The sequence below is a fragment of the Miscanthus floridulus genome, chromosome 16, assembly GCF_019320115.1.
Source record: "Miscanthus floridulus cultivar M001 chromosome 16, ASM1932011v1, whole genome shotgun sequence".
NCBI classification, from domain to species: Eukaryota; Viridiplantae; Streptophyta; class Magnoliopsida; order Poales; family Poaceae; genus Miscanthus; species Miscanthus floridulus.
The window spans coordinates 98,740,486-98,811,147 of NC_089595.1; the positions used below are offsets into that span (position 1 = coordinate 98,740,486).

General features: G+C 46.0%; 5 protein-coding genes and 1 non-coding gene across 8 annotated transcripts in view; 2 read left to right on the forward strand and 4 right to left on the reverse strand.

Moving 5' to 3' along the window:
• The first annotated feature begins 17,904 nt into the window (after nt 1–17,904).
• Nucleotides 17,905–26,307, forward strand: LOC136512593 (uncharacterized). The gene is made up of 17 exons (XM_066506555.1): nt 17,905–18,213; nt 19,159–19,231; nt 19,383–19,426; nt 19,985–20,027; nt 20,131–20,358; nt 22,438–22,503; nt 22,809–22,853; nt 22,966–23,045; nt 23,560–23,624; nt 23,709–23,775; nt 23,856–23,969; nt 24,345–24,418; nt 24,854–24,951; nt 25,113–25,172; nt 25,254–25,322; nt 25,408–25,461; nt 25,958–26,307. The coding sequence occupies exons 1-17, from the start codon at nt 18,134–18,136 to the stop codon at nt 26,027–26,029; spliced, it is 1,332 nt and encodes a 443-aa protein (XP_066362652.1). The 5' UTR covers nt 17,905–18,133; the 3' UTR covers nt 26,030–26,307.
• Nucleotides 26,308–28,555: 2,248 nt separating this feature from the next.
• On the reverse strand, nt 28,556–28,627 carry TRNAD-GUC (transfer RNA aspartic acid (anticodon GUC)). The gene has a single exon. It is a non-coding gene; the product is annotated as a tRNA-Asp (tRNA).
• Nucleotides 28,628–28,822: 195 nt separating this feature from the next.
• LOC136513365 (probable aspartyl protease At4g16563) lies at nt 28,823–31,631 on the reverse strand. Its single transcript, XM_066507365.1, has one exon. The coding sequence runs from the start codon at nt 30,631–30,633 to the stop codon at nt 29,188–29,190; it is 1,446 nt and encodes a 481-aa protein (XP_066363462.1). The 5' UTR covers nt 30,634–31,631; the 3' UTR covers nt 28,823–29,187.
• Nucleotides 31,632–31,953: 322 nt separating this feature from the next.
• On the reverse strand, nt 31,954–36,236 carry LOC136513366 (uncharacterized). Of its 3 annotated transcripts, none has more exons than XM_066507366.1 (9): nt 35,997–36,236; nt 34,692–34,852; nt 33,663–33,751; nt 33,447–33,582; nt 33,011–33,085; nt 32,735–32,856; nt 32,567–32,642; nt 32,291–32,350; nt 31,954–32,212 (listed from the first exon to the last, which is right to left on the reverse strand). In XM_066507366.1, the coding sequence occupies exons 2-9, from the start codon at nt 34,827–34,829 to the stop codon at nt 32,078–32,080; spliced, it is 831 nt and encodes a 276-aa protein (XP_066363463.1). In that variant the 5' UTR covers nt 34,830–34,852; nt 35,997–36,236; the 3' UTR covers nt 31,954–32,077. The 3 variants fall into 3 exon arrangements, with proteins under 3 accessions (XP_066363463.1, XP_066363464.1, XP_066363465.1); XM_066507367.1 differs by lacking the exon at nt 35,997–36,236 and adding an exon at nt 35,658–35,980; XM_066507368.1 differs by lacking the exon at nt 35,997–36,236 and having other exon boundaries at nt 34,696–34,829.
• A 27,656-nt stretch (nt 36,237–63,892) lies between these two features.
• Nucleotides 63,893–67,783, forward strand: LOC136512990 (probable xyloglucan glycosyltransferase 7). Its single transcript, XM_066506991.1, has 5 exons — nt 63,893–64,960; nt 65,514–65,822; nt 65,913–66,203; nt 66,289–66,402; nt 66,824–67,783. The coding sequence occupies exons 1-5, from the start codon at nt 64,205–64,207 to the stop codon at nt 67,448–67,450; spliced, it is 2,097 nt and encodes a 698-aa protein (XP_066363088.1). The 5' UTR covers nt 63,893–64,204; the 3' UTR covers nt 67,451–67,783.
• A 2,448-nt stretch (nt 67,784–70,231) lies between these two features.
• The window catches only part of LOC136512855 (uncharacterized), a 3,862-nt gene continuing 3,431 nt past the window's right edge, over nt 70,232–70,662 (reverse strand). Inside the window, exon 3 of the mRNA XM_066506866.1 lies at nt 70,232–70,662. This exon is cut by the window's right edge and continues 499 nt beyond it. The gene's annotated coding sequence lies outside the window, so the exon portion shown is untranslated.

Sequence of the window (70,662 nt, forward strand, 5' to 3'; positions counted from 1 at the left end):
TCCAGGGCACATACGTACACCGTGGGAACTCCTGGGATCTTAAGAGCTGCCACCAAAAGCCGGACGAGTCTCTCCGAGACTTCATCCGGTGCTTCTCCAAACAGTGCACCGAGTTGCCCAGCGTCGGCGACTCGGAGATCGTCCAGGCTTTCCTCTCCGGCACCACCTGCCGAGACCTAGTTCGGGAGTTAGGTCGAAACGTGCCACACTCCTCGACATCGCCACCAGCTTCGCCTCGGGTGAAGAGGCTGTTGGGGCCATCTTCCCCGACAAGCGACACCAAGGGTAAGCGGAGGGACAAGGCCCCCGAGGCCTCAGCCTCCCACCCCCCAAGAGAAAGAAAAAGGGGCGCCTAGGGAAGCAGGAGGTCCTAGAGGCTGATCTGGTCGTGGCCGCAGAACGCAAGAACCCCCGAGGCTTCAAAGGCCCTAGGCCTTTCGACGACATGCTCAAGAAACCCTGCCCTTACCACTAGGGCCCGGTCAAGCACGCTCTCGAGGATTGCTCCATGCTACGGCATTACTACGCCAGGCTCGGGCTCCGCGATGACGATGCCAAGTAGAAGGGCGCCGGCGACTGGGATGAAGACAAGGATGACAGGTTCCCCGAGGTACGCAATGCCTTCATGATCTTCGGTGGGCCCTCGGCGTGCCTTACGGCGCGGCAGTGCAAGAGGGAACGCCGAGAAGTCTTCTCGATGAAGGTGGCCACCCCTAGTACCTCGACTGGTCTCGAGAGGCGATCACCTTCGATCGGGATGACCACCCTGACCATGTTCCGAATCCCGGGTAGTACCCACTAGTTGTCGACCTGATCATCGACAACACCCGACTCTCCAAGGTGTTGATGGACGGAGGCAGCGGCCTCAACATCCTCTATGTCAATACCCTGGAGCTCTTGGAGATCGACCGGTCGAGGCTCCAAGGCGACGTCGCCCCCTTCCACGGCATTGTACCAGGGAAGCACACGCGACCCATCGGGCGCATCGACCTTCCCGTCTGCTTCGGCACCCCCTCCAACTACCGCAAGGAAGTCCTTACCTTCGAGGTAGTCGGGTTTGGGGGAGCCTACCACGCCATCCTGGGGCGGCCGTGCTATGCCAAGTTCATGGCAGTACCCAACTATACCTACCTCAAGCTCAAGATGCCAGGCCCTAGCGGTGTCATCACGATTGAGTCCACGTACGAACATGCATACGACTGCGACGTTGAGTGCATCGAGTACGCCGAGGCTCTTGCGGAGGCCGAGACCCTCATCGCCCACCTCGACCAACTTAGTGGCGAGGCGCCTGACTCCAAGCGTCGCACGGGGGCGTTCGAGCCCACGGAAGCCATCAAACTCGTCTCGGTCGACCCCGCCTGCCCCGACCACCGAGCGCTGAGGATCAGCGCCACCCTCGATATCAAATAGGAAGACGTGCTCATCGACTTTCTCCGTGCAAACGCCGACATATTTGCATGGAGTCCCTCGACCATGTCGGGCATACCGAGGGAGGTCGCCGAGCACGCCCTGGACATCCGGGCCGGATCTAGACCAGCAAGGCAACGCCTGCACCGCTTCGATGAGGAAAAGCGCAGGGCCATCGGAGAGGAGGTACAGAAACTCTTGGCAGCCGGGTTCATCAAGGAAGTGTCCCACCCAGAGTGGTTGGCTAACCCCATGTTAGTCAAGAAGAAAAATGGGAAATGGAGGATGTGTGTAGACTACACTGGTTTGAACAAAGCATGTCCAAAGGTCCCCTTCCCATTACCCCGAATCGATCAAATCGTTGATTCCACTGCAGGGTGCGAGACCCTATCTTTCCTTGATGCGTATTCTGGTTACCATCAAATCAAGATGAAAGAGTCCGACCAGCTCGTGACTTCTTTCATCACACCATTCGGCATGTACTGCTACGTGACGATGGCCTTCGGCCTCAGAAACGTAGGTGCCACGTACCAGCGGTGCATGACCCAGGTCTTTGGCGACAACATTGGGCGGACCGTCGAGGCCTACGTAGACGACATCGTGGTCAAGACCAGAAAGGCCGAGGGTCTCGTCGATGACTTGAGGATAACCTTCAAATGCCTTAGAGAGAAGGGCATCAAGCTCAATCCCGAGAAGTTTGTGTTCGGGGTCCCCCGAGGCATGCTCTTGGGATTCATAGTCTCGAAACACGGCATTGAAGCCAACCCAGAGAAGGTCTCGGCCATAACCAGCATGGGACCAATCAGAGACCTCAAGGGAGTACAGAGGGTCATGGGATGCCTTGCGGCCCTGAGCCGCTTCATCTCACTCCTCGGCGAAAAAGGTTTGCCTCTGTATCGACTCTTGAGAAAATCCGAGCGTTTTTCTTGGACCCCCGAGGCCGAAGAAGCCCTCGACAGACTCAAGACGCTGCTCACAAATCCTCCCGTCCTGGTACCCCCGGCCAGGGATGAGGCCCTCTTACTCTACATTGCCGCAACGACCCAAGTGGTCAGCGCTGCCGTAGTGGTAGAGAGGCAGGAAGAGGGGAATGCTCTGCCCACCCAACGTCCTATTTATTTCATCAGCGAGGTACTCTCCGAGACCAAAGCACACTACCCCCACATCCAGAAGCTGATCTATGCCATGGTCCTGGCCCGGCGCAAATTGCGTCACTACTTCGAGTCGCACCCAGTGACTGTGGTATCATCTTTCCCCCTGGGCGAGATAGTTCATAACCGGGAGGCCTCAGGTAGGATAGCCAAGTGGGTTGTTGAGCTTATGGAGGAAGCCTTGACCTTTGCACCTCGAAAAGCGATCAAGTCTCAGGTCTTGGTCGATTTCGTGGCTGAATGGATAGACACCCAACTGCCACCGGCTCAAACTCATACGGAGTGCTGGACCCTGTACTTCGACGGATCCCTGATGAAAACCGGGGCAGGCGCGGGTCTGCTGTTCATCTCGCCCCTCGGAGTACACATGCGCTACATGGTGCGGCTCCACTTCGCCGCCTCCAACAACATGGCAGAGTACGAGGCCCCCATCAACGGCTTACAAGTCGCCATCGAACTTGGGGCACGGCGCCTCGACGTCCAAGGCGACTCGCGGCTCGTCATAGATCAAGTGATGAAGGAGTCAAATTGCCTCGACCCCAAAATGGAGGCTTACTGCAAGTTGGTACGACGCCTAGAAGACAAGTTCGACGGTCTCGAACTAAATCATGTCGCGTAGAAGTACAATGAGGCCGTCGACGAGCTGGCAAAGATGGCCTCAGCACGGGCCCTGGTCCCCCCGAGCGTCTTCGCCAGAGACCTCCACAAACCTTCCATTGGCTACACCCCGACAATAGAGGAGGGCCCACCTATGGAACCCATGGCAAAGCCCGACGCCCCTTCTGCTGCCGAGACCCCCTCAACCAAGCCCGAGGTCATGGAAGTCAACACCGAGCCTCCGTAGACTGATCAGGACGTGGATTGGCGAGTCCCATTCCTCGATTGGCTTGATCGGGGGAGCTTCCCGGTGATAGAACCGAAGCGCGACGGCTTGCGTGCCGAGCCAAGACCTACGCCCTCTACAATGACGAGTTGTACAGGCGAAGTCCCTCAGGTGTCCTCCAACGATGTATCACTGCCGAGGCGGGCCAAGCCCTGCTTTGGGACTTACACGCAGGCGCCTGCGGGCACCATGCGGCGCCTCGGACGCTCGTAGGGGACGCTTTTCGCCAAGGGTTCTACTGGCCGACGGCGGTCGCCGACGCTACCAAGCTAGTACGCTCCTGCGAAGGATACCAGTACTATGCTTGGCAGACACATCTCCCAGCCCTAGCCCTACAAACCATCCCCATCACATGGCCATTCGCCGTGTGGGGGCTCGACATGGTCGGGCCTCTGCAAAAGGCCCCCGAGGGCTATACCCATCTGCTGGTATCAATCGACAAGTTTTCCAAATGGATCGAGGCTCGTCCAATCAATCAAATCAAATCCGAGCAGGCGGTGCTGTTCTTCACTGACATTATCCACAGGTTTGGGGTCCCCAACACCATCATCACCGACAATGGGACACAGTTCACTGGCAAAAAGTTCCTGACGTTTTGCGACAACCACCACATCCGTGTGGCCTGGTCGGCCGTAGGACACCCAAGGACCAATGGCCAAGTAGAGCGTGCCAATGGCATGATCCTACAAGGCCTCAAGCCAAGAATTCACAACCAGTTGAAAAAGTTTGGCAAGAAATGGCTCGCCGAACTCCCGTCGGTCATCTAGAGCCTAAGGAACACTCCAAGCCGAGCCACGGGGTTCACGCCTTTCTTCCTGGTCTATGGGGCCGAGGCCATCCTCCCCACCGACTTGGAATATGGTTCCCCGAGGCTACAAGCCTATAACGAACAAAGTAACCGCACCACCCGAGAGGACGCCCTCGATCAACCGAAGGAAGCCCGAGACATCGCGCTACTACACTCGGCCAAATATCAGCAGAGCCTACGGCGCTATTAGGCTCGACGCGTCCGAGGCCAGACGACTTGAAGGTAGGCGACCTGGTATTGAGGCTAGCGCAGAGCAACAAGGGCCGCCACAAGCTGACCCCGCCATGGGAAGGACCGTACATCATCGCCCAAGTACTGAAGCCCGGGACCTACAAGCTGGCCAACGAGAAGGGCGAAGTCTTCACCAACGCTTGGAACATAGAACAGCTACGTCGCTTTTATCCCTAAATTTCCAAGCCTTGTATATGTCGTTTCTCGAAATACAATTAAAAAGCGTTCTTTAGTTGGTCTAATATTTCGAGAAACCCCCCGAGCCCATCGTAGGTCTCGACAACTCGATAACACGGCAAGGGAGACTCGGCTCTGCCTCGGCAGAACCAAGCCTCCCTCAGGGGCTAAATGGGGGACTCCCCCTAGGTCCCACGCACCATTCTTCAGTTGTTTTTTCACAAAAATTCCTACACCAAGACTCTAGCAGGCTCTGACGAATCAGTTGTAAAAACTCCTCGGACCAAGGTCTGTTTCCTAAGCAAGAGGCCGGTAGAGCCGCGAGACGGCCTACGCCTCCGGGCTATGGCACTCCTTCACTACCTCTCGCCCAAGGGACGGCTTAGGCCCTAAGGGGGTGTTTTGCAAACGAAATCTGATCAGGAGCAACAGAGGGCAGAGGCTCAGAAACATAAGAAAAACAACTAAGAAACACAAATACTTCAGAAATAAAGGCCTCGACGGCCACAAAGCGTTATGATACAAAAATAACTCCTACTCTGTTTTTACATAAGCCCCTGGGGCCCAGATCAAGGCTTAGAGCCTTCAACACCGGCGGGTGGTAGGAGAGGAACCACCTCCTCTTCAAAGAGCGTCGCCAGCGCCGTGCCAGGGCCTTCCGTCGCCTCCATCAGCTTCGTGACCGCCGCGTCAGCCTCCTCCTCATCATCAGGTAGGACATACCCATCACTGATGGCCGAGAGGTCGACGCCTGAGTAGTGCAGGAGCGCCCGCATGAACCGGTCCGCCGGGACGCCGAGGCCACGCTCGTGAAAGTAGACGAAGCTTACGACTTAGCCGTCGCGAGGCCTCGGCTCTGGCTCGCCGTACGGAGCAATCCACTCTGGCCTGGTGGGGTCTGTCACCGGGCGAAGGAGTCCACCGTCGACAAGCGACTGAAGCATCTCCTCGGTGACGTCCGACGGGTCCCAAGGGTCCGCCTCGACAATGACAATGTCGCCGGCCATGGGTGCGATGGAGGAATCGGGTGCGGCGGTGAGTTTTTTCTCTCTCTCCCACGCTCTCGCTTTTTTCTCGCTTTCTCCCTAGGCTCACTCTTCTCTCCTCTTCTTCCCGACACCCGCTGCTCTAGCGACGGCTCAACAGAGGCGGTGCTAATATAGGCAAGGTAAGACGAGGAGGGGCAAGACTCTTTGGGTATTTATGCAGGGAGGAGGCGAAACAAACGGGCGACGAAATCGGGGAGATTTTCCCACCGATCCGGCGCAGTTAACCACAAGCCGATTTTGCTGGCCCACGCGCCCACGTCTCCCGCATTAAATGCGAGGACAGTTACGTCCCATCCACCACGTCATGCTCGGCCACTATGGCAGCAGGCGCCGTTTCGTCTCCCCATGAAACCGCCTCAAAAGGCGTGCCACCCGTTGCCGAGCCAATGGGGAAGATATTCCCCGCGGCCTATTCCTTTCGTATGAAGGAACCAGGCTCTGAGCCTATTACGATCCAGGGGTTCGAAGGCTGGGCCCCAAAGGGTTTCGACAGCCACCCCAGGATAACAGAGTTAGGGACGACCGCGGGCGAGCCTATACGGGGCCGAGGCCCAAGCAAGCGAAACGCTTGGGACGCCCAAAGTCGTGTCCGAGACCGGAGGAAAGTCTCCGAATGGGATCCCACCATAGGGAGGCACCGAGCCACCGAGGCCCAGCGAACGGCCTCGGCACCCACTAGAGAAATCCTCTGGTACTCTTGGAGTGTGTCTCTGGACCGCTAGCCATCCCCTAGCGAACGGGGTACGGGCCTCCACTCGGACTACCCGATAACAGCTCACCGGAAGTGCCACCGCTCGTGCCCATCGAGGGTAGCGAGGCACATTCCACCCCTCCTTCCGAGCGAAAAGGAAGCGTGAGGGTCGCACAAAAAGTCAGGGGAACCCCCGACGGCCTTCTCATTCTATGCAGAGGCTAGGGGGCTCTTCCTGCAACCTTGCCGAGACCCAGCGACCCTAGCTCGCACTCAAAGGGGCTCGGCAAAATAAACCCTCCTTCTGAGCGAAAAGGAAGCGTGAGGGTCGTACAAAAAGATAGGGGAGCTCCTGACGGCCCTCTCACCCTGTGCAGAGGCTAGGGGCTCTTCCTGCAAATACGCCGAGACCCCACAACCCGGGCTCATGCCCAAAAGGGGCCTCGGCAAACAGACCCTCACGCGTGAGGGGCGTATAAAAAGCCAGGGGAACTCCCGATGGCCCTCTCACTCCATGTAGAGGCTAGGGGCTCTTCCTACAACCTTGCCGAGACCAGAATGGGCTCGGCAAACAAACCCTCCGTCCGAACGAAAAGGATATGTGAGGGTCGGATGAAAAAGTCAGGGGACCCCCGACCGCCCTCTTGCTCCAGGCGAAGGCTCGGGGGCTCCTCTTATACCCAAGACCAAGACAAACGGTCCAAGCCCACGCTAGAGGTTTCATTACAAAACATGACAAAGGGCACCGAGCCTGTTATGGTCCAGGGGTTCGAAGGCTAGGCCTCCAAGAGGTTTCGACAGCCGCCTCGGGGTAACAGAGTCAGGGACGACTTCGGGGCGAGCCTACGAATGGCTGAGGCTCGAGCGAGCAATCGCTAAGGACGTCCTAAGTCGTGTCTAAGACCGGCAGGGAAGTCTCTGAATGGGATCCCACCGTAGGGAGGCACCGAGCCACCGAGGCCCAGCGAACGGCCTCGGCACCCACTAGAGAAACCCTCTGGTACTCTTGGAGTGCGTCTCTGGACCGCTAGCCGTCCCCTAGCGAATGGGGTTCGGGCCTCCACTCGGACTACCCGATAACAGCTCACCAGAAGTGTCCACGCTCATGCCCATCGAGGGTAGCCTGGCACATTCCACCCCTCCTTCCGAGCGAAAGGAAGTGTGAGGGTCATACCAAAAGTCAGGGGGGCCCCTGATGAACCTCTCGCTCCATGCGGAGGCTAGAGGGTTTTTTCCTGCAACCTCGCCGAGACCCCCGCAAACCGAACTTGCGCCTATGGGCTCGGCAAATGCGATAAGAACTACTCGTTCAAACATGAAAATAAAAAAGCCCCTGGAGGAGTAACTCCACTCCTCCAGGGCCTCGGGGGCTACACCCGGCGGGTGCGCTCGCGCGCACCCACCGGAACCTCAAGGAACAAAACCCAATTCCTACGGGAGCGGGTACGAACCAAGCCTCGGCAAACCCTCAGGAAGAGTGCACGCACTCCCCCAGAGGCTCAGGGGCTACTGTCGGGTACCTTAGAACGGGGTACCCTGAGCGAACATCAAAGGGGTCGCTTAGGTTCCATCAAAAAACAAAGCTAGAAGATAAGCCATGGGCCCCTCACCCACCACAACTAGGCCCACCAAGCCCTCCGCCTCACCTCGAGCCTCGTGTAGGAGGTCTCGGCGTCCTGACGCAATCTCCGCCTCGCGTGAGGCTCTCCATAGGAGGCCTCGACAGGGAACGCAATCTCTGCCTCGCGCGAGGCTCCCCACGGAAGGCCTCGGCAGGGGGTGCATTCTTCGTGTCGTGCGAGGCCTCTCACGGAAGGCCTCGGCAAGGAGTCCGATCTTCGTCTCGCGTGAGGCCTCATTCTCCGTGTCGCTCGAGGCCGGTTCGTCTATGGCCCGTCGCCCCCCCACCTCGGTCGACCTTCCCGACAGCATGTCGTGTCTCATTAATACTTCAACCACTCCCGCAATCTCCGCCAGACAAGGGCTCGACGCCACGGAATGGCCGACGGGACCTGAGGTCGCATCAGCGCCATACCGGCCAGGACAGGGCACGGCGGGGATTACCGGCCACTGTGTTCTGACGCTGTGCCCACGATTAGCGCCCAAACCACACTGTGTCCCGCGATCTCCGCCTCGAAAACAACATCGCACGGACAACCTGTCCCGGTACATCACCGCCTCCAAGCCGACGCACCAGATCAGCCGTCCACTCGGGGCCTCGTCACTGTGCACCAAGGTCTCTGCTATCTTGGGGATCGTGCCCACCGAGACCCCCCATTGCGGGGTAGCCTCGGCACCGACCAAGCCTCGGCCTCACGTACAGTCCGTCCACAGTAGTTTGCACGTCCACCACCGCACCCACTTCGAGATGGTCCCAGGACTCTCACGACACACAGGATCGGATGGGACTCGCACGCCGCCCCAGTGCTCCAAGCACAGACCACTCCGACGACCACGCCACCACAGGAACAGGCCACAGGACTCGGACATGCCGCCCCTGTTAGCACGACGCCGCATAGTTGAACACATGTACTGTCCTTGTCCTCCCTTCAACTATAAAAGGAGAGGACTTGGGCCACTTAGAAAGGGGAGAAAAAGGAGGAACACATTGTGACACACACATCCCAGCCGTCTGAGAGCAACGTCTCAGACGACCCACATGACACCTTGTCGAGACCTAGGACTAGCTCCCTCTCTCCCCTAGCTTGTAACCCCCTACTATGAGCACTTCGGTGCAAGGAATATAAGATCGATCTCTCAGACTGGACATAGGGCATCGATTGCCTGAACCAGTATAAACCTTGTGTCTCTTTGCATCACCATCTGGAATCGGGAGCACGCAGTTCAAATTCACTGGTTGGTTGAGGACCCCCCGGTCCGAAACACCGACAATCTGCTTGATCAGCTTCGAGGTGCCAATTATTTCTCCAAGATTGATCTCAGATCCGGCTATCATCAGATGAAGATTCGAGAAAATGACATCCCGAAGACAGCTTTTGTGACTAGGTATGGTCAGTTTGATTTCACCGTGGTGTCCTTTGGACTCACGAATGCTCCCGCATACTTCATGAACATGATGAATAAGGTTTTCATGGAAGAACTAGATAAGTTTGTGGTGGTATTCATTGATGACATCCTTGTCTATTCATCCACTGCTGAAGAACATGAACATCATCTGAGAACCGTGCTTGAGAAATTGGCCCAACATCAACTCTATGCAAAGTTCAGTAAATGTGAGTTTTGGCTACAGGAAGTTGCCTTCTTAGGCCATGTACTATCAGCTGAAGGTGTCGCAGTTGACCCAGCCAAGATTGAAGCCGTGAAAGAATGGGATCAGCCCTGCAATGTGATAGAAGTCAGAAGTTTCTTGGGATTGGCTGGATATTAACGCTGATTCATTGAGAACTTCTCCAAGATAGCCCGTCCAATGACCAACCTTCTGAAGAAGACTAAGGAGTTTGAATGGACGCCCGCGTGCGAGCAAAGCTTCCAGGAACTGAAACTGAAGCTTACCACAACTCCTGTGCTATCATTGCCTGATATCAGCAAAGATTTCGTGGTCTATTGTGATGCATCTCGTCAAGGACTCGGTTGTGTGCTGCGGCAAGATGGAAGAGTGATAGCTTATGCTTCTCGACAGTTGAAAGAACACAAGAACCGTTACCCAACCCATGATCTGGAGTTAGCAGCAGTTGTGCATGCCTTGAAGGTCCGGAGACACTACTTGATAGGCAACAAGTGTGACATCTACACCGATCACAAGAGCTTGAAGTACTTTTTCACTCAAGAAGATTTGAATATGAGGCAACGCTGATGGCTTGAGTTGATCAAGGACTATGACCTGGAAATTCACTATCATCCGGGAAAAGCTAATGTAGTCGCAGATGCTCTTAGTCGCAAGAGTTACTGTCACACTTTGATCACTGAATCAGTACCACCTGAGCTCAAGGGAGAGATTGATGATTTCCAACTAGAGATACTACCGCATGGCTTGCTGAATGAGCTCCGCATACAGTATGATCTCACAGATCGCATCCGTCAAGCTCAGAAAAGTTGTGAAGAGATTAAGTATCTCCGTGGTCTGATGAAACTAGGCTACAAGACCAACCACCAAGAAGATGAACAAGGAACCATCAGGTTCAAGAACAGAATCTGTGTTCCATCTGACCCAGTACTACAAGGGGAAATTCTATCGGAAGCTCACGATTCCAAATACTGTATTCACCCTAGAGGGTCAAAGATGTACCAAGACCTAAAGAAACACTTCTGGTGGAAAGGCATGAAGACAGACATTGCAGGACATGTGGCATGTTGTGACACCTACAACAGAGTCAAGGCTGAACATCAAAGGCCTGTAGGATTGCTAAAGCCTCTTGACGTACCCGAGTGGAAATGGGAGAACATATCCATGGATTTCATAGTTGGATTGCCTCGTTCATAGAAAGGCAATAATTCCATCTGGGTGATTGTTGATCGCTTGACCAAGATTGCTCACTTTGTACCAGTAAAGACCAAGACCAATGCCGAAAAACTAGCAGATCTATACATTAAACATATTCTCAGATTGCATGGAGCTCCCTCTAGTATTGTATCTGATCGTGGCCCTCAGTTTGTGTCCCGATTCTAGGAAGCTCTGCACAAGTCTATTGGAACCAAACTTGATTTTAGTACCGCTTACCACCCATAGACAGATGGACAGACAGAACGAGTAAATCAGATCTTAGAAGACATGCTTCGCGCTAGTGTACTGAATTACGGCTCTGATTGGGAGAAATGCCTACTCTATGCAGAGTTCTCTTACAACAACAGCTACCAAGCTAGTATCAAGATGTCATCATTGGAAGGTCTGTATGGCAGACCTTGTAAGACACCTTTGATGTGGTCCCAACTGGGAGAAAGATCGTTCTTTGACTCCGCTAAGATTCAAGATGCCGAAGAAGGAGTTGCTTAAGTGAAGGAGAATTTGAGAATTGCCCAAAGTCGATACAAGAGCTACGCTGACAAAAGAAGAAGAGAACTTGAGTTCAATGTGGGAGATTTTGTCTATCTCAAGGTATCCCCGCTACGTGGAACTGTCAGATTCCATGTGAAAGGCAAGCTTGCCCCTAGATTTGTTGGCCCATACAAGATTTGCAAGAGAATTGGAAAGCTCGCCTACAAACTTGAGTTACCTGAGGAATTGATGGGTGTACATCCCGTATTTCATGTATCCCAGCTACGCAAATGTTTAAGAGTATCTGATGAAGCAGTCCCAACTGGTACACTTGACATTCAAGATACACTTGAGTATAAAGAACATCCTATCAGAATTCTGGGCAGAGATACCAAAGAGACCCGTAGCAAGACTATTCCTATGTGCAAGGTTCAATGAAGTAATCATACTGAGAGAGAAGCAACATGGGAAAAAGAGTCTGACCTCCGGCTACGATATCCCTACCTCTTCGAAGAGTACGTTATGCTTTAATCTCGGGGACGAGATTCTGTTAAGGGGGTAGGACTGTAACAACCCAAAAATCCATACACCTAAAAATACCAACTACAAATTTTTTTCTCAAAACTTCCATGTGATGATGAGTGTCATGTAAAGTAACCCAACCCAGGAGTTGCATTAGAAGTACCCAACCTAAGTCAACACATAAGCATAGCATATCATATGTTGATTATGATTATTTAATTTCTAACAAATAGATGTTGCATACATGTTAACTTAAATTGTGATTTGGATCTTCATTTGCCTTATGTTATGCTTAACAATTCCATTAAAATAATAAACCATAAAATTATTATTAAACAAAATTCCCTAAAACTCTAATGAACAAGTTACCTCAGTTTTAAATTCAAAATCTAAACCAAATTTGAATTCAAACAATGGAAAGGAAATGAAAAACAGAAAGAAAAGAAGAAAGGGAGAAGAAGGCCTCGCAGCCCAGCCGCTCGGCCCAGCCAGCCCAGCGCACGCACGCAGGCCAGCAAGCAGGCCCAGGCTACCACAGCCACCCGTGCGCCCAGCCCCGCCAGCTGCCGCTGCCACTTGGGCCCGCGCGTCAGCCGCGCGCTGTTCACCCGCACGCCCCTCTTCCCTTCGCCGCAGTCGCTGCCAGTGGACCCCGCCCGTCAGCCATCCCCTGCTCATCTTCCCCATGCCGCGCCCAACCGTTAGCCGACCAGAGGCCGACAGCGAGTGCAGAGCAGGCCATGGGGTCACGCCCGAGCCATGGCCTTGCCCTCCCTTGGCGCAGCGCCCACGCCAACGCCATGCCAACCACCCACGCCCCGCGGAGCCGCTCGATGCGCTCGGCGCGATCCTCAGCCATCCGCCGTAGAGCTCGAAGCTCCGGCTATAAGAGCCCCAGCCCCAGAGCCCTAGCGATCGTCCATCACCCACCGCCATTTGGTGGCCATACGCTGCGCACCGGAACCAAGAGAGAGGAGGGAGAAGGGGAAGGAAGGAGAGGAAGAAAGCGCCGAAGCCGCCGCGGAGGAGGAGGTTGTCGGAGCCGAAGACGACGCCGGCGCTTCGTCACCGACGTGGTTCTGCATGGCACTGCACGGCCACACCAGAGCTACATGGCCTCGCATCGACACGGCATCGCCATCTAGTCTTCCACACCACCCACGGTGAACTTTTTCCCCTCTTCCGGTCTCTCTCTGCCGCCGGACCTCATCGTCGGCCATGGCGCTCCACGCCTAGAGCGCGTAGGCCAGTGCCTTGCCTTAGCCACTCGGAACGCACGCACCCTCGCACACGTCAGTAACACACCGTGACCACCCCACCAGAGCCCGTAGCGCACCAGCGCGCGCATCGCCGTCGGCACCGTGTCACCATGGCTGCTGGAGCCCCTAACGGCCACCTAGGAGACCGAAGCCCTGCTTGAGCTCTGGACGCCTTCGTCGTGCACCCACAGAACCAGAGAAGCCCCATCTGCCCAGCACTAGCCACCGGGGAGCCGGCGTGCGCGACCTCGCCACCGGCAAGCACTGCCGAGCCGCCGCTCGCCATGGCCAGCACCTTGGGGAGCTCTGGTCGCCACCATGACCCCGCAGACGCAGTCGTCGTGGCCCGGGGAAGCTTTTCCCCACACCAATCGAACACTAGCGCCACCACAAGGGCTCACAGCAAGATCGCCGCCGGCAGGAGCACCACCATGGGAAAAACAGGGGAACACCCCCCCTCGCCGGCCACCTACGCGTGCACCCGGAGTACCTGGACCATGCCTGGGAGGCGACGGGTGGACTCGGTCCACCATAGACCAGTCTGTGGTCCATGGACCAGCATCACTTGGTCCACTATAGACCGCAGCCATGGACCACAACCCAATAAGAGCCCACGGCCGTGACGTGGCAGCGTCACAGCGTGCCACGTGTTTAGCCCGGCCCGGCCCAGACCGGCCCAACCCGAAGTCCAACCGGCCTAGTTCGGACCTAGCCCGTATTGACCGTTGACTGGTCAACGCTGACCATTGACCTAGCCCCACCTGTCAGTGACACGGACGCCCTGGACCCACACGTCAGATGCTGACATTATGATGACGTCACGTGGACCCACATGTCAGGAGCCAGCACAGCCAAGGTGACGTCATGCTGACGTCATGCTGACATCAGCTGCTGACGTCAGCAGACTAGGCCCACATGTCAGTGATCGTGACTGTTGACCATTGACCGTTGACTCATCGTTGACTGACGTTGACTTTGACCGGACCCACCTGTCAGTGACCCAATAGCCTTTGGCCCCACCTGTCGGTGTGGACGACGTTGATGACGTCATGCTGACGTCAGCTGGGCCCCACCTGTCAGCTCGGAACCGTGGTGCTGACATCATGCTGCCATGTGGACCAACCACAGCATGACACGTGTCAACCCAGGATTAATTCAACCTTTTTGTATTTTCAGAAATAGATTTAAACTTTGGAAATTCATAACTAATTCATATGACCTCAGAAAAATACGAAACTAGGACCAAAATTCATCTAAAATCAAGCTCTACGCAATGAACCCATGTTTGAGTGCATTTGGCTCTTTTGAATTTTCATTGCTTCTTTGTGCTATTCTATAGACGTCACTAACGTGACTATATTACGATCGTTTGCAGACTCGGAGGAGAAACAGACAGACGAGGATCGTGAGTACCGTGAGGAGTACAGAGACGACTACACTGAAGGTGCCACATCCCACCCAATCTTGTAGCACCTATTACGCATGGCTAATATAGAACTGCTATTGCTTTACTTTACTGTTGTAATCATACTATGATAGGACTTGCATGGTAGTATGCTTGCTTGAAAGCCTTTACCTTGGCGCAACCTTACCCCTGCATACCCTGCTATTAGGCTAGACACACGCTTACTGCTATACATTTCATTACTCATACTTCTACTACGCTTATACTACGTGCGTGGTGGATACTAGTATTATCTAGACCATGGGGAGAGTGCTGCGTGTGTGACTTGGGTGTGTGGAGGGTGAGGGTTGTGTCGACCAAGTTGGAGTATACGACGAGCCTGGGGCAAGTCTTGCTATGGGATGCTACCTAGGCACCCCTGGAAATGGATACCTGTGGTGGGTAAATGGTACCTGAGGTGGACCTAGGTGTGAACCTGTGACGGGTGGAGCTTGAGATGGAGGTGCTGTGGTGGCACGGTAAATGGAAACCCTGATGGAGACATTCTGGCTTGGTCATCTCTAAGGACTTACTAGTACTCAGATTCACCGGGAAGCCTTACGTACCACTCGCCCTATATGGTGCGGGACGGCTGGACTACTTGGTAGGATATTGCCACTACTGCTAGGTTGATAGCGGACAGTGTAAGGAGGTACGGGGCGTGGAGGATTTCCCCCCACACCCTTCCGAGACTTCATGGAGACCTTGTGGACCCGGCTCATGACTCACAGTTTCAGCCACCCCAGACTAGACTTGGGGTGAACCAGGGCTGAATGGTAGAGTGACATTATCCTAGGCTAGCAAGCGGCCGGAATCAGCCTAGTTGACGACGGTCAGCAAGGAAAGCGGATCTTGTGGTTATGTAAAACCTCTGTAGAGTGTATGGTTGATCGATCGATACATGTGCCGACTTGTCGGCTATGGACCTTTCCTAGGTTTCGTTTAAACTAGATAGTGAGATGAGTCCTTCTCTTTCTTCCCCCGTGAGAGAGTGTCGGTCGTAGCCAGGGGCTATGGGCCTTGAGACAGTGCCGAGAGGGAGTTGGCCTGTCGACTGAGCGATAGTATGGTACGGTGTTGATGGAGTTGGTGGTATGTCGATCCCGGGATCAAAACCTGGCTTGGAAAAGGGAATGGAGTGGAATGTGTGTGGGAATGGTGTTAAAACTTGGCAAAATATTATTGTTTACTGATATGCTAATGCATAGGAAACCCCAGCCTTATAGGTTCACTTTGCTTATACCCAACTTGCATCCAAATTCCATAAAGCAATGCTCATAGGGTTGGGAGTGGCCAGTACAAATCGTACTGATAAATTTTGGCACACAGGTTCTGCTGAGGAGTATAGCTCCGAGGAGTTTGATAGATGAGGGGTTCGTGCCTACGCTCGAGTTTGGCGATCTTATCTTCAAGCTGTTCTGAATGAATGCTACTATTGATTCCGCTAATGCGGCGATGTATTAAATTATGTAATTCCGCACTATTTGTACTCTGATATTATCGTTGTATGGATGTGATATTCGACTGGAATTTGGGTAATATGATCTACAACGATCTTATTACACTTCGACGCTATGGATTTCCCTTCACGGAAATTGGGGTCGTTTCAAGTATTGTCTTAGGAGACGACTCTCCTTGTTGTCTTCGGATCAAACACTAGGATTAGGCGGGATATCCCATCTTGAATCGTCCCGTTCTTAGAACCAAACACTACCTAAATGAGCATTGTCCATATCATTAAAGAATAGTACTCCCTCCAATCCAAATTTTAAGTCGTTCTAGTTTTCCTAAATGTAGGTTTTGCCACACACCTAGATATATATTTTGTTTAGATACATATTAAATGCTACTATATATCTAGAAAAGTTAGAATGTGTTACAATATGTCTATATACATAGTAAATGCCACTCCTTCCATCTCAAATATGTCTAGAAAAATCAAAATGTCTTATAATTTAAAACAAAGAGAATATGTATAAAAAAGCTAGAATAACTTAAAATTTAAAACGGATGGAGTACTTCATAATTTACCTTTTTCTGATGACGTGGTAGACAAATGCAAATGCCCAATGTGCTAGATTACGTAATACTAAGCTTGTAAAAAATCCACTCCAAAACATTTGGTTTCAGGCTTCACTCGACTCCAGAGACGTGACCTCCACTCGTCGCTGAGCCCGCGCCGCCGCATGCCTTCCTATCTCTCCATCGCCACTTACCACTCGACGCGGTGTGGTCCACGACAACTGCTCCGCGCGCGACGTCCTCCACTGTTATCAGCCGCTCGCTTGCTGCATTCTCACTCTCAACTGCACCCGAACGCTGCTTGCTGGCTATCCCAGTTTTCCACTAGGTAGGTTGTGGCCACCGGCGATGCCGTGTTTCAAGTGTTTTAGGTGTTTCAGACGTATGTTTTAAGTGTTTCATCTGAATGTTGCATATGTTGCAACAAATATATACGCATGTTGCAAGCGTATGTTAAATTTTACGAGCATATGTTTCAAGTGTTGCAAGTGTATCGGACGTAAGTATTTGTATTTGGATGTTGCAAAAAGTATATCTGATATTGTATATCATGCTTGTTGCAAACGTATGTTTCGAGTGTCTCATGTGTTCCATATGTATGTTACAAGTGTTTGATTTGGATGTGCAAAAGATTTGGATGTTGCATATGTTTGCAATGGCTTTCAAGTGTTTCAAATATACGTTGCATGTGTTTTAGCTGTTTTGAACATATGTTGCAAGTGTTTCATCTGGATGATGCAGAATCTGGTGTTGCACATATTGCAATAGGACCCACCTGCCGTAGTCGCTTGGACGCTGCCGAGTGAGCGCAGATGGTCCCCGTGTGCATACGTGTGGTAAGCGAAGAGGGTGTGAGCGGTCCCCACGTGCGGTCAGGCCACACGAGCGGGGTGAATTGTCTGGGTGACGTGGGCCCCTGCGTGGGCGCGCGAAACGAAGCAGGCACGAGAAACAGGGTGCACGCGCGGATGTTCAGACGGCCGGATGCTAGCAATCTCTACTTAAATATACGATATGTATGTCTTGTTCGCTTGGGCCTTGTTTAGATTGCAAATTTTTGCAATCTGGACACTGTAGCATGTTTCGTTTGTATTTGACAAACTTTGTCCGATTATGGACTAACTAGGCTCAAAAGATTCGTCTCGTGATTTACAACTAAACTGTGCAATTAGTTATTTTTTACCTACATTTAATGCTCCATACATACGTCCAAAAATTGATGTGATGGAGAAAAAGTGAAAAAACTTGAAATTTTGAGACAATCTAAACAAGGCCTTGAACTTATTATCAGTAATAATATAATATTTTTCTCTCGCAGCAATTTCTCTCGCAGCAAATCAGCCTACTTATCAACCGATAGCAAGGCCGGAGTGGCGGACCCTGACGCATCCGCGTGAGTATTGCACGTGACATGGCCTCTAAACTGTCAGCTACCGAGGGAACAAAAATATAAAGCAACTAATGATGGTCTATCACCTGCAAGTGCCATTCAATTTGGGAGCCACCGATTATTAACCCATCCAGAAAAACAGTCCACCTCGCCGCCGCCGGAGAAGATGGGTGAGCGGCGGTACACCGAGCAGGAGGAGGCCCTCGAGATCAAGTCCCTCCGCCGCATCATCGCCGCCTACGCCAAGTACGCGCACCCATCCCGCCTACTCTTCTACCCTGGCGAATTAGCCCCCATTCATTCCTACGGCGTCACCGCCGCCGCAGTTGATTTGAAGTGCATAAACGGCGGAACTCGGTGCTACAAGCGTTTCCGCGTGCTAGTCCAGACCCTGGGAGGCTGGGACGATGGCTTGATGGGCTGGCCTGGAGTTTGGAGCGGAGGATAGTGTGCTCTGATGCTGAAGCAGTGGTAGGGTTCGTGGGCGCTCTCCGGTTCGAGAGAGTGAGATGACTAACAGGAGTCGATTGGGTGGTGGCAGGGATTCCGCTGCGCTGATTGCTTTCTGGTTTTCTCTAGAGAGTAAGGCACTTTGCTGTTCCCGAATAACACAGCACCATGCGACCCCCCACTCATAGATAGAGAGAATCAGGGTTACTGGTAGTGGTGCTAGACCTGGTGAACTTTCTGTTAGTTTTCCTTAGCCTGTTACACTCATCTTACAAGGGACATGGAGAGAAGATTCACTGGATACATGCAAGTAACATGGGGTTTTCTAGCACTGTGCTGGCTTTTGGTGGTGGTTGATTAGGAATGCAAGTGGGTAAGTGGGTTCGAGCAGCCTGCTTAAAATGGTCGATTTGTTGTTTTGCGGACTACATTTGCATCCCTACATGTTGATTGATGCCATCAGGGGGTGCATTTGATGGCAGCATGGTAAATTGCCTACGTTAAGCATTTTGGACATAGTTGACCAATCTAGCATCCTTAAAATGTTCAGTGGAGGTCATCTGTAGTTTCTCGTCAGCTGTTGGCTGGTTTAGAAGTTTTGTCTATATATGCAACATAAGAGAGCTAATCAACTGTTGATTTTTATTCAGAGAATTAAGTGATATTGAACAATATACCTGAGAAAATTCTGGCTCCACCCTTTTATACTGATTGAAAACATTTGTTTTGGTGTTGTGGTAGCTATCAAGACGCCGCAGAAAGGGATGTCAAGAGATATGAGCGGTCATTCAAAATGCTTCCTCCTGCGCACAAGGTTTATATAATTATATATTCATAGTCATAGTCATCACATGTTTTGTTTATTTTTATCCCTGTTGTTCCTCTTTCTCATCTAGACTTCATTTTGGTTTATATAGATCACCTAATGCAATATGCTCTCCCACATTTATGCGTTTTCTGTGTAGGAACTTCTTTTCCACCTTGGTCTGAAGTACCAAAGACTGAGATGGTAAGTAACATTCTGTGCTTCATGCTTGTAATCATCTACTCCTCTGTTTCAAATTGTAAGTCGTTTTGGTTTTGTCCTAAGCCAAACTTGTTTAACTTTGATGAAGTTTATAGAAAAATATATTAACAACTACAATATCAAATACTAAAATATATTTCATGGTGTATCTAATGAATCTTGTTTGATGTGGTAGATGTTTGTTCATTGTTTCTGTGAACTTGGCCAAAACTAAAACGACTTACAATTTGGAACGGAGGGAGTAGTGCTGATAAATAGTTCTCTTGCTTTGTATTTGAGATTTTCTGATGTGCTCTAGCTTCACGAACCATGACTCTTTATTTAAACATTCTAAAAAAAGAGCCAATGCTTTTTTATGATTAATTCTCTACATGTTTCTTGATTAACTTGTCTTTGGTTTGATGCTGCTGTACATCTTAGATGTGCTTAAGCTATGTGCTTTAGATGGATACAATAATGTTAATGCATGTATTCATTGTATAAAAAAAGGCCCTCATGCTTACTGCTGATAGGTTTATTTGACACATTATTACTTGACAGGTGTATATCCATGAATGCATCTTTTATCATGAACATGCTTGAGGTATGATCTTTTGAGACTGTTTATTTGGTGATAGCTGCAATGCATATCTTGTGTCAAAAACTGCAATGCACATGATTGTATTATTTAAAATGAAAAATTGCAGGCATTTGAACCCCCCTTTGACATGAGTCAGTATGTAGATGCTGATGTTCATGCTGATCCATCGAACTTGCATGACCATAGTCATATGGGTTGCACTCATTCCAGCGAGAGGGGTGATTGCTCTATAATTTCTATCTCCAGAAGCAATTTGTCATTGGATGAGCAGCATGATAGTCCCAAAGAAGATACCAAGACACATAAATCTTCAAGAGAAACTGATAATAAGAAGGTATGACCTATCTGAATCCTTCTTCCTGGGAAGTTTGGAAGCACCGGAATTCTTGTGTATTTGAAGGAACTTTGCCTAGTATCCATGCACTCCTTCAGACCATAGGAGATGAGTGCAGTTTATGGTGCATGGCTGGAGCATCAAAGCTCAGTGAATTACTCGCAAGATTGTTGGTCTAGGTTGTCTTAATATCTACAGTAGCTTGTTTGATCAGGTCCTGGTCATGTATATAACCACTCCCACCCCTTCCTTTATCGGTTAGGGGTGGGTGTGTGGTTTTTATTTTTTCGGCTTGCTGGGTTTCTTTCTAAATCCAGCATGTCTTGTATATCCTATCTTAATTAAATGACACTCAGATCTCCTGCGTAGTTCGAGAAAAAAAATATATTGTTGCTTTCATGCAGAAACATCTTGTAGATCATTTCACTGGTCATATGCTGTTGAAGATTTCATCATGTTGCACGTAGAGTTTGATTGATTGAATATAAACATCGAACAGGCTGGGGAGATCTTATGGCAGGCTGCTCCCAGCCTGTGGGCAACATGGGGATGTCTCAAGGTGCAGACATTGCATGTAATGGTGATAAAGAGAGTGCAGCAGCTTATTGCCAGGATAAAGATGTCTCTGCATCTTCTGCTATTGAAAATGCAAGTTATTGCAATAATTCACAATCGCATAATGCAGAATATTACTTTGGAATCATACTTGATTTTGTTATCATGAATCTCGAGGAGTAAGGCATGGATATGGCATACTTCCTAAATGGGAACTACTACTTCACGGAGAATTAAAATTGCATATTCACATTTCTAGATTTAAAATTGCACTAAATAATCAATTGTGCTAAGATATCTGCACAGAACTAAATGCTCATCCTGATATATTCTGGGGACTTCTTTTTTCTGAAGAGGACCACATCGTCGGCATATAGAGAAACCTGTTGACTAGAACCACAAGATTGGAGAGGCTGCAGCAGTCTAATATCACTTGCGTTATTTATCAAGGCATTTAGAATAGCCATGACAATAGTACAGAGCATTCGGGACAAAGGATCCCCTTGTCGCACCCCTTGTCACAGCTCTGTTTGACGCTGAATAAACTTGCCTGGTACACCATTCACCAAAGCTTGTTGTGGAGGATCTCAGAAGATTGAAGGTCCAATCTACAGTTCTACACCATGGAAATTTGAAACCCTATTTCAATTGGTCTAATCTACTCTTAATAAGATCTTTCTTTTTTTTGCTCTCTCTCTCTCTCTGTATACAAGTTGAGTTTTGAAGTTAAATTTGGTGAGGTGATAGTGGACATCATAATAAAAACACATTGTGAAATTTTTTATCATTTTTTATAGATCAGGGCATCTTGTTAGCAAATAATGCAAATAAAGATCGAACACGAGACACAGATTTTTACATGGTATAAAACCTTGTGGGAAAAAACCACGGGTGCCAACCGGCGATCTTCACTATAGTAAGAGTTTACAAAACGCAGGGAATACAATGAGTCGTCAGCTCTTCCTATACGGCTTACAAGATGTATTTATAGGATGGACTAACTGCAGTCAAATATGGAAACAAATCCGCTAAACCGTGGGTGCTCCAGGCGTCCCCGCAAGACTCATGTTAGAATTCGGATCATATTCCAACACATCTAATACGAAGTCTTAACTTAAAACTCAACTTGTACATGGAGAAACAAAATCTTATTAAGGGGTCGATTAGGTCTTGAAATAGTTGGGAGAGCAAGTCGTACCAAAGGTTAGTTTAAGGAGTTATTATCTGGACACTTTTTTTGGGAGGGGGGGGGGGGGGGGGGGGGGGGGGCAATTTGGACTTTTTCCTTCCATAAAAGCCTAAAAGTTTCAGCTAGTACCAAACTAATCCAAAGTTTGGTACAGGATATCACACATCTTTTTGCAAACTATTTTTGGCGTATCGAGCACTGACATTTTTCTGTGCATTGGGCACTGATTCAGTGATTCCTTTTTTTGTATATCCTTCTGGTACCTTTTGGCTTCTGCTTGCATATAATTATGTTCAAATATCTGTGGAATATTGATCCCTGTTTCATTGTTTTAGGTAACACCGCGGCACTGCACAGCTTCATTGCTCAAGTTGAGTGTTCCTCCAATTGATGTTGACAAGGTAAGGACTATTCTGATTCAATCGATTTGCAGATGGAGGGATAATATAATGCTATAAGTGGAAGTTAGCGAGCGAATGGTATATTGGTTGACCACCAAAGAAGCATGTGATGTTGCTGCTTTTCGTTTGTGTTGATTTCTATCTTTATGCCCATGAAAATTTAATTGCTGAAAACTTTCTATTTGATTTCTGTGTGTGAACTTGATGGTTTGCCTGCAAATGCAATTACTCAGCAGTTTGCATTCTTTGTTGGCGTTTTCCATCCTTTGCTGCTTGTATCAGTCATCTTGTTCTGATTTATGCAGGTAAGATGCATAGTAAGAAATATTGTGAGAGATTGGGGCGAGGAGGTAATTTTCTGTTCTCTACTGTGAATTGGCTTGAATCAGAGTTTCAGTTAGTGTATCTGTATGAATACAGTGTTGAAACGTACTGCTGTTTTTATTATTTGTACTGTTCCAGGGTCAAAAGGAACGTGATGAGTGCTATAAGCCCATCCTCGAGGAGCTTAATCGTCTTTTTCCTAACCGGAGCGATCAGAGGTAAACCTTGCCCATGTCTTGTCAATTCAATAAGACTTAATGGGACTGATCTTTCAACAGTAAATACTGACAGTGGCATATTTTTTGGCTTTTTTTGTGTGTGTTTGTGTTCACTAGTGTGCTTGCATGGATCTTGCATCCATGTATGTATGCATTGCTGTTCCCTTTTACCTGTGGGTGTGCTTGTGTGTGTATGTGGGTGGGCATCAGCAATCATAAAGAAGCTGTGTTTAACTCTAATCAGGGCCAAGAACTATGTGAGGTTGCAATTTTGTTCTTATCAAATTTGTTACTTAAATCTAAGCTCTAAGAATATATTTTGGTGGAAAACTCTTCTCGCTGATTTTTATTGTCTTCATAGGCATCTTATTATGTAGCATATCACTTATACTTATACCTGCTGCTAGCTGTCGATGATATTATTGCAAGCATCTCAACATAGGAAATAATATAGAAGATACTTTGGTATTCACTTTTGCTCTTGCATTATTGATTTGTTTCTCAAACTTCATAGGCCTCCTTCATGTCTTGTCCCTGGTGCTGGGCTTGGGAGATTGGCTCTTGAGATATCTTCTCTGGGTACTGTAATAAAATTCTTGATCTAAATCTAGCTAATATCATTTATTTCTTGATGCTATATATATATTTTTTAACCCTGGGCAGGTTTTGTAAGCCAAGGGAATGAATTCTCATATTACATGCTGATCTGTTCAAATTTCATCTTGAACCAGTATGTCAATCTATCAAATATAAGCTACGAACCAAGCTAGTTATTCTTCGTAATGCTAATGATATCACTATTTTTATCAGCACTCAAGAGGCTAATGAATGGACCATATATCCTTGGATACACAGCAACTGCAATTCTCTTTCAGACAACGATCAACTTCGTCCTGTTTCATTTCCTGATATTCATCCCTCAAGGTGCCTATTATAGTATTATCCCATGTTTTGTTATCAGTGTCAGTACCCCTTCACTATGATGTGTTTCCTACTTTTCCTACAAAAGTGTGACCTTTGGATTGAAATACTTAAATTTAGTAGTCAAACGTCCTTTTGCATTTTGAATGTATAATGTAAAATTCATTTTATTCTGGAGTTTGGGTCTAACGCTTGGGTTTGTTAAGTCATTTAGCATTATATGCAGGTATAAAAACTGAATATTTGCTTGCACTGGATGTTTAGTCACACTTCTTTCAAAAAAGAGATACATTCAGTTTTTATCTTTTCTTTGGTTTGGCTGTGCCACACTCAGCTGTAAGCTCACTTATTTCTGAATCTTTTTTTCCCTATCAACAGTGCAGGTATCACAGAAGGATTTTCAATGTGTGCTGGGGACTTTGTAGAGGTCTACAGTGAGGAAAGCCAAGAATGTAAGATGACTCACTGGGCCAATTCTTTATAAGAATATAGATAGTTCACAGGGCAGGAATCCAACTTAAAAAAAAAAAACTCACTGTTCTAGGGTAAGCTGACCTTTTCTGGATGTATCTGTTATGTCCACTATTTGTCTTATCTTCTTCAAGGAGTACTCAATTTGTTTGCACAAATCGTGAGAGCATGATACAATCATCTGAAAAGAAATAATCTAACATTCTTCTAAATGGAGGAGTATGTCTCAGAAGTCAGAATCAGTAACACTACTGCCTGCTTTGATCCTTTGCTACAGTTTTACACCTAATTCCAGGCTGAAGTTTGATGTTTGCACCTTTTATTTCTTACTCCTGTCTTGTCACATTTAGGCTTCAGACATGTATGGTGGAGCAATGCATTTTTAACATTCTTTGCAATACTACCTGTTGTTCCAGCTGCATGGGATGCTGTTGTAACTTGCTTCTTCCTGGATACGGCACACAATATTGTTGAATATATCGAGATCATATCAAAAGTTCTGAAGGATGGTGGGGTGAGTTTTCATGCTACAAACTGATTCTTCATGAGAATCATCACTAACTATTTTATTTTTTGTGATCCAATTTATAGGGAAGTTCATAATTACGTACATGCTGTTTCTTTACCAGTATTAAAACTGTTCTTCCTCTTAACTGTGTTAATTTCAATGAACAGGTCTGGATTAACTTGGGTCCCCTTCTGTATCACTTTGCTGATTCATATGGGCCAGATGATGTAATGATCTAACTCCCATTATTTACATTGAGGTGTTGTATCTTTACTTTGAAGTTACATAATTTATCTCCTTGAACTCAGGATATGTCTATCGAATTAAGTTTGGAAGATGTGAAAAAGGTCGCTTACCATTATGGATTTACAATGGAGGTGAGGGTTTCTGCATCAAATATATTTTGGGTTTTTGGGTGAAAGGGTGTTGTTGTCATGGTGTACTTTGATATGTGATTTGCAGGTGGAGAAAATGATAGAAACTACTTACACTTCAAACATGAAAGCAATGATGCAGGTAACCTTCTAATCTTTGAGGTGATGATTGTTCCAATTAAAGGCTTGTTTGGCTGCACACCAATCCACCTCAATCCACATGGGTTTGGAGGCATTGGGGTGTAAAATTAACTAATTATCCACCCAATACCTCTCAACCCATATGGATTGGGATGGATTGGTGTGCAGCCAAACAAACCGTAAGTGTCGCCAAGTAGCTAGGTTGTGGTTTAATTTGTGAGGTCCATTCTATGATTGCTTGCATTGACTTTAACTTCCATTTGATACGATCAATTGGGTACCTTGTAGTTACTGCATACTCAGCTCGACTGGTTGTATATGGGTTGGGTTAGTGCAACTTTTTAAAGTTCAGTTCAGAAAAGTTACGGTTAGAGCTGTGCTGAGTTCTGTTAATTGACATCTGACACGCAGTCCCTGCCAATTTATTGTGAATATCTATGTGCCTTCTTGTGTTTAGTATGATCGCCTGTCTTATTTGTACCTCTATTGAGTTGCAGAATCGGTACCGTGCAGCATTCTGGACAATGAGGAAGGATGCATCTCGGTCAAAAGCTTGTAAGCCCCGTTGAAGTGAAGATCATCCATGGCAGACGATCAATTAGTGCCACCATTATTCACCATTGTATTCGAACTCCACACAGGCCGTGCCAGACTAAGTTACATAGACATATATCAGATGAGCTGCCTGATTCAGAGAATATAATTGGCTTCACATAGGAAATGGGCGATGTTCGTGCTATAGGAGAAAAGGATGAGCAAAAAATAGGAAAGGGTTACAATTTGTGAACCGAACTGTACCATGACTTCTTGAACTCTGAAGGTATTCAAATTATATTATGAACTGTAAGGATGAGCAATAAACTAAACAGCAGTTAAAAGCAATGTAGTAGCAAAAAATTTAAAAAGTTGCACCGGTGCCGGGGATCGAAGCCGGGTCGCCCGCGTGACAGGCGCGAATACTCACCACTATACTACGACGACTTGGATGTCGAGGTTGCCTATCTCTCCAAATTCACTGTATTGACTATTGTCTACCACGAACACGAGCTGCGATTGTCGCCTACTCCGCCCGACCGCACGTATGCCAGTATGAGTCCGCCCGCTCCACGAGACCACGAGTCCGTCGCTCCCCTCCGCTCTCTGAATAGTCGATTCCGTGCGGAAAAAGTCTACATCATCCCCCGCCTTTCATACTTAGTCTACTTCACCCCCTCAACTATGAAACCGTCTGTTTTACCCCCTGAACTTTCCAAAACCGTCTATTTTACCCCCTGGGTGGTTTTCTGACAGCGGGTTGCTACAGTAACAGCGGAATTGCTACCGTAATGTGGTTTGCTACAGCAACCGATGGTTTGAATTTCTTTTTTATTTATTTATTTTCGGTGAATCTTTGAAAAATCACAGTAAATCATAGAAAAATCATAAAATAAAAAATCTAATTTTGTTGGACTCCATATGAGTAGATCTACACAGTGAATATATAATACGGTATGCTTTAGTATAAAATTTTTACTGTAGCCTTAGATTAATTAGAAAATCTAATTTTGTCTGTAATTAATTGGAATAATTCATAGCTGTAGCTTCTATGGTCCAATTGTGGTGAAATTTTTATGGCACGCTAATTATTGTATGCTTGAACTATAGTAAAAATTTCGTACTCATTGGACTATGTATAACTTAGTTATAGATAAATTCTAATTAATTACAGACAAAATTGGATTTTTCAATTAATCTAAAGCTACAAAAAAAATTTGTACTAAAGCATACCGTATTATATATTCACTGTGTAGATCTACTCATGTAGAGTCCAATAAAATTAGATTTTTCATTTTATGATTTTTCTATGATTTACTGTGATTTTTCAAAGATTCACCGAAAATAAATAAAAAAAGGAAATTCAAAACACCGGATACTGTAGCAAAACACCTTTACTGTAGCAAATCCGCTGTTACTGTAGCAAACCCGCTGTCAGAAAACCGCCAAGGGGTAAGATAGACGGTTTTGGAAAGTTCAGGGAGTAAAACAGACGGTTTCATAGTTGAGGGGGTAAAGTAGACTAAGTATAAAAGGTGAGGGGGTGATGTAGACTTTTTCCATTCCGTGCTCAATGCACTTCTAGCAGAAAACACTTGGCCCAACGCAGGGTGTTAGCTTGAAGTCTTGAACCAAAAGTAGCAGTACACATAGACATGAAAGGGCCAGTGCTTAAACTCCCAACGCCAACTTTCAAAAATAAGTTATGTTTGGAACAAAGGAAATGCTGATTCCTTTTCTCTGGAACCATAGAGCTAGATGCTCGATCCAAACCGGTACTAGAATTTTTTGGTTTCTTGTCCATGTGGATGATCATGCCCCTACTCGCCGCCTTAGCTAGCGGTCGGTGCGATCGTCCACGGCGGCACGGTTGTGTTTGTGTCTTCACTTTTTTTATCAATAACAAAAGGTGCACGATCTTGGCGAATTATTTTCGAATAACTTCAGAAATCATATGGAAAAACCATCGCCCTATTCACTTGGCTTATAAGCCGTATTTTTCCAGCAACGAACAATATTTTTCTCTCACAACAAATCAACCAACAATACTTTCAGCCATAGGGCTTATCAGCCAAGCGAACATGGCACATAGCATTTGTGACTCATTGCTAAATTTTGCTTTGATTTTCTTAGACCAATAATGTGAGACCATTAACGGTTAAAGCTAAATTGTTTGAAGTTCAGGCAAAATAAGGTACTCTTTCTACGACCACGTCAATATTAGTCTAAACAATGCTTTAAACAAAAAACAACTAGTGTAGAAGTTATTTAATATGGAACACTCATATCGATAAAAATAGTCTGAACTATGTACTAGAGGGTACGCCAGCTTTTTTCCAATGTGAAATCGACAATCTATGTATGAAAAAAAAGAAAATTTTGGATTTTGAAGAAAAAATAAAAGGAGTTCTATGCGCGTATTTGTGTGGCACGAGTTCGCTCGATCGCCGCTCCCCTGTGAGCCGGGGGAGTCTGGGACGGAACGACGGTGGTTGCATATGGCCAGCCCGCCCGGTGTCTTTCCCCGAAGCGTCCCGTTGTGAACCCAAAAAAATTAAGGTCGCCGTTGCCGGGGATCGAACCCGGGTCACCCGCGTGACAGGCGGGAATACTCACCACTATACTACAACGACTGGCTTGTCATATGGTGCAGAATGCTGTTATTTATCAGTATAGTGAGCAAAAAAACAGACCGCGGCTACCAAATTCTGGCATGAATCCCGGTCGCCATCGCCATTTCATAAAAGCAAAGGACAAGATGCATTATTAATCACTTGTACCTTAACCTGATCAAGCAACAGCACTTCGATCAAGCCAGGAAACGCGTGCGCAAGCTTTACCACAAATCCCGTTCAGTAAAGACATAACTAAAGTGCCTTTTATTTGCGTCTGAATCAAAAAGGTTGCAACGACTCCCCATTGCACGCCACCTGCTTTCGCGCCATGAACTTCCCAACTTGCTCTCTTTTTTCTGCTAGTGCCTTGGTATTTGGTACGTACGGTACGGCCGCTTAAACCCCGCGCACGCACATCGTACGGATCCGCCTCAGGTTAACCGAACCGAACAACCAAACAGCGCCAGCACGCACGCACCGTTCGGTCGTGTACTGACAAGAGACCATGCTTGTTGCGCCGCATGCCACCATCCATGCATGCCAGTGCACGTACGTGCGACGATGCACCGGTGCTGTCACTAGGCGTGAAGCGCGCAGTCCCTCGGCCGGAACCCGACACGCCCCGCCGCGAGATCGTACACGACCTCCACGTTCTGCATCTGGAAGCTGCCCAGCACCGCCGCCGGCCCGCCGTCGTCGTCTTCCATCCTCTGGAACAGCAGGCACTTCACCACCACGGAGTCCCTGATGCCGGTCACGGGGTAGTAGCTGCTCAGCTTGGGCAGCGCCAGCCTGGCGCCGCCGGCGAGGTGGAGGATGATCGGCGGCAGCTCGTCGTCCGCGCACGGCGCGTGCGCGCAGGGCACCTTGAAGCAGAGGTCGAACCCCGTCCTCGCCTCGAGCTCGCGGGACCTCTCGTACGGCGCGGCCGCGCTGAGCGACGCCAGCACCGACGCGTAGAACGGGTCCGGCAGGTGCGTGTACGTCGTCCCGGTGTCCACCAACACCCCGCCGTTGCCCTGCGCGTCGATGCCGCTCAGTCTGGGAGGCGCGGCGGCGGCGGAGCCGCCGGAGCCGTCGTCTCCGAGGCCGATACCCTCCAGGCCGACGTAGTAGAAGTTCGGGTACGTGGCGCTCGTCAGCATCGGGGTGAAGACGAAGCCGGCGTCCGTCGACGCCGACGCCAGCGCGAGGTCGCCCATCACCAGCGGGCTGGTGAAGTTGGGGTTCCTCGCGAACCGGAAGCCGAGGAAGCAGTGGGAGAAGCCCTTGTCGAGGAACCCGAGCTGGGACGGCAGGGACAGGGCGCCTCTGCCGAACCCGGCGATGCCGAGCGGCTCCCGGATGGAGCTGCCCACGCAGCCGAAGGCGAAGCCAGGGAACGCCACGGGGAGAGGGCCGGCGCCGGCGCCGCTGCCGTGTGTGCTTCCATGGAGCGTCACGGAGTCCCTGTAGAGGGAGCCAAGTACCAGTCCGCCGCCGCCGTAGGTGTAGGAGAACGGAGGGCAAGGTCTGGGGCACAGGCCGCCGGTGAAGGCGGGGATGGCGCACCCCGCCGCCGCGCACGGGTCGAACCTGTTGTCGGAGCTGTGGACGTCGACGCAGAAGCGGCTCCCGCAGAGGTCCCTCGTGTTCGACGAGGATTCAGACGGCAGGAACGTCGGAGTCGGCTTCACGGAGGACCCACACTCCAGGCACTGGTAGCTGCTGCTGCCACAGGGGACCCAGGTGAGGTCACTCCCTGTGTCCAAGTACACCTGGAACACCTGTGGAGGAGTGCCAAGGTTCAGGGGTAGCAGGTAGCCGTCTGTGTATGCTGTCACTGGCTCTATGATGTCCAAGAAGTCATAGTTTGTGGAGTTCACTAGTGCCATGGATGGGGTATACAAAGATCTGACATGGCTAAGGCCAAGAACCAGGCTGCTCTGGGTCTGGGGTGGTCTGGTATCTTCTGCATTATTGCAGTTGAAGAAGATGGATATGATGCAGAGAACAATGGTGTATGTCTGAATGAAAGGATGCATATTGTGTGTGTCTGAATGTCTGATACAGCATAAGAGGAGAATTTGGGCTATTTATAAGCCTTGGAAAGTTGTGTTCATCACTAAAAATATTGAATTTGCAAGCAATATATATTCAATGGCATTCTTGGCTGGAAATTAGCTTCAGCTATATGCATGCTATCTGATTATCAAAGGCTCTCAATGATGCCTGTCATGCTGATAATTTATAATTTTGTCATTTCTAAATTCATAGCATTTGCTATGTACATAACATATATCTAAGTGCATAGCAAAAGCTATGAATCTAGAAAATCCAAAACATCTTATAATTTGGAACGGAGGAAGTATTTGTTAATATAGGGTACATGGTGCTAAATAGAATGAATGATTAAGTAGTGGACAGGAGCCAAATGTATCCATGTTATGCAATTAAAAGATGAGCTCGAATATCTATTTCAGTGTTTGTGTAGCAGGTTTTGCAACGCATGGCCAATATAGCAAGCATAAAGGGATTACTTTTGATGTCAAGAGGGTCACTTTCCAAGCATCTCATTAGCTGGTATCTAGGAGGGTTCTTAGTATTTTGGAACACTTCTGACACCTTCAACCTTTAGTGTCGTCCATTTGTCTTTGTTAATGGAGAGCAATGCTAATCCAACAGACACTTGCATTTGTTGATTGTACTAGAAATGTAGTTCTATTCTGGGATCCAGGAATAATTTCTTTCTGTATTTCCTTTCCATGTTGGAACCCCACAGATAGTCTCTATAATTTCAAGAGTAATATATGAAAATATGCACACTAGAAACTTCTGCAAAAGCTTTCCTGGTTTCAGGTTTTGATGTGCAGCTTAGACATTGTTTACAAACTTAAGCTTTACTGGTGTTGAACTATGTTTCAAAAAAAAATGGTGTTGAACCTTATATCAGTTGTAACATATCCTAAGCTCCAAACCAATTCTGACTAATGAATAGACTCAAAAAAGGATCTCAAGAATAAAGAGGTAAAATTAAGAGCCCTTGCTACTAACTTTATTACCAACCCAATTTGATTGGAACTAAAAGACTTTGTTATTGTTGTTATTAAAACTTCATTGCCTTTCTTAGCTTCTTTGTCCATCATGGTCAAAATTAATGGCAAAGAGCAAAAGCGGGACTGAAACAGGGGTAAACCATGGTCTCACAAATCGAGTGTGAAATTTTTGAAGCTATCGCATAAACCTAAATTTTCCAGTATAAAAGCACTAACTTTACAAATCGATGAACTATTAAAATTACATTAAGCACGCACAGTTAGGCCTAAACATATACACAAAACCATAGAGCATACAGAAAACAAAGATGAGCAGTCACAACGAAAAAGCTGAATTACCAGCATATCTGCATTAGTGACTAAATTTGTACATAGCTTAAGTGAATGTACAGATGGAATGGATGGTCGTGGATGTACATGTATGCACATTCCCCTATTCAGCATGCCTTTTGGCAAGTGTCTTCTTGAGACCTTTTACAATCTTGGAAAACCATGTTACATTCATAGTGAATAGTATGGTGGGGGCAACAGATATCAGAACACAAGCAAAAGTGTCCATCTGCTTAACCTGTCAAAGAAAGGTATCAACTGATAAATATATGAGTGGTCTAATTTGTATACTGAATTCATTAGAACCACCTAATACCTGATCATAATTTGTAAGGATGTGATAAAACAAGTAGATGAACAGAACTATCCTGACCATCTGCATTAAGAAATTTCTTTCAACATTAGCACACTGCAAACCACTATACAATGAGATTTGAGATCCAATGTGCAGCCATAACAAATAGGCACCATACTGATTAGGCCAACAAAATTTGCATCCAGTTAAAGGCTTAAAGCTGTTACCCTTGATTGCTAGGGATGAAATCTACTGTCATTGTCATGAAAATGACAAATGAAGTGTTTTGGCACTTACCAGCCAGGTAACGAACATTGCAACTCCGTTGACAATGTAAGCTTTGGAATTTTTCTTTCCAGCAACATCAAGGAACCTTGATGACACAGAGGTAGAACAACAGCTTAGATGGATTCAAAGATAACATCCAACCAACATTTTGTGTGACCTGCTAATTTATTCACTTACCATCGTAGGTTGATTCCTGGGGTGGTAGTCTCAGAGATGAGAAACATGTATGCGTATAACTGTCCTTCCCCAGAAAGCATAGCATATACAGCACAAACAAGGCACAGAATGTGGTGGAAAACCTGACAAAGGACACCAGGAGAAATGTTACAAGCAGATAATGAAGTCTACAGGGGGCAAATGAGAGAAATATGTCTAGGTTAAAACGAGGGACGAGAGGGGTTGGATAGCCAGGTAACAAACATTGCAACATCATGATGTAGCATGTTTACTTACATACTCCATACCACCAAGAGAAGGGTAGAACCAAAATATCATCGCAAGATCTGCAATGAAGTACCCAACAGAGACCTGGTAAAAAGGAGAACTGAGTCATATGAGACCAGGGAACATAAAATATACTCCCTCTGGTCACAAATACTTGACACATTTGACTTTGCATGGTCTTCAATGCATATCTTTGAACAGTAATTTCTTCTAGATTATATATTCTTAAAATATTTCAAACAAAGAGATTTAGCAAGTATTTTGAAAACAAATTGACACATAACTTGCATGTTTCCAAACTAAATAATATAATAGTTATTAATGTTTGTAGTTTTTAAGGTTTGACCAAGTCTTGTCCTAAACGGTAAGTTTTGGTGACCAGATGGAGTATATGTCAACAAAGAAACCTGCCTGCTAGAACAGTGACAACAAAGTAATAACATACCCCCAATGTAAAATTGGAGAGGTGTGAACTCCGAAACGTTACTGGACCATCCAGCTGATCAGAGAACAAATCTGATAAGAAGACTAGGTATACTGACATCATTGTAACGAGTATTGCATGGACAGTGGACATTCCTCTGGAACAGAGAAGGATTAGATCAAGTATCATCAGAAACTTATAGATAACCTGCTGGATAAATTGCAATGCTAATCTCACCTGTTGTTCCATTCAATCTTTTTCATCTTTGCAAGAGAGGCATAACCTTTGAAGTAGACAGAACTGATTATGTGTGTGAAGTCATAGGACTGAAGTAGTAAGAACAAACAATAATCAAGATATTAGATGGGGCTTTAGTATGTTATACGAGGTTACAGATCATCTGAAAATTATCTTGAAGAACGTATCATCAGCATATTCAATTTCTGGAACTATGCCTGGTATTAACATCATACTGTTGATACACGTGAGTTATTTCAACTCTTAGTTTAGCTGTGCCACTTGGTTGAGCCTTAGAAAAGATCTTATAGTTCAAATTCCTTTTGTTTTTGAACTGTTGTCCACACCACTTTCCATGTACTTTGTTTTCTCTAACAATGCAAAATATGCAGTTACCGTACATATCCTAGAAAACGAACATTGTACTGTTATGTTCAAACGCTTTTTTCAAAAAATTATTTTTCATTAGGTGTTAGCTCAAAAATGTCATTCTTCTTTTCAAAATGTTTCCCATCTATGCACAGCTTAGAACACATTGAGCCAAATTCAAGAAAAGTAGCTAAACTCCAAGTCTTAATACTGTGAAGGCTACCTTTCACACTGGAAAAATAAAGGAACTATAAGCCTTACCTAATTTCTCTTTTCCACTATAAATAAGGATTAGGCAGATAAATAAGATTTGCACAGGTTGAAGCAAAAAAGGCTTCACAATCTTTGAAAGCGTTTTTCTGATTCATGTATTGAATAATGAATACTAAGGTTCGAAATGAAACTCAAACAAACCACTGAGCTGTTCTATCAAGTTATGAATACTAAGGTTCAAAATGAAACTCAAACAAACTACTGAGCTGATCTATCAAGTCATGAATACTAAGGCTCGAAATGAAACTCAAACAAACTGAGCTGATCTATCAATTTACGCATATATTTTGTTTCCATCTACAGATACAAATATGGTCCCATGTAAATGCACTGCAAAATTAAGCATCAAATTTAACAGATGCAGTCGGAGTGAGTAAATAACAGTACCAACTTGCACATCAGGAGCCCCACGAGCACAGAAGTGTATAGAACATATGAATCTGCTAGCAAGTATTCCTTAAGAAGTAGTTCTGCTTTATACTTATAGGCCTTAGCTGCCATGATTGGGTCAACAGGAAAATCCATGATCTGATCTATCAAGTCAACACCTATTAATAAGTCAAGGAGATGCATGTTAATTAAGAATAGAAAAGAAAACAAACAAACAAATTGAATAATAGAACGAATAGTAAGTGTCTCATGGTATCTAGGGTCCCATAGACAGTATGAATATTGGGTGTGTAACAGCCAGTGGAATGGGGTGTTGCCAGAGCCAGAAGTATTATACAAGATCAAGCCGTTTTAATATTTTTGGAATTTGTAGAATTTGTAGAGGATTTGCATTGCCTTTTGACTTGGAGCCAGGGCTGCAGCTAGGGCAGCCCGAGCCCTAGCTCCGCCACTTGGAATTGCACAAAAAGAGGAAACATATTTCAGGCAAATTGGGATTTTCATCATGGGTGACTAGTGCTTTGGTGAAAATATCATATATCCAGATATGCACCCCTTCACCCATTTTCACTCATTGCAATAGCTAGTGCATTTCCACCTGCTATGCATCCTTTACGTTAAAAAGGAAACTTGATCCCTAGGGGAAAGACCTCCCCTGAGACATTGCATCAATAAATGCACAATTATCAGAGCCAGAGGTCTCGAGTTCAAATCTTAACAGGCATAATTAAATAAAATAACTACAAACGACTCATATTTCCATGTTTGAGGCATGAGGGAGTGTGTGAGGGAGAGTAAGTGAATTGTTCACCTTTCCTTAATAGCTTAAGCTTTTGGGTTGAACTAGTCGATCATTGCAACTCAATAATAAACTTGGCCGAAGTTAGAGAAATTTGACTTATGAAAAAGCTAAGCAAGCTACAATTTAGAATGGAGGGAGTATATCCTTTTAATAGCATGTACCTTGAATTTTACGCTGGAACCAGTGCAAATAACACAAAACAATAACAGATGCATACTGTTACAGCCAACTACATGATATCAATCCCCCGTTGCATTCCACACGGACTGGAAGCGCAAAGAAAACTAAATATCTCTAGCAATCTAGCATCCACTGTACTTCCAGATGGTTGACAAAACTACCAATAGTCGAAACCCACAACGGAATACACCGCGGGGATCCCTCTAACGCCGCTGGATCAGACGAAACCGAAGCACCCAATCCACCAGCACCAGCCGAACAAGCGGAGAAGCCGGGAGAAAAGGCTGGGAGGAAGGGACGAGAATGGCACCGACAGTTACCTGCGCGTGGCGGCGGTTGCGAAAGAGGGAGGTACTGCCTACCGGCGGTTGCCGCGAGCCTGGGGTTGCGTCGGAGAAGAAGCAACCGGATTGGATACTCGATTGGATTGGAGCCTGGAGGCTGGAGGATGCTGATTTGTTGATGGTTGCTTCAGTCGCTTTTGTCCCTGTGCTTGTTTCTTGGAAGGGTGGTAATCAGGCTAGAGGATGATGGGGACGTGCAGAGGATGGAGATTGGAGAACGTGCTACAAGACGCGAAGGGCAGGAAAAAGCCCAGGGCAAAGGAGATTATTATTGGAGAAAAAGAACACAGAGGCAAAAGGCAAATGTGACAGCAAACATGCCGTACTTCTTCAATCATACACATACGATCTACACGTATAGGTACCATTTTTTTTTTTTGAGGATGTACATGCTGGGTACCAGTTTTTTTTTACGAGGATGTACATGCTAGTATATTACTCTCTCCATTCTATATTACAAAATATTTTAGCTTTTTTATTTTTATACATAGTTTTTGTTTTAAATATACAATATGCCTAAATATATAATAAACTTAATGTATCCGAAAAAGATAAAACATCTTATAATAGAGAATGGACGGAGTATTGTATAAAAATGTAAAAGCAATCACAATCAACCTCCAAATTTTCACGAGTGGTTTTGAATAGAGAAGGTTCCGAACACTAATGACCTATGTTAGATTTTACTCCCGAGTTCTAAAAAGAGCACACTTCTAGGTTTTGATTATGTCCAAAAGAATTAAGTTCGATAAAATTTATAAAAAATGAATATTTATGTCTTTAAATATAAATATATATATATATATATATATATATATATATATATATATATATATATATATATATATATATATATTGCATTATTAATCTAATGATACTTATTATGTATCATAAATTTTAGTATTTTTACTAGATTTGATCAAAACTTTAATAATCTTCTTGCAATACAAACTATGAACTCTTTTAGAAACCGAGGGACTAGATGCTTCCTTAACTCAGCACACACTCATTTAAAATACACACACAAGTTTAGGGTCCGTTTGGTTCTTAGCTAGAAATAGCTACACCGAATATGCGGCACACCTAATTTGCGGCGAAGAAAAAGTTCGCCACACTTTTGGTGAGGACAGAGAAGAAAATACAATGCACGCCACAAAGTCATCACATGTTGGGTCATGAATCAAACCGAAGCAAATCTTAGGTGGTAAAACTCAGTGGCATGCTTTTGTAACACCATCGGTGTTACGGCCTAAACAAACTACTAAATCATGTCATGAGCATCATATTTATGTAGTAATGCATGTGATAGAAGGTGTTGATAAATTTCTTGTAGCCTACAATGACCAATAAGAATGTTAAATAGAAATATATTCGATAACTTATGTTATGTCAAGTAGGGTGGAAAACCAATTTTTATTGAGCAAAAGTATTATAGAACATGTGTATGACACCTAAATAAGGTTTGAAGTACAAACTTTGTAGATGACAATATAACTCTTGTTGTAGAAAAATAATATGACTAGCTAGTATTTCTAATGGCTTAGAAATAAAATTTGAAGTCAAATTCAGCTCAAGACTTGGAAGAAATTTTAAGTTGAAAACAGTGTGACAATGCCATATTGGTGAATTAATTCTAGAAAATCTAGCTAAAGGTCAAGGTTGTGTTTTTGCTCCTTTATGGTAGACTGATGTACCCTCATTAGCATGGTCGAGGTAGTTTAGCTTCAACTGTGTTAGGTTAGTTTTTAGACGCGCTTTAAAATTCATGCACGTCATATGTCTGGCCCGTGCGTGCGGTCATCGTGCGCGGCCGACCGCGTTTCGCGCGCCGCGGTGCCGAGCCTAGTCGGCCTATCTGGCCGTGGGTGGCCATGATGGGCCCGTCATTGCCTTGCAGCAGCTGGCCGCCGCGCTACTGCCCACGCTGCCGCCTTTCCCACCTCGTGTTGTGGTGCTGATGTTGTCCTTCTCACCATCATACGCGTGGGCGTGCCCTGCTGGCGGCGGCGTCGCGTCACCGTCGCGTCCGCGCTCTCTGCAATCCTACGCCGCTGCTTGGCCCTATCCGGTGGCACTGTCTTTGCCGCGTGCACGCTGCCGGCCTAGCCATGCGCGGGGCCAAACCGACGTCGCGGCAGTCGCCGTCTGGCTGTCGTGGCACTCGTCCCGCCGCTCAATTCACCTACCCGCCGAGTCACTGCCTGCCCTGGCTGTCTTGTAGCGTTGCGATCTTGCCCCCACTGCCCTGTCGCTCACGCGCCGTTGTCTCCTAGGCGCGTGGCGCTAGGCGCTTTTGCTTGTTCCGTTTCTGTCGTTATCCCCTCACTCACCAACGCGCCTCTGTTACCGCCTCCATGATCATGTCCCCACGTGGTTGTGCCCTCGTCATGTCTTGGCCGGTCCACGTTAAGTCGGGGCCGCGGGCCACGATGTTGCAGTGGTACCGCACCATCCCCTTCTAAATCCCCGGCTCGGGCTTCGCAGCACAATTCCCCGCATCAGTGGGTGGCATAGGTAGTCAGCTAGGCGCCCTGTTTTCCTCAAGTCCGTCCGATCATTACCAACCGGTAATTTGGCATTTTGCTCGCCACTGGCCGTGGGCGCCGCCGAATCGGTAGGATGGGAGGTAAGGCATGTAGGAGTGGTAGCAGTTTGATTGCTTGTAACCCTAAGCTCGTCTTGACTTCCTCCATCCGGTCCTCGCGCTACTTTGGCTAGGGTGCTCGTCGATGGAGTGTGGACGCGTCGGTGCCGCACTCGGAGCACCGTCGCGCGGTGCGGGCGCACATGGCCAAACTGCCACAGCGCTCCCCAGCTTCAACCGTCAGTGGGGCGTGCACCACGGTGAGCTACTCATGCTTCTCCGCCATCTCTACCGTGTCGTGTGGGCGTAGGCTGTAACATCCCCGATGTTAAAAAAATAATTAAGAAGGTGATCATGTCATCATTATGCATAATCATCACGCATCAACTCATGAGTGCATTTTATGTTTATATTATAGTATGCAAATGTTATTTTATGGAGTGTTTTATATATTACCTGAAATAATATTAATAATAATGATTAGGAAACTTTGTGGATCTTGATGTGGGAATCTTTTAAACAAGTCAAATCCTTCCTTAGTAAAAGTTTTATAATTTTGGTTGCAATGCTTGGTGTGGACCTTGTTTTATGATATGTGTTGACTTATATAGATGAATCAATTTCAAAACATTTGTGTTTAATTGGATTTCCGAAAACCCGAATTTCCAGCATTTAAGTTTACCCTGGGTAACCCAATTCAAAATCTAAGCATATTTTGGGGTTGAGTCTAAAAGCAAAAGTGTAGAGTTTGTTGAGTTGTACAAAGTTGGTTTTTGGAGTTTTCCAAGTTGTTTAGTAAAATTTGAAGTAATTTGAAAAGGCGAAATTCCTTAAATGTTCCCTTTTCGAATTCAAATTTTCATTTTAAAATGTAGACCGAATTAGGGGGCAGTTATAAAAGCAAAGTTGTAGAACTTTTGATTTTCAACAACTTTTATTTTTGTAGATTTTTGAGTTGTTATACAAATTGGAGTAATTTGAATTTGAAAACGAATGGCAATTCGGTAATTACTGTGAACAGTGTTCACCACCTAAGCTACATGGCCGGCAATCTTCTTCGGCGTTCCAAGCGCGTCGTGGCCGTCTTTGGCGTCGTGCTGGCGTAGTGAAGGCTTCCGTGTGGCTTCTCCTTGCTTCTAAGCCACGCTATTTAGCCTGAGCCATCGTCGTTCATCTCTTTTCTTCTTCCTCTGTTTTCACCGCCACCGCCGTTGCCATAGCTCCATTGAGCTTTTGCCATCGACCTAGCACCGTTGCCCTCTCGGTAAAGGCCATCCCAGCTTCGTCTCTTCCTTACGAACACAGCTAGCCAACCTTGGTCGCCTGAAATTGTCGGGAACTCGCTGTCCACGCTCTTCTTCCTCACGGCCGGCCAAACCACCGTCGACCTTGCCTCACCATGGTCAGGCTACTCCAGTCCGTCTCCGCCTTCACCGAGCATACCGTCGTGTTCGTGGTGAGTTCCTGAGCGTGATGCTCTCTCCGCTTTAGTCTCTACCGTGTTGTAGCCGAAGTTGTGCCGTGCGCCGCCGTGTCTGCGCCACCGTGGCCGCCATGGCTGGCGTGGAGCTTCCTCCGGTGTGCCTGCTACTGTTCTGAGGGTCGGGATAGGTTCGCGGGGTGATGTTGATCATGATGGTGCTGTCCACCTCGCCGAAGTCTCGCCGTCGGCGCGTTTTGGCAGACCGGAGTCAGCGGCACCGCCGTGCGCTCTGTTTGGGTCACTGACATGCGGGGCCGGGTCGTCAGAGAGAGAGAGAGAGAGAGAGTGAGAATAAAGAGATTTCTTATTTTCTGAATTTTGAATAGTGCAGCAACTTTGGAAATTCATAGGAAAATAATTACAGCTCTAAAAATTCTGAAAATTTGTGTGTAGCTTCTGTACATGTTCTATTATGGTTTAAAATATGAAACTTGAAACTTGAATAAATTTTTAATGTTCCAAAATTTAGTCAATTAATTGATAAATGTAATTTCCATATTTTTTGTAGAGCACTGCATAACTCCAAAAATTATGAAATTTATTTTGATATACTAATTTGTCAGGTGGAACCTTGCATAAAATTTTGAGGTCATTTGGAACAAGTTCATTTTGAGCTTATTTTCCAAATAAATTCAAAATTGAATAAAAGCAAACCCTAAGTGTTAGGTTAGGGTTTGATCTTGTTTTGGTCATATTTTATGACCAGTAGGGTTTCAAGATTAGTTTGATCAAGTCACCTATGTCATAAGCCCTAGGTCATTAATAAGTTAGCTTGTCGTAACCCTAGATGTTAGTGTTAGTTGGTTTTGTTGGCTTGCAACTGTACCGCGAAGGAAAGTTATATTCCAGTTGTTAACTTTTGCATCCATCATTAAGCATCATGTTTTGTATTCCGCATCATGTTAAACATGGCATTATTACTACGTGTAGTGAACAAATGTGAACACGTGGTAGTTAATCAAGTTACGGAGGAGGTTAATCCGTCTGTTGAGGTCGGATCGAATACTTGTGGAACGTCGCAGGAACCGGACTTTTCCATCAACGAAGGCAAGCCTTGGATGCATTTAACCCTACCTTGTATTTTACAAATTTTATCGCTTTTGCTTTTATATACTGCATTAAGTGATTAGGAGTCAAGTGGAAACATAATTGGTGTATTACCAACCTTGTTTTTCCATATCTACCTTGATTACCTGTTTTATTCTTAAATGTCTAGTTATACTTAGTCGGGTGATTACCTGTCACCTGAGAATTTTAAATGGATCTTTGGTTACTTATGTTATCATGAGATATGAGCATGGAAGTAATAAATCTAGACTGGGTGGACTCGGTGTGTGAGAGCCACAAGACATGGAGGTCTTGTAAGCGGCTTCTTTCCGCCTGTGTCGATTAAGGTCCATCCGTTGTTGAACTGTGTGAGATGAGACTTTGTAGTACTATCCACATACTCCGGTAAGCCTTAACTTGACGATTCTATTATGAGAAAGGCTACTCGTGCACTAGGAGTGGAGAGATAGCGGGAATAGCGTGTACCCACATGGCAATGGGCTGAATTGGTGGAGTACTATATTTTCGGGTGGCGCAGACCTGTTCTTGTTTTAGAAGATCCGAGGGTAGGTTGATATATGCAAGTCGGGGACCTGCATATGTCGTGTGGTCTGGAATCCTCAGTTGGGTTTTTAATCGGTTCGAATCGTCATTGCTCCTCGGTTATGGAGACTCAACTCTCTGTTCATCATCGTAGTTAATAACTAGAACTTGAGGAAGGTTTGTGAAAGAAATTGATATGAAGTTCATGATCTCATTACGGATCATGGCAGATTCATATGTGGTACTTATAAAGTTTTACATGTTAAAGTAAAGAATTTTATTATAGAGCTTTTACGCAAAAGAACTTTGATTATTGCTAAAGCCAAACCTTGAATCCCTGAGCCTGCATTCCTGAGTCTTCTTAGTTTTTATTTCGGTTAAGTCTTGTTGAGTACTTTTGTACTCAGGGTTCGTTGACCCTTGTTGCAGGTGAGCCTCATGAGTAGGTCTGTTTTGGACCTTGCTGCATGACTATTGTTCAGGTCAATGACGATATATGAATGTGTGATCCTTGGGCAGGATGTTTATCTTGTGTGTTATGTTTATGTTAATTATGCCACTCCACTACTACTATGGTTTGTAATAATTATCGAACTTAGTTTATAAGGTTTGAAACAACTGGTTTGTAAACTATATTATCGTAAGACTTCCGCTATTTTACTCTGATGTATATATTTGAATAAATATTGTAATACTGTAATGACTCTGTAATATGATCCTGCTTAGAAATCGTGGATGGTTCGGGGTTCCCCGAGGACACCCGACAAACTTCTTAAGTTACCAGGAACATATGCATAGTTGTTAATGGTCGTTGGACAGTGACAAGTGTATGTGGGTCCTATAATTTATGAGGTTCTACCACATAGGCTCACCGGAACAGTCACACCACCGTCGTGGATAGCCCTCGCCGCTGTAGCCCGTGACAATGTGCCTCTGAGTCCCTAACTGCCACTATCCTTGCATGTTTAGTTGTAGATGGTGGCTAGCCCCTTAATTCCGTCGTAGCGAGCCTAGATTACCCGGCGTAACCGCCTTATACCGTCGACCGCCGCGTCGGCGCGCGCGGGGTTTCCAGGGATCTCCCCATGGTAAAGGTGAAAACATCCGAGGGTTTGGTTGCAAAGTTACTGACGGTAGGAATAGTACGCATAGTAGTCGTATTAATCTTTGCAAGCTCAAGGGCCTTTCTACAAAAACAACCAACATGCGCGGGCGCCCGTGGCCTTGGGCCGTACTGAGCCACCGCGACGCGCGCGCAGCCGCGCCACGCTGGGCTATCGGGCCAGAAGGTGTTGCTACCAGCCCTTTCCTTTTTCTAATGCATTTTCTAATTTAATTTCTAAGTTAAACTTGTAAATTCAATATAAAATTGTATAGTTAACCAAAATTGTGAAACCAAATTTGTTAAGTTCATAAAATCATGATTTATCTGCTAGTATATTTTGTTCATATAATTTTATAATATTTTCAGGAGTTATCTAATTAATTTAAGATGCTTAATATTGTAAGATATAAATTTGTAGGAATTTTTGTGATAAATTAGTGATAGTATTGGCTCTGAAACTTTCACAGTAAATTTCTAACATTATTAGGTGCTCATTGTAATTTTTGTAGCTCTATAATAATTAGTTTGCTAAGGTAACTAAATGAGCCATAGTTCAAAAATATATGTTTAATCAATAAAATGTCGAAACACCTTGGGATTTTAAAACTAGAATATTTTTTTGGAGGTGAAGCCTTACTTAATGGCGTGGATATGAAGACTAGTACATTAGTCATTTAAGCTAGCTCGTTAGCTTGTGGAGCATAATCGTATTTTAGAGTTGCAGTTGCCGTCGATTATTTACGTCTCTGCGTTGCATCCACGTAAATCATAATAGGAACAATGATGGATCATGGAGTCGATCGAGGTAGCAGAAAAGATGGTGCCTTGATGATCGTGTCGCCATGATGAAATGCTAACTTTTGGTTATATCTTACCCAGACAAGCCCCGGTGTATAACCCCTATTATTCTGCACTTTATTTTATGCTTGTGCATTAAGTTTTAAGAAGTTGAATGAAACCACTTGCATATATACATCCTTATCCTATGAGTCCTACTAGTATGTCAGGATCGTGTAGATTGCTATGCTATAGGATCCGGTAGAAGTCGAGTGATTACATGTCACTCGCTAGAGATAGGAAAGATATTATTGTTGTTATTATATTACTGTCACATGGAATGTATATGAACGATAATTAGAGACCGTGTAGAATGGTACTTTGGATCTGGACTTGATTAGGCATTAGAGCGAGGCTCAGATTGTACTTGTTCTGCCTGTGTCGATTAAGGACCGTCAGTTGCTGTGGATGGTAGTCAGGTCATATACTTATTATCCTGAGCACATACTTGCTTATAGGAGCGGGAAGGCTCGTTATGCTCTTATTATGGGTTCTGGCTCTTTCTGGACCGACTGATTGGAGGCGGAAAAAGATAAAGGTCTAAGCACCATACTAAGACCGGGTCTCAAATGTGGGGGCTTGGAGTCTAAGTTTGGATGAGGACGTAGACCTTGTGACAGGAGTGAAATGGGTTAGTCTTGTTTGTGCCTAGGGTACAAATAGGGCGTGCGTTTTAGGGTACCCAGCTAGAATACATTGGTTCACAAATCATTGTTTCTGTGAGATGGTACGACTTGACTATGGTCTAGCACCGTAGTAAGAACTAAAACTTAAAAGGTGATAAAATGGTTCTGATTGTTTACCACCTGCTTGAAAGTAGCATATGTGCTTATATAGAATGGTTAGTTAATAAACTAATGATGACTGCTAATAAAATTTAATATAAGGACGCACATTTAGTAATGTTTCTGCAGATGCAATAATCCATAAGCCAGATAGCCTTGCATATCCTTAGAGTCTTTTATTTTCTCCTGTCGGGTAAGTCTTGCTGAATATAATTGAGTACTCAGGGTTTTATTCCCCCTGTTGTAGGTGATCGGAGGATACTTAGAGTTGATTCTTATGTGTGTAAACCTCCTGGTGGGCTCAGAGATGATTTCTTTCACGCTACGACCGTAGTGTTTATTTATAACCCTCACTAAAGGTTTTTATAAGAAAAGATATAAAATCTGCTAGCATCTCTTGTATAAAAATGTCCACCATGTTAATGCTCCACTATGTCATTAAATTAATCCTGCTTCCTCTGTAACTCTAATAATATTGTTATATTCCACTATTATAATCAATTGAGGTAATATTCTAGTATTGTAATAAAGTGATGTAAGAAATAACTTAAGAATGTTGTAGGCTTTATTCTCTCATTTATGATCCTGATGGAAAAAATATGGATTTTTTAGTTCTCCCTTAGGGTGTGCTCAATGAAACTGCGTAGTTTAGTGTCCTCTCTTGGGTACTTAGTGTCTAATGGAAGACAAGTACTCCTAGGAGGCATTAGATTAGGCGGTTCTGTCATAACTCTAGCTAAGAACCAAACATGCCCTTAGCCCTTTGTTTACATTTCTTCCTCACCACGGCACACTTTGGCTAGAAGAATACCCAATTTTCTTTTTTCGCAACCCTATTTTCTCTTTGCAATAAAGGAATTTTTGTTTGCAAATTGCCGATGAACTATGCAACCTTGGGTAGTGAATCTGCTAGTGCCTGCGGTCTGACATGCAGAGGAAGCAATCCAAAAAGAGCCTAGATTTGTAGGCATGGGATTTTTTTATTTGCCATATAGCAAAGAAAGTTTCTTGAGATTCAAATAATTCTAGCCAAGGTTACTTGAATTATTAGTTGCTAAGAAGTATTGTTTGACACGTGGGTCACAAATGTAAGGATTTTGTGCTACGTTGTTGATGGTGTGATCAAGTTTGAATAGCAATATGTATAAACATAAACAAATTGGACAGGAGAGCCGCCAATTATATTAGAAAGAAGTTCAAACTAGATGGTACAATAAAACAACATACTCTAGAAGGTCAAGCAGCAACGACAATAAAAGCAACAAAACTAAGAATTCCATAATCCAGTTACTACGATGCTAGGACTAGTCGAGTTTCTCACTATCTGAGAGAGATGGCGATTCGAATTGGTTACAACCAGCTGGACAATTATTCCTAACATAAACCCACACTTTCCCTATCGGGGTCATGGTGGGTCACCTTTGGTACAACTCAGGTCCACATTTTATGGGTTTGATCAGCACCATACAACCAAGGATAACCTGCTGCCAGGACGTTCAGGGCCGGCCTACCCTTGGGCTCACATCTGGCTCCCCGCACATCCTTACTACTATCCAGAGTGCGCACTCTAACATAATGAGGCCCGACCTGAGTTGAGCTACTCGGCTTCGTGGTCCGAACGAGTTATCCGGCTAGCTAAGTGAGAGGCATGCGTTCAATCTCAATAGAAGCGCCAATGACGGTATTGTCCTTAATCGACATAGACAAGATCAACATAGCCAACCCACACCATGTGCATATAAGATCCCACCCGATCTCCACTTAGATAACATCCCATGGTTATTTTCTATGATAGCAAATATAGCCAATCGTGCTCCGGTATCCACCTATATCTCGTAGGTGACAGAAAATCACCTGACTTCTACCTATCTATGCATGGCTAAGCATATATTCGATCCTAGACCTACACAGGGTTTAAGATGTATATATCTGGACAAGGTAGTTCTATACATCAAGTGTTTCCAAATCAACTCTTATAACCTAATGCATCAAATATAAATGATTTAAATGATATTTTATAAAACATAGGAGGCTTAGAATGCATAATCATGAGTGTTCTTAACAGCAAGGTATTAGGGTGACAACAAGATTAACTTCTTTTACCGAGTAGGTGCATAACTCCTCTCTAGTAATTAAACAAACGTCTATTTAAACATTTTCTAGGCTACAAGACAGTACCACTTGTTTTGACCATAACTGGAGTTATACACATCTAAACAATATGGTTTGAGACATTCTAGAAATCTTATGAAATTTTCTATAACTTTATTTTAATCATCTTAAGGTGATTCAGTAGCTATCTAGGTCAAACAATTCAATCTTTCATATCTGTTCAGAGGACAAGCAAATCTGATAGCAGAATTCTAATAGCTATAACTCTTAAACCATTAGGCTTATGACCATAAAATTTTAGGACAAGCAAGATGAGTAAGTTATATACAACTTTGTTATTAACAAGTTTCACAGAAAAGGTCACTATCATCATGAATTTGTCAATACAACAGAAACTACTCATGCAGCTATTTAGTTGAATTATAAAGCAATAATTAACTAGCTGCCTACAACCAATTACTTCTAAGCCTAACTAATAACATCAACAAATCATATGCATCACAAGCACCACAGAAAACCTCATGGTTAAGCCCAACTAATCTATTTATATTCATTTATTAATTTACTTATATAATAAGGTGATTTAAAGGATAAATATTTCCAATGCTCAATAAATTCTGAGAACATTACAGTAGCTTACATATGACCCCAAAAGTCTACTGTATAAATTTCAAGCCAATTTGATAAGTATAACCATCTCTAAAAAATAACAAGTTGCAAATGCTTATTTTAGCAAAAATAGTTTAGCCTAGTGAAAAGTGTCAAACAACATATTTCATATTTTTCTTACTTTCATCCTAGCATAAGAACACTGTGTAAAAATTTGCATGATCATATGTTATATATTTTTACCCCATTTATTTTACTAGAAACTACCAATTATTTAAGATTAAATAGGAAGACTATATTCTAAGTATATCTACTGTAGGTTTAGTATTTTTTCTAGCTAGAGCATGCCAACATAAGACTAGCAAAATTGGAATCACAATTTTTGCACTTTCTTAGCTCAAGATGTGCATTTTACAAGATGGAAACAAATTTAAAAGCACTTATCTAGCCCAATTTAATTCCTCTGAAAAAATATCCAAAATAGTAGGTTTCATATTATTATCAAATAGTACACTTCATGATGAATCCAACCAAATTTGGATCATCCAAATTGGACACTCCTAACTCAAGATATAAATTTTTGAAGTTTGCATTCAAATATGTGAAAATAAATAAAGAAAACCAATTTCAAATCGAGCTCAGCTGCTAGGTGCACCCGGTCTAGTGCACCCACTATGACTGATAGTGGGGCCCCATAGGTCAATGGGTCCCACCCATCAGTGACACAGGAGCAGAGGAAGGCGCTGACCGGCCGGAGCTCGCCGACGGTAGCGTCTTCACCATTGTGACCTACTCGACATCCCACGTTGACTAGTGCCCTTGGTTGGCTCAGCGGTTCGCCGAAGCTATCTTGCCAGCGAGCATGGTGGCTCAGCAGCGGTGCATGGTGGTGGACTCACCGTCTCCGGCGACGACACGGCCAAATAATCACGGCTACGGCTTCCACGGACTCTAGCGGAGCTCTCAGGTTAGGGCTAAGCCACAGCAGAGTGGTGGTGAGGTCCAGCCGCGTGCGCGGAGCTGGGCGGTGCCGGTGCACGGTGGCGGCGCTTGCCGTTCCGACGAGGGGGCTATCAACGACCTACCTCCATCATAGGCTACAGATCTAGAGCTCAAGACGACTCGGTAACGGGCACCAGAGGGAACTAAGGGTGACTAGTTGGGGTTGGCCATGGCGAGCTCGTGCTCGTGGCCATGGCGAGCGCGCGTGGTGCGGATGTGTGTTTCGTCACCGACGAGGCGGTATCAGTTAAACGGGCAGTGGCTCTAGCTTCTAGGACCTATGGCAAAGACCAGATGAGGGAGAGAGAGAGCGAAGATGCACGGGTTGTGGCTGGCCACGGGCGAGCTCGTGCTCGGCGGCGCACCGCGGCCATGGCAAAGACGGTGGCGCGACAATGTGGCCTTACCGGTGCTCGTCTAGTGGTGCTAGCTGCTCGGGAGGGTGGAGCGGCTCACGACGAAGCTACGTGCAAGGTGGACTGGGTGATGGTGCGGCAGTGGTGACGCACTTGGTCGGCGACGATGCGGCGGTGGCGGCGCTGCGCTTTGCTCTGCTCTGGAGCCGCGCGCGAGCGGATAGAGAGGGCGAGAGAGTGAATGAGCGCGTGGGAGCGAGGGCGACCGAGTGCTCACCTTTGTGGCGCGGCAGGATGGGCCGGCGCCGGCATACGGCCGCCAAGCGACGTGCGCGGCCTAGCCACGGTCGGCCACCATGGCGCGACGACGGTCCGATTCAGGCCGACTGATGGGCTAACTTTGCACCTAATTACCTCCTAATCCATGGTGACTTTTTGAAAACTATATTAGTAAAAGTTGTAGAGCTACATGAGTACTACAAGATTACTTAAAGGAGTTTTGCCTATTTCACAATGATTTTCAAACTACAATGCTCCAAAGTAGGCTACTTTGAAACTGAAAACCAGCCTTAGCAAAATTTTCATTGCTACTTGTGGGCTCTATTTGATTATGCTAGGCACTGAATTAGCTCATGACCCTTAAATAAAGTTTGTTCCCCATGTCATGGACTACAACTTTTATTAAGGGTGCACTGCCATGCAAATACTCTAAGCTACTGTTCAACTTTGGTCAAACTAGCATCATGTAAAAGGCATTTCAAAGTAAACCAACACTTGAAGCAAAATTGGCCCATGTCATGAATACAAACATTGTTCCATTTACCATCCTAGATGTGTCTAAGGTGTTTTTGTGACCTCACAACCATCTCTTGCATTGGTCACACATTATCACAAGCATATGCATGTATATAATCAATATCACATGTGATAATATGTAATAATAAGATTAAATTCCATATGCCCATGCTCATGAATGCTTGGATGATGCTTGTGCTCATGAAATGTAAGTGCCAAATGCAATGCTTAACACTAGGGTGTTACAGCCTTTGTGTGAATAAAACTAAGTTTCAGAGTTGTAAGTTTGACTAAATTTATAGAAATAGCACAATATGTATGACACAAAATTAGTATCACTAAACACACAATAAAATATACTTTCATAATATACTCATTTAATGTTATAGATATTAATTTTTATAAAATTGGTCAAATTTATAAAAGTTTGACTTAGACAACTCTGGAAGTAGCAGTAGTTGTATACATTCCTCATCCAATGTAATTACCAAGTCTAATTATGTGTCTCCCTACCACTATAAGTGAGTAGAGTCATATTTCCCTTACGAGCTAGTGAAAGTAGCATTAGCAGTACAAGTAAGCTCCTTTTAAAGTCTTATTTCAATCCCTATCTCTCTAGCAATAAGTAAAGATATTTCAAGCTTTTGGATAGTAGGCTGAGAAAGCCTTCAAATTATTGCCAAGAAAAAGGATCATTTTTTATAAGGATTGCAAAAACTGCTAGTAGTTCCTTGATAATTTTGTACATACTATATCTCTATGAAATTTGCTCACTGTAAAATGGGAACGTAAAACAGAATGAACGGCAGTACTGATTCCCTTCCAACTCCAGTTTTCTTGAGAGTAGAGAAGAAAGTGGATTCGTCACTTTAAGCTTTCACTTTCCAGCACAAGTTGCTTGGGCTAAGAAAACGTGATTTCAGACATCCTCTCCATTGAAGATTGCAGACATGCCTTTGTGGAGTCTGACATGGCTTGAAGTCATCAACAGTGAGTCAGTGACTTCTACAACAGGAGACGGGATATGTGCCGCGGAGCCTTTTTGGAATAATAAAAATTTCGTATGAATCTACAAGAATCAGTTAATTTTTCATAGAAAAAAACACAGAAATTTCCCCACATTCCAAAAAAAAGCTATGTATCATTGATGGCCAAGCTAGTTCCATCGGGTATCATGGTTCATGGTGACAATAAGCTGTTTTGGCAGGCCACGTGTTCAGGGAGAGAGAAAAACACCCCAAAAAAAGACAAACTGTGCATGATACGCAGCAGTCTCTTTCTTGGTTGATATTGGCCCGTGTTTAGTTTAAAAAAAAAAAGTTCTAAAAAAGTGCTACAGTATCATCACATCGAATCTTATGATACGTGCATGGAGCATTAAATGTAGACGAAAAAAACTAATTGCACAGTTTTGTTGGAAATCGCGAGACGAACGTTTTGAGCCTAATTAGTCCATGATTAAACATTAATTACCAAATAAAAACGAAAGTGCTACAGTAGCCAAATTCTAACTTTTCAAACAACTAAACACGGGCTTGATACTCTAGAAGTTGGAAGGATGGCAAATATCTGAGAGTGTGTATAGGACTAAATAATCGTTAACTTACAAAAAAAAGTTCCAGACCTGTTCAGTGTCTTTTGACAGAACCGTTGTTCTTTTTAATTCCTTTATTATTTACTTTTAAAGTTCTATCGCCTTGTTCGCTTGGCTTATAAGTCATATTTTTTCAGCCAATCAACCAATAATACTTTCAGCCATGGCTTATCAGTCAAGCGAACAGAACATATACGTGCATGTTCTGTAAATACGAACTAGTACTTGAGGACAATGATTATTGTAAGTGAACCGCAGGCAAAGGTGAACTTTGATGTTAGAAGTGTTGGTCGAAGTGAACAAGAAATCATCGTTCACAAACAGAAGGAATATAAAATTCTGCAATGGCTGATATGCCCTGTGGGCTCACCTTAAGAAAATGCTGAATGCTAAATTCATGCTAAGAAAGAACAGATGAAACATTAATTACTTACAGCCGCATCACATCATGATATGACAGTGGCAAGGCATTCGATCATGAGGTGACAAAAGTGCACTGTGGTACACACTACTCACATGGCACATGTGGCATCAAATTAAGCGACTCTAGCTTTCACAACCACCTATGCTAGGCACCTGCACTCGTTTCTAGGTGGAGGTGCCATCAGGGGCGGATTTGGGCCCGTGGCAGCTAGGGCCACGACCCTAGGCGTGGCCCAAGTTTTCCCTTAGAATCGAGTCAAGTTTTCGGCCTGGCCCTAGTCCTTGGGCCGAGTCATGCCACCGCCCAGCTAAAACAGAGGAGCTCGGCCTCTCCTATCGCCCAGCTCAGCCGAATCGAGCACGGAGCACGCCACCGCGAAGTCGCGAACCCTATCTCCCAGCCCGGCGCCCGCTGTGCGTTGCCCCGCTCCAGCCTCGGCGCCTCGCCGCGACGCCGCCTCCCCTCGAGCCTCGAGTCAAGACTGGCAGTCCGACCGTGCCCCGCTCGACCGCTCCAGCCTCGGCTCGGCGCCTCGCCGGTCGCCGCGACGCCGCCCGTCTCGCCCTCGCCCGTAGCCGAGGCGGCGAGGCCCCACTGGCCGCTGCCCCGCTCCCGACTCGGCACCTCACCGCTACGCCGCCTCCCCGCGCCTCGTCTCGGTCTCGCCATCGGCCCGTCGGCCGTCCCCACTCGGCCAGCCCCTAGCGGCCCAGCGACAGTCCCCAGCCGGCCATCAGGAAGCAGCGGTAATATCCAAATCCCAATCCCAATTCTCAAATCAATCGTTCCGATCTAGAAATTCCATGAATGATATTGTAATTGATTTTAATTATGTCAATTTTTGTAGTCCGTAGAGTACTAGAGTTGCACAATGAAGAGGAAAAGGACATTAAAATGTTATTTTTCTCCTGCTCCTACACCAATTATACAACCAGTGTCACAAATCCAACGGTCTGCAGAAGTACAGTCAGAAGTAGTAGAAGGAACACCGATTTTCGAAGAACCAGTAGGAGTAGAAGAACCACCTACAGCAGCAGCAGTAGAAGATCCACCTGGACCTAGCAATGCAAATGGTTTGCAAAATAATCCCCAACCCCAAGTTACTCCTAATAGCGATGATATTGTTGCTGATCCTGGGCTTCGGATACCGATTGATCAAATGGACCCAAACATAAGGGATGCAGTTAGAAGAGCTTATATTTCAAAGGGTCCATGCCAACCAAAAGGTCATGCTTAACCAAAAAGAAAGATAGGCAATCGTAATAGATCGTTTCAAGATGCATGGTTCAATCATGCATGGTTGGAGTATAGTTTTGTCAAAGACGCCGCATTTTGTTTGTATTGTTATCTCTTTAAACAACCTAGAGCTAAAAATTATGGTGTTGATGCTTTCACGGTTAATGGATTTCGTGGATGGAAGGATGGGCGTGATTTGATTGATGCCCATTCTAATGGTATAGATCACAATAAGTCTAGAAGGGCTTATGAGGACTTTAAAAATCAAAGGCAAAGTGTGGCACATGTGATGAACCGTGGTGGTAAGAAGTCGGAGGAGGAATATAAAGGGCGGATGCTCATTATATTAGGAGTGATAAGGTTCCTTTTATTGCAAGCACATGCTTTTCATGGACATGATGAATCCTCTAGCTCAGGCAATAAGGGGAACTTCTTAGAGATGGTAGAATGGTACAAAGCTAAGGATAAAAATGCGGCAAATTTGCTCCGTCACAATCAAATGACTTGAGCTGACCACCAAAGCCATTCTAGCAGATCTTGGGGATAGGCCCTTTGTCATTCTTGTCGATGAGGCTCGAGATGCATCTATTAAGGAGCAAATGGCCGTCGTTTTGAGGTTAGTTTGTACTGTTTAGCTTGCTATAATTATTTAAACTATAATGCCATCCTTGCTGTTTTTAAACTGTAATGTCATCCTTGCTGCTTTTCATGGTTGATGTAGGTATGCCAATGCACGAGGTGAAGTGATTGAGATTTCTTGGCATTGAAGAAGTTCCTGACACCTCATCATTGTCTCTAAAGAATACTTTGGATGGTATGTTTGCATCCCATGGATTGTCAATGTCTAGATTGCGTGGACAAGGGTATGATGGGGCATCAAACATGAGGGGAGAATTACATGGGTTGCAAAGACGGATATTAGATGAAAACCCATATGCTTTTTACATACATTGCTTTGCACACCAATTGCAATTAGTGGTTGTTTCTGTTGCCAAGTGTTGCTCTTCTGTCTTTGAATTCTTTAACACCTCCACTTTGATTGTTAACAATGTCAATGCTTCTTGTAAGAGAAGGGATCAAATGCTTCTTGGAAGAACTATTTGAGGAGGTAAAGGCCTTTTGTCTCTTACATAATATCATTGTACCAAATATGGAGGACACATTAACTGTTAGGGGTCGCGCAAGGGGACGAGGAGGGCAATTAGTGACTCACTATCACCATTTCAAGTATGAAATATTTAATGTGGTGCATGACCAGATTATTGTGGAAATGAATATTGAGATGCATTACTTGTCTAGATCCAAGGAATTCTTTTGCCAACTATGACAGATCCAAAATACTAGAGTTGGCTCAGATTTATAAAGATGACTTCTCCTCATATGACCTTTTATGCCTTAGAGAACAAATTGACATATTCATTGGTGAAGTGAGAAATGATTCTAATTTTGCTAATTGTCACAACCTTGGAGATCTTGCTATTAAGATGGTTCAATCTGAGAGACACATAGTTTTTCAATTGGTTTATCGTCTCGTTGTCTTAGCCTTGACTTTGCCAGTTGCGACCGCCACGGTTGAGAGAGCCTTTTCAGCTATGAAATTTGTCAAGAATGAGTTGAGGAGTAAGATGGGGGGTGAATGGTTGAATCATAGGATGATTTGTTATATTGAGCGAGATGTCTTTGCAAAGATCAAAGATGAAGATATTTTATATCACTTTCAAGAACTGAAGACTCGGATGAAAAAGTTACCTCCATTTCCTCAAAATAGAGCAAGTGGTACGTTGCATACTTGCATTGATATTTTTCTACCTTCCTTGTCATTGTCGAATGATCAATTGTATTTTATGGATTACATTACTAATTTGTATGTATGTTCAGGTTCATATGATGCTCTTGATGAATATATGATAGGCGAGGCCGATCCAAACCATCAGTAGTTAGGTAATTCTGTAACCACTTTCATGTTTCTATCAATTATGTTATGGATTTTAGTATGGAATTAAGATATAATCTAAACTTATGTATTTATAAGCTAGTTTTGTTATCTATCGGTATTAGACCCGGTGAGGGCGGTATTTTTACCCGATGCGAACGCCGAGCGCTATATACGCTTTGATAGCGGCGGCCCTAGGCGTCAAAATTGAAAAGCTCCGCCACTGGGTGCCATAATCTTGCTGCATCCATCTTTGACCTCAAGTTCGCCATCTTTGGTCAGTTAAGTGTTCACACTCGCAAAACAAACAAGAGGAGGAGGCAAAGAGGGTATAATGGTACATAGTCTTATGTCATCGAGTCAGGGTCCTAAGATGTTGGTACTTGCTGATCATTTGGTCCTGTACTTTTACATCTGCCATCCTTCGCAAGCTGCTAGAGTAGCAGGCAAAAAATGAGCCTGCTGCTGCATATCAATTTTTTGTTTTTGTTTTTGAAAGAAAGTGGCAGGAGCTCTGCCTTGCATTCCTTCTTGTCTTGGCTTACGTGTAACACGTGGAATGCCAACACAGGACATTTCAGTAAACTGCATGGAAAATCTCTGATGTCTGATCAGTTAGGATCGCAAATGTACATCTGGAGAATTATATCGTCCTCTGGTAACCATTTCCATGTTTCCTTTCCTATCTATGCTTCACTGGTGCTATTTTGGTCTCCGGAGTATCGTTCTGAAATCTGAACACAACAATATCTAGTTCTTGGCATGCATCTCCTGACCTTTACCTTGCAATCAGATGATGAGGTCAACTGGTCAAGAAATGTCAGACTCCACAAGTAGATCTGGCTGCAGTCTTCCCTAGAGAATGCAATAATATCTGAACACTTCGGTACATTACTTAGGGGCCAGGCAACTACTTCGGCTGAAACCAAAGTTCCACGTTGTTCTCAGCTTTGTGCCTGTGCTGGAGAACGATACGGCAGGAAAGGAATGTGCCTGTTTTATCTCACCTCGAAGGCTCAAACAACGAAAGCTGCGGGTGAACAGCATCGAACATGCATACGATCGAGAGGATGCCTCAGAAGCACAACTGGATCCCCGGTTGCGTACGAGGTCGTCTACATGGTTATAAATTAGTTCAGACAATTGAGGTGTGAGGCTTTATTTGGATCCCTCTAATAAGCTGACAACAACGTCGAGCTTTTGTGGATTAAAAGCTCGCTCTAGGTGATCAAAACAAGTCTAAGGCCTTGTTTAGTTGGCGAAATTTTTTTGGAAAATGGTACTGTAGCACTTTCGTTGTTATTTGGCAATTAGTGTCCAATCATAGTCTAATTAGGCTTAAAAGATTCGTCTCGTGAATTTCGTCTAAACTGTGTAATTAGTTTTATTTTTTATTTATATTTAATGCTTCATACATGCGTCCAAAAATTCGATGCGACGAGGAATCTTGAAAATTTTTGTAAAATTTTGAAAACTAAACCGGCACTAACATTAATTTACTCTAGCTATTACAATTCAGCTTCTATAAATCCACAATCCAGTATGGATCCGGCATGACAACACCACAGGAGCTTAGACTGTATCCAAACGGGGGCGTGCCATGCGTACACGCCATGTGCCAAGGACCAAGTCATGACGTGCAGTGCGCCACAGGATCTTTGCAGCGCCCCCACTCAATCTCTTGTGAACGAAGAAACCAAAAGCTAAACAAAAAAGTTCGTAATCAACACGGGGTTCAGAATCTGGGGCCACGTGCATAATAAAACGAATTTGGCTACTGTAGCACTTTTATTTTTATTTAGCAATTAGTATTCAATCATAGACTAATTAGGCTCAAAACGTTCGTCTCGTGATTTCCAACTAAACTGTGTAATTAGTTTTTTTTCGTCTACATTTAATGCTCTATGCACGTATCGCAAGATTCGATGTGATAGCTACTGTAGCATTTTTTGGAAAAACTTTTTGGAACTAAACAAGGCCTTAGATGTCATAAGCTACTGGGGATATGCTCGAACTGAATGTCAAAACCTAGATTAGCATCCGATTCCGTGCAAATGAAATAAGAAACGAAACAGCACAACAGCGCCACATGATAATGACGTGGAAGGCTCGGCCCATTTTTTCGCTGTGATTTGCATGAATGCAAGAAGCCCGTGATCGGCCCAATCATGTCTAGAGCTCAGCAGTTGTCACGATGCGAACGTGTTCATGTGACGGCAATCAGCCTGTTCGGTTGGCTGGTTCGTATCGATCCTAATTCGTGAAGAAGTACTGTTGACTGGTTTATGTGAGAGAAAAATACTGTTCTGACTAAAAATTTATGATCGTTTACGATAAGTCACAGCCAAACGAACTGGCTGAATGGATGGTCCGTCCTGGCGTGACAAAGTGCGTCTTTGCTCTCTTTTACTACATAACTGTGTCACTGACAGTCAAGGATAAAGGCTTGCGCGAAACTGCAGCCCCAACAAACTGATATTATGCCCAAATTTCCATACTGCCAGCTAGTATCGGCTTCCTGCAACTGCAGTGCTAGGAGTACTACATGCATCGTGATCGGCCAGCCCCCTCACATAGACACTATTTACATAAATTAGCCAGCAGTATTTCTCTCTCACGTAAACAAACCAGTAAGATACGAACCAGCCAACCGAACAGGCTGATGGACATAGACGAGATAGGCTTTTAATCAAGTTATATGTTTCGGTAAAACAAAAAGAAGAAGAGGAGGGAAGCTTTTGAGTTTTCTGAAGCCTCCATATCTCCATGGAGCACTGCACCGCTTTGCTCCATCTTCACTTCCAGAATCCAGATGCAGTTAAACCAACGTCTCACGCCCACTCCCAGTCTGTCGTCGTCTCGAGATCGATCAAATCAACCGAGGCACCGAGCCGAGCGCGGTGCAGCTGCAAAGTCAGATCAGATCAGTCAGAGCCTTTTCGCTCACCTGCATGCGTTGCGGTCACGGAAGGTCTCTGAACTCAAAACCTGGCACTCCGATCCCTGACGACGACGCAACCTTCTCCTCGTCGTCGGTCGCTTCCCTTTGGCCCTTTTGCATGCCCTGCGCAGTCCCAACGAAAGAAACTAGTAGTTTCTATAACATAGGATATCGCACTAAAAAAATATTTATTTTCAATTCATGGTTTCTATGAGTAATAATTATTTTCTCTTTCTCTCTCCTAACTCTATCTTTTCCTCCAATGGAAGTGCGATACAAGCTTCTTAGAAACTGGTGGTTTCTCCCCAATGGCGATTTCATGGTTTTTTGTGCATTGGGTCAAGAGTAGACCTGGTTTCTTCATGAAGAAGAAACCAGGTCTATGATTTTTTCTCTCTTTCTTCATTAATTATGTTGCCATGTCAGCATTTTGCCTACATGACAAGTCATTTAATGAGGATAGAAACTATCATCAATACACCATTGGGACTGCCCTTATTTGTTTTATCTTATTATTATCCCCCTGACTTTCTCCGATGCAAACAAGAGGCGAAGAGAAGACGACTTGTTGCTGTATTGGCTGGCCGCCCAAGCCCAATCATCCGCAGGCGACCTCGTCACTGGCTGGCCTCCAAATGTGCTCGCCACGATCGCAGCGGCAGAGGAAGACGCGGCCTTTTTCTTCTACCTGCGGCGCCGGCGGTGAGCAGACGAAAGTGCAGAGCATGAAACTCCTCCAATATATATATATATATATATATATATATATATATATATATATATATATATATATATATATATATATATATATATATATATATATATATATATATATACACACACACACTAGGTAGCGTGTCCGGACGTTGCTATAGGATAACTAACAATTTATACTAAAGACACATGGATTGTACGATAAGATAACAATATTGTTAGATTAAATACCAACGTTAAAGTGATATTTAATCTAAAAAACAAAGTTTATGAATTTAACACAGTCACGGAGTGTGCGGCATCGCATGCTCACAAACTCTAGAGCTTCCAGAGATTGGGTCGAATCCAACCTAGAGCCTCGAAGCCCTGCATCTTTTCCTAGACGGGCTTCACTTCGGATGCGCTGTAGCGATATCAACGATCTCCAGGCGATGGACTAAGTTGTATGGATCCGCATACAATAGCCCAGACATGTAGATTTTGTTCTCCTTGTACTTGGATACACTTGTTTCACTGAAGCTCAACGCGGGGGGCACGAGCACCGGCGAATGGATTCAGCAGCGTCACGGACGCTGCCTCGTCCATGAGCGCCAGCCACCTACACGAGGAGCCACACGCCACCTTGCCACGCACGTCGGGCAGCGTCTTGGACAAGACCTTCTTCTCCGGGACGCAGTAGAAGCCGATGCGGTCCGAGTCGGGGTCGAACAAGAGCAGCAGGAGCGACCCGAAGGTCGCGAACGGGGCGGCAGCGCGCCATGGGGAGCAAGCGGATCGGAAGGATGCCGCGTCGTGGCCTGATGCGAGACGCTGCCGATGGACTCGAGGAGATCCTTTGGTAGGCCGGATCTCCGGTCAGGGAGAGGTATATGGACCTTCTCTTGGAATTGGGAGGTTGAGCCATGGAAGATAGATGACATCAACTATGGTTCACGCAAGAAACAGCAAGCGAGGGTGATGGAACACGTGAGCGTGAAACCAAATGAAAAGAGGAAAAAGTTATTCCTTTTGCAAATGCAAAGAGAGAAAGTAATTAAATGTAGGCAGATTTGGCAAGGTTCTTAGAAATACAAAGAGGTTCCTTTTGTCTTAATTCTCTTTTCTTCTGTGTTAATTCTCTTTCATTTTGCTCGTTGTCATGTATGCTGGTGCATACAAACATGCAATGTGTATATGGATAGCACAATAATTTTTCTACTTTCTATTTTGTCGTGATTCCTCTATCACATGACAGACAATATTCAATCAAGAAGAATGACACGATCAATCAGTGGGATCACAGACGTAGACAGGCGAACGAACCAAAACAAATGTCGTATCAAAAAATATCCACACTTTATTCTTTTTAGTTGTAGGAGATATAGTCAAACTGATCGTCGCTGGCAAGCTAAAATATGCCGCTGCTCTCCAAAGTCTTCCATACACAAATGCATTTTCTAGGGCGAGTAACATTGTTAGCGTAAATGATCATTACGTATTGGTAGTGCATTTGTGTCGTATTGCAAATTTTAATATATTTTTAAAAACGATTAAAGCAGTAGTTGAGGAATAAAAATTACTTCTACCTTTTGGTCAAGAAAGTCAGCCCAAAAGCGGGCGTTGGCCCTCTGGAGCGGGTCGTGCGGGAGGAGGCAGGCCCCACCTGCCTTCTTGCCCCCAGACCTCGTTGACGTACTCTGGAATGTTTAAACAACGTGTAAACGCTACACGGTGATAATACTGTTTTTGTTTAATCGAAAACTTTTCATGTTTAATTTGTTTCCATTTAGTACATATAATAAATCTGATGGCATTGACGCGCAGCTAACCTAACCTAGCTTGCGAGCATGATCCGCGGAATCTGTCCAAGAACGTGCAATCAGCTGAGTAGCGGTGTGTAGATTAGTGAGGGTTAGGTGGGTGACGTGGCGTCGGCGATTGGCTTCTTCGTCGTTCCCCCCATGTTCACTCAGATTTCAAACTCGTTCGCAAGTCATCCGCCACGTACGGCGGCAGCCTTCAACTGCAGATTTGTTGCTGCATTTCTTAACACCTATATTTATTTTTCATGCAAGCCTGTAGTGGTCCCTTGCTTGTTCATCCGTACTAGCAGCAGCAAAAATTAACAAAAGGAAAATATACTTGACAAAACTAAACGTCAACTTGCAGCTTCTGACCGCTGTTTATTGTAATGCATAGTAAATTACTGCGAGTGTGGTTTTGTTTTCTCACGTCACACACGATCTATATATGTTCGCTCCAAAATTAGCATGCGGCAGCGATAAATTTAGCATACACAGATTAATTGGCAAGATAGCTAGCACGATACTGGCATTGGATTTTCTCGCAAAGGAAAAAAAAAGATAGGAATTTGGGCTTGATGGCCTGGATACTTTACATTACAGGCGGTTACAACCTGGAGGAAGTTTGTGGCGCACGCTTCGGCAGCGAATCCCTCGTCTGAATGCGCGATTAGTCGGTAGCAGCAGTACACTCGGTTTCTCGTTTTCGAGATGATGATATTTATGACACGGAATTCCGAGAAGATCTCTCATGCAAATGGTCCATCGAGATCTGAAAACTTCGGAGTTCAAAAAGAAATGCCCTCGGTTGGCACCGTCGTCGCGTCGCGTGCCGCGTTTCTTCTCTCACACGTGTCCCTCTCTGCTGATCGGTTTTCAGTTCCTAGACTAGCAGCACCTCGTTGTGACTTGTGACAGAGAAACTGTCAGCGGTCAATGCGTTTCTTCTGTCAGTGATGCAATTCCTGCTGTGCAGACAAGAGTCAGCTCTGCAACCTGCTTAGGAAACCTGCAGAGCGGCTGCCGAAATGGAAACCAGGAGCTGGCACTGGGAGACCACCAGCTGGACACTGGATGGAGCCGGTTCCTTCCTCCATTCCACCGTTCCGTTCCATTGAAGGCCTGAAGAACCAAGCAGGCAACCAAGAAGGCAAGAACAGCCCAAAAGGCCAAAAGGCGTGCGCCGCGGTAACGAAGAGCTCTCGCTGGCTGGCAGCGCAAGCTGGCCCCTCCTCCGATTGCAGGTGCAGCGCAGGAGCAGGAGGCAATGCATCGCAAGCAAGGTAGAGCAGCCGCATTAAACATGCACACGTCCACCACCACCACCGCGTCGATCTGTCGTCTATCTGCATGATGGGCTCACGCGCTGCACTGCACTGCACTGCATTGCACCTGCACGATTGGGATCTTCAGATGCTGCTCCTGTTCATATCCTGTCCCGCAATAATCACCCCTCCGACGTGGCGTACATCATGCTGTCTCCGGTGCTTCTTGGCCAATGCGTTCGTTCGTTGTCCCGTTCGTGCACAACTGTCTCGCCATCGTACGTACGTGCCGCCATTTCACGACTAAAACCAAAACCACTCCAATCGGCCTGTTCGCTTGGTGGTTTCAGCCAGCCCAAACTAGCCAGCCAACAGTGTTTTCCTCTCATAATAAACTAGCACCAGCCAGTCCAAACCAGTCCAGAAACCAACCAGCGAACAGGCCGAATTTCGCTTGCCAAAAACTGTAAAAAAGGTTGGCTCTAAGGGGGGCGATCGAGTAAAGTAAATACGCTAGATATTTCGGTGCGAACAGATCTGCTCACCGATTTTGAGAGATCTCCCAGGCTGCCATCTCCTGTACGTAGATACAAGATACTCCTACGTACGCCCCCCCCCCCCCCCCCCCCCCCCCCCCCCCTGTCCCGTAATCATGGACATTGTTAACGCAACAAAAACAGGCAGCTTGTCGGAATCGCAACGCCCAATCTCGCTGACGAGTCGCTGTGTCTTCGCTTGTCCTCTCCGACCCTCTCTCCTGTGTGCTGACATGACGCGCGCAGGCAGAGCCGATCCATACTACCTGTTCCGCTGTCAATCAACCAGTGCTCTGCCGAGGGCTAATGCGTTGCTTGATCGCCGTAGGTAGGGCTTCCGATCCGAGCAGATCCATGGGTGGATAGTAGTAAGTACTAGTAGAGCGTGTTTAGCTGTCTAAATTTGAGAATTTAGGTTACTGTAGCATTTTCGTTTTTATTTGACAAATAGTGTTTAATCGTGGACTAATTAGGCTCAAAACGTTCGTCTCGTAATTTTCAACCAAACTGTGTAATTAGTTTTTTTCCGTCTACATTTAATGCTCTATGCATGTATCGCAAAATTCGGTGTAATATATACTGTAGCACTTTTTTTAGATTTTAGAGTGGGAACTAAACACGCTCACGTTCTGACCTGACTGGTTTCATGGGGTAGGAGAGTAGTGAGTTGCTGACGCGGGACGGAGACGGACGGATAATTCGTGCGAGCCAGTGAGCCAGAGCGGCCGGCCGGCCCGGCAGCCACCGACAGCGCCAGGCCGCAACCGCACGCAACGAACAGAGCGTCGTGCGAGCCCACTCGGCGGCACGCCCACACGCGGCCGACGGGCCTCCCTCGGCCGAACCGAACGGAAGTTTAGGGGACGTTTGGAACAAAGGATTTTCGTAGGAAAATCAAACGAAACAAAAACGCAGGAACGGAACGCGGAAGTCCGAGGTGACTACGGCAATAAGATGCATGCTTGTCTGCTGCTAAAAGCGAGTAGATGAGTAAGTGCATGGGTCCCACAATAGTAACATGTTATAATTAGTATCCATATTTGTCTAACATGTTACAATTTCTATGTTATAAATTCCTGTGTTCCAAACAATCTAAATTTTATGTTTCTGTATTTTAAAATCCTATAGTTTTTTACTTTTCATCGTACCTTATTCTTCCTATTCATACGTTTTGTCATTCGTTCCAAACAGACCCTCAATAGTAATAACCCCGGCCTCACCCGCACGGTTAAAACCCAGCCGCTTCTTCCAGTTCCACCCGCCGATCCGGTCCGATCACAAGCCGCGGCGAAGCGTCCCCTCCCTCCCCGGCTCCACTCCACCCCATCCATCTGCTAGTGTTCCGTGTTCTCGTTCTCACGGCCAGCCAGCTGCGGCTTTCAACCACTCCACTCGGTTTTACGCTGGAGACTTTTCCCTGTGTGCCATTATAAAAGATCGTAATTCTCTGTGTGCCTCTGAAAAAATTCAGCGGTCTTCAGCGCCACTACTTCAACTTTTTCGTGTCATCCATGCCACTTCCGTCAGTTTGGGCTCTAACGCCGTTAAACTGCAGGTGTGAAAAGACGAAAATGCCCTTAAGTTCAAATATGTTATTAATTTTTTTTAGCATCTTAACGACTTCAAATGAAAAAACTCAAAACTAGAAAGTTGTAGATCTCGTCGAGATCTATAATTTTCATATAAATTTTTTTTCATTTAATTTCGTAAAAAAAATATAATTTAATATGATTAATATATCTTAGAAAAATTATATTATTGTTTTGCAAAATTAAATGAAAAAAAAAATTTATATGAAAATTATAGATCTCGACGAGATCTACAACTTTCTAGTTTTGAGTTTTTTCATTTGAAGTCGTTAAGATGTTCAAAAAAAAATTAATAACATATTTAAACTTAAGGGCATTTTCGTCTTTTCACACCTGCGGTTTAACGGCGTTAGAGCCCAAACTGACGGAAGTGGCATGGATGACACGAAAAAGTTGGAGTAGTGGCACTGAAGACCGCTGAATTTTTTCAGGGACACACAAGGAATTACGATCTTTTATAATGGCACACAGGGAAAAGTCTCTTTACGCTGTGGTGTGGTGTCTCGTCTCGGGCGGGGCGGGGGCGTCAAAAGGGCGTTATTTTAATCTTTATTAGTCGACGGCGACGGTGGTGAGAGACGGGAGACACAGAGGCAGGGGGCAGGGCAGGCCGCTCTCAAAAATAAAGCGGGGGGCGAGCTCGCCTGCTCGACCGACGTGCTGAGCTGTTCTTCCGCGCGCTCTCTCTCTATCTCTGGTCTCTGCCTGTGCGTGCCCGCGGTAAATGCTGGCTGGCCTGCCGCGGTGGTGCTTCTCTTCCGGCTATTAAAAGGCCGTGCTTGATGAGTAGGTGATTAAGGTGAGGGAGGAGGGCGACGACGAGGAGAGAGAGCCCGGGTCGTCGCTGCGAGGGTTGGTTCTCCGTGTGTGTGCGCGTGTGACAACACAGAGGTGGTGGTGTCAGTGCGTGCCAATGGCGCCGTCGTGGTGGGGGAGGGACGCGAGGGCCAATGGCGTTAGCGGCATCGGCGGCGGCGGCACGCCCGTGGTGGTGAAGATGGAGAACCCGAACTGGTCCATCTCCGAGGTCGCCGCGTCGGAGGTGGCGGCGCCGGGCTCGCCGGCGGGCACCGGCGGGGGCAAGGCCGGCCGGGGCAAGAACGCGCGGCAGATCACGTGGGTGCTGCTCCTCCGGGCGCACCGCGCCGCGGGCCGGCTGACGGGGGCGGCGTCGGCCGCGCTGGCCGTCGCCGCCGCCGCTCGCCGCAGGGTGGCGGCGGGGCGGACGGACTCGGACGCCGCCCCGGGCGAGAGCACGGCGCTCCGGACGCGCTTCTACGGTTGCATCCGGGTGTTCCTGTTCCTCTCGCTGCTGCTGCTCGCCGTCGAGGTAGCGGCCTACCTCCAGGGCTGGCACCTCTCCCTCGAGGAGGAGGTGGACGCGGGCCTCCAAGCCGTCGACGGTCTCTTCGCCGCCGCCTACGCGGCATGGATGCGCGCCAGACTCGACTACCTCGCGCCGCCGCTGCAGTTCCTCACCAACGCCTGCGTCGTCCTCTTCTTGGTCCAGAGCGTCGACCGCATCGTGCTTTGCCTGGGATGCTTCTGGATCAGGCTCAAGGGGATCAAGCCTGTGCCGCTGGCCGCCGCCGACAAGGAGGACGTCGAGGCCGGTCCCGAGGACTTCCCCATGGTGCTCGTGCAGATGCCCATGTGCAATGAGAGAGAGGTAAGCTAGTCAAGGCAACCTTCAATCGTCCTTCCCCTTCCCTAGTTCCTTTTGTTTGTTGGAATTTTGGGATCAAAAGATTCGTTTCTTGAGTGCAATTTGAGGGGGGGCTTCCTGGGGACTCCTGTCTCTTAGTTTAGTCAACCCAGCACAAATAGAGTGGACGAGATGCATTGGTCTGGATCTTTGACTTGTGTCTCCAATCACAAGTTTGGTGCTTTCTGAAGTTTTAATTGCTTCTGTCCTAGTCGGTACCTTAGATCAACAGAATTTATCTTTTGCATTCCAAAGCTTAGGTTTTCGCGGTTGATATTCGTACTTTCAGCAAAGAGCACACTTCGTTTCCTGGTATCCAAATCTCAGTACGCCTGTTGTCAACCGACCAGTTAATAATTGGCAATGCTAGAGATTGAATGTCAAACTGTAGCATAAATCACAGCTTCCACAAATCTATAGCTTGTGAAGAAGCTGATAGGAGATGATCTGCGTACTATTGCACTTTCTTTGAAACATAAGTCCAATTCAGTTAACATCTTTAACTTGGATTTTGCAGGTGTACCAGCAATCCATCGGTGCAGTTTGCAGCCTGGACTGGCCAAGGTCAAATTTCCTGGTCCAGGTGTTGGATGATTCTGATGATGCTACCACTTCGGCACTTATCAAGGAGGAGGTGGAGAAATGGCAGCGAGAGGGCGTGCGCATAGTTTACCGGCACCGGGTGATCCGGGATGGCTACAAGGCGGGAAACCTGAAATCAGCCATGAACTGCAGTTATGTGAAAGATTATGAGTTTGTTGTCATCTTTGATGCTGATTTCCAACCACAAGCGGATTTCCTGAAGCGCACTGTGCCCCATTTCAAGGTTTGGCTCAATTGTACAATGGTAGCTGCTGTACCTGACAGTTAGTCCTATTAGATATATTTTCTGAGAATTTGAGTGTGCAATTTCCAGGGAAAGGATGACGTCGGGTTGGTTCAGGCAAGATGGTCTTTTGTAAACAAGGATGAGAACCTGCTGACCAGACTTCAGAACATAAATCTTTGCTTCCACTTTGAGGTGGAGCAGCAGGTGAATGGGGCATTTCTCAACTTCTTCGGGTTCAATGGCACCGCAGGAGTGTGGAGAATTAAGGCACTTGAGGAGTCTGGAGGATGGATGGAGAGGACAACAGTGGAGGATATGGACATAGCTGTTCGAGCACATCTCAAGGGGTGGAAGTTTCTCTTCCTAAACGATGTTGAGGTATTGGCCAGTATTCGCTGCTGCTTAAGCAGAATATGCCTTGCGTAAAGACATGATAACTTAACCTGTGTAACTTCTCTTTCAGTGTCAGTGTGAATTGCCAGAATCCTATGAAGCATACAGAAAGCAGCAGCACCGGTGGCACTCAGGTCCCATGCAATTGTTTAGGCTCTGCTTTGTGGATATAATAAAATCTAAGGTACGGCACTTTTTTTGTCTGTAGGCACGTTGTGAAAGCTAAAATGTTTGGAAAAAGTGTTAAGCATGCCCAGTAAAATGTATCTTATTTACAACGGCCTTTCCCATTATATTATTTGGTTTCATAGGAAAAGCCACAAAATGAAGTAATTACTATGAAGCGTCAGCTACATTGTTGTAATAACAATGTAAAACATCAAATTAGAATCTGATCTTTCAAGTAGTTGCTATGCTTCTCTTGCCTTTATGCATCTTCTTTTTTCGGTTCATTTGAATCGTTTGTTTAGTCTACCATAATTTATGAGTCCATTGTGGTTTGTCTTTTATTCTTCACATTTGAGCTTTTCTGTTCAAGCTTGCACAGTGTAGGCATAAGGTTATTGGATAGCTGACCTGATGTTGCTGCTTACTTTCTACTGCAGATTGGATTCTGGAAGAAGTTCAATCTCATATTCCTTTTCTTCCTCCTCCGGAAGCTCATCTTACCCTTCTATTCATTCACTCTTTTCTGTGTCATCCTTCCCATGACAATGTTCGTTCCTGAAGCTGAACTCCCTGCATGGGTAGTATGCTACATTCCAGCAACAATGTCCATCCTCAACATCCTCCCGGCCCCAAAATCTTTCCCATTCATTGTTCCATACCTTCTGTTTGAGAACACCATGTCGGTTACCAAGTTCAATGCCATGATTTCTGGTCTGTTCCAGCTCGGTAGTGCCTACGAGTGGGTTGTCACCAAGAAATCAGGTCGTTCTTCTGAGGGCGATCTCCTAGCCCTCGTTGAAAAACACTCCAAGCAACAAAGAGTAGGTTCTGCACCCAATCTTGACACACTAACAAAGGAGGAGTCAAATCTTAAAAAGGACACCAAGAAGAAGAAGCACAACAGGATCTACAGGAAGGAACTCGCACTGTCCTTCCTTCTGCTAACAGCAGCCGCCCGCAGTTTGCTGTCTGCCCAGGGCATCCATTTCTACTTCCTCCTGTTCCAAGGGGTCTCATTCTTGGTTGTCGGCCTTGACCTAATTGGCGAGCAAGTGGATTTATAGCTATGAGGAGTATAATGGGTTATTTTTTTTGCTTGAAGAAATCTTCGCAAGCATCAAAGGGCTCTTTGCAAAGGGAAGAGCGTCGCCCCTCTTTGATGCTTACACGAGGAAAACCTTGGTCCCTGTTCCAGGGGCCAGAAGATTCACCAGAGATACTGAAATGCGGAGCTGTAGATAGGTATAGTTTGGGTTTAGCCTGTGAGATGCTTTTATTCTTTCAGGTTTCGATTCTTTTGTAAGAATATTTGTCCCTGGACGGGCTCTTTTCTCTTTCTTTTTCTTTTTGATGACAGACCTTACCTTCAAATGAAGATAATACTTGTGTTCACCGTGTATTCTGATCAATCAATCAATTACCATGATTATTGAGGTACATCTCCTAGAAGTAGTATACTGTGAAGGGCAAATGGTGTGGCTCACAAATGGAGCCTGTTGAAGCCCCCCCCCCCCCCCCCCCCCCCCCCACACCCAAAAAAAAAATGCCGTGTTCCATCTTGCTACATGCTGTCTTTTTCTTTGGCCTCATCATGTGCGTTTAGCAGGGATATGTTTGTTTGCGTGATGAATTGTCCCCATCCTTGAAAAGGACAGCAATCCATGAGTGTGTCCCTCTGTTTGCAACAATCCATGTGGAAATAACGGCCAGTTTGGCACAGCGACGTTGCGAGCTGTTTTATTTGCCAAACATTTATTTTCAAAACAGTTTCATCTATTAAGTTGTTTTTCTCCCATTCTAACAAAAGCATGAGTTGGGATAAGCTGAAAAAAAGTATATAAGCTCTCTCCCTCATTTCTCTCTCCCATCCATGTATGAAGTTGTTTTGACAAACAGTTTTTGCAAAACAGATCTGCTTTACCTAGAAAGTTACTCATGAAGTTGTTTTTTTAAAAAAAAAACAGCTTTACTAATGAAGTTGAGTTGTGCCAAACAGACCCTAAATAGGAAATGCTAGTAACTAGTCGGCTCGTTTGGCCTGTCGCCTGATGGCGCTTGCCCTCCTAATCTTCCAATTGGCGACCTGACATCATGAATTTTTATTAGTAGCTCTCAAGTGACAAACACATCTGCTGGGTTTTATTATTAGTGGTTTCTGCGGACCAGCTGCTGTATTTTCCTTTGTCCTTTTTACATGGCTTGGCTGGCAGTTCTGGCTTCTGGGCACTTGAAGATTGGGAGGGAGGTGGGGACGGATGGTCCATCGGTTTGAGTGTTTGGGCAGGTTCAGACTGACTGAACCGAGGTTTCAGTTTTGGTTGGGCAGTAGTAGGACTCTCCAGTCTTCAGCTTCTCCCGCTTTCGCTTCCTCCAGAAGAACAAAGAGCTATTACTAGCTTCTAAAATTCTGTCTGTTCGCTTGTTAGTTTCAGCCAGCCCAAATCAGTCAGCCAACAGTGTTTTCCTCTCACAATAAACCAGCACCAGTCAGCCCAAACCAGCCCAGAAACCAACCAGCGAACAGGCCATTGTTACACTGGTTCCACATTTCGAAGCGATTAGCTCCATAGGAAACCGTATCAGCTTTTACAAGTCGCTGTTCCCGGCTAGAATGTGGAATGTGGAAAGAGAAGAATCGGGTGCCAAATGCAGGCAGCGCACATGGCTCCGACTCCAATCCTGCGAGGAAAGAGGACAGAGACCCTCCCGCAACGTCCCCATCGCGCTCGAGATCTCGGACATAATCAGACACGCTTTCCCCGCCGGATGATAATCCCCATATAAACAGGTCCCTATTTTGCCCGTAAACAAGCTCGAGTTCCCGGACGGCGACGTGCCATCCGCCAGTGACACTCGCGCTCGCACGCCGGCACGCGCGTGGATGCCGCCGCGTGAGACGGTAAAGCCGGTACAGAGTACGTACACGCATTTGGGACTTGGGAGCAAGAGCACGGCGTGTACCGTCCGTGCCCCCCGTTTTTTTTTTTGAGCCGAACGCAGCAGCAGGTGCCCGTGGCCGCGGTTTTTGGCCGGGGCAACTGGACGTGCCCGTCCCGTCCCATGTGCGTGCCCAGTTTGACTGCACCTGCACGCGCCGTCGTCAGGTGCGGATTTGGTGCGTGCCGCGGCCCGCGCACCAGCTCCCTCGCTACTGCGCGTGCGGCCTCACATGGGCTCCATCCAGAGTTCCAGACCGCTCTGCCGACCAGTCAGTCACCGGTGGATGGTCTCACGTCAGACGGAAACGCTCGCAGCCGCAGGGCAGGCACAGGCAGCACGCCGCACCTACGGCCGGCAACCTGCGTGCGCGAGACACGCTGAGCGGAACGGATGCCGATGCGATGCCCTGCCCTGCGCCCCTGCCCGGTGGGTCGGTCGCTTCACTCACTGCATGACTGGACAGTGAAAGAGAGACCGACGCTGGCTGCCGGAATTGGCCCGGCACGCGGGCGGCCTCCGCCGAAAGGCGGATGGTCCCGTCGCTCCCTCGCCCCGCCCGCCCGCGCCCACCTGACTCGACTCTGCCTCTGCCAGCGCGGTTGCGAACATGGCACGCTACGAGCGCCATCCGCCGTTCCCCTCGGCGCGTCCCCTCGCCTCACCGCGGCCGGGCGCCCGGTGTGTCCAAGCCGACGGACACTGCTTGCTTCGCGCTCGCCGTTGCGTGGTTAACGTGCTGTCAGGACTCAGGACCAGCAGACGTCAGATTCTGGCTATGTTTCAGATGGGGAAAAAAAAGAAAGGCTTGAATGCTTGATGCAGCCCAGAATCAGCAAGGCCACGATAGCTTTGCCGAATACCGACTGCAAATATCATGAGTAGACAGTTGCCAATCTTCATCAAGATCAGCTATTCAGATCTCAATTATTTGCTTGCATGGAATGAACCAGCCGCCAGCGACAACGAAACTCAGATCGACATAGTAGTAGTAGACTAGTAGGTTTACACAAGGCCCAACCGGGAGCGCTCTCTATGTACATATAAACTACAGGACGGGGCCAATAATACAGATGCAGTACTTGCCATTAGCACTAATAACACGGGCGGCAAGAGACATGCTTATTATTACGATTCCACATCAGGGGGTATCCGAGACCGAGCAACTGCTTGGATTCATTACTTCCGGACTCTAATAATAACAAAGCAATGATCTTTGGATGTGATCTCGGCCCTACTACTCCAATGAAGCCAGCATGTGGTTGCGCGGAGTGTCGAGGATCATCATGATTGTGCGCCAGGACCAGACTACGAGCTTACCTTGCCAACTTGGCTATTG

What these genes read in the sequence shown, in the direction of transcription:
- LOC136512990 (XM_066506991.1), top strand. Translation starts at nt 64,205, where the DNA reads ATGGCGCCGTCGTGGTGGGGGAGGGACGCGAGGGCCAATGGCGTTAGC. An exon ending in CCATGTGCAATGAGAGAGAG is followed by an intron (nt 64,961 to 65,513) that starts GTAAGCTAGTCA and finishes TGGATTTTGCAG; the next exon opens with GTGTACCAGCAATCCATCGG. An exon ending in GCACTGTGCCCCATTTCAAG is followed by an intron (nt 65,823 to 65,912) that starts GTTTGGCTCAAT and finishes TGCAATTTCCAG; the next exon opens with GGAAAGGATGACGTCGGGTT.
- LOC136513366 (XM_066507366.1), bottom strand. Translation starts at nt 34,829, where the DNA reads ATGGATTTTCCTGTTGACCCAATCATGGCAGCTAAGGCCTATAAGTAT. An exon ending in GGCTCCTGATGTGCAAGTTG is followed by an intron (nt 33,752 to 34,691) that starts GTACTGTTATTT and finishes TTACTACTTCAG; the next exon opens with TCCTATGACTTCACACACAT. An exon ending in TCTCCAATTTTACATTGGGG is followed by an intron (nt 33,086 to 33,446) that starts GTATGTTATTAC and finishes CCTTTTTACCAG; the next exon opens with GTCTCTGTTGGGTACTTCAT.
- LOC136513365 (XM_066507365.1), bottom strand. Translation starts at nt 30,633, where the DNA reads ATGCATCCTTTCATTCAGACATACACCATTGTTCTCTGCATCATATCC.
- LOC136512593 (XM_066506555.1), top strand. Translation starts at nt 18,134, where the DNA reads ATGGGTGAGCGGCGGTACACCGAGCAGGAGGAGGCCCTCGAGATCAAG. An exon ending in ATCATCGCCGCCTACGCCAA is followed by an intron (nt 18,214 to 19,158) that starts GTACGCGCACCC and finishes GTGTTGTGGTAG; the next exon opens with CTATCAAGACGCCGCAGAAA. An exon ending in ATTATGGATTTACAATGGAG is followed by an intron (nt 25,323 to 25,407) that starts GTGAGGGTTTCT and finishes TGTGATTTGCAG; the next exon opens with GTGGAGAAAATGATAGAAAC.